The sequence below is a fragment of the Panicum virgatum genome, chromosome 9K (assembly GCF_016808335.1).
Source record: "Panicum virgatum strain AP13 chromosome 9K, P.virgatum_v5, whole genome shotgun sequence".
In the NCBI taxonomy this organism is placed as follows: Eukaryota; Viridiplantae; Streptophyta; class Magnoliopsida; order Poales; family Poaceae; genus Panicum; species Panicum virgatum.
Window position 1 is genome coordinate 56,650,688 of NC_053144.1, and position 68,667 is coordinate 56,719,354.

At 48.4% G+C, this 68,667-nt stretch overlaps 7 protein-coding genes and 1 non-coding gene across 14 annotated transcripts; 3 read left to right on the forward strand and 5 right to left on the reverse strand.

The window, feature by feature from the left end:
* Positions 1-939: 939 nt before the first annotated feature.
* TRNAA-CGC lies at positions 940-1,012 on the reverse strand. Its single transcript has one exon. It is a non-coding gene; the product is annotated as a tRNA-Ala (tRNA).
* A 994-nt stretch (positions 1,013-2,006) lies between these two features.
* LOC120652566 (transcription factor TGA2.2-like) lies at positions 2,007-7,461 on the forward strand. The gene is made up of 10 exons (XM_039930424.1): positions 2,007-2,224; positions 3,106-3,152; positions 3,251-3,453; positions 4,392-4,463; positions 4,558-4,617; positions 5,328-5,405; positions 5,496-5,547; positions 5,677-5,948; positions 6,460-6,705; positions 6,986-7,461. Exons 3-10 carry the CDS (start codon positions 3,388-3,390, stop codon positions 7,130-7,132), a joined length of 993 nt encoding a protein of 330 aa, XP_039786358.1. The 5' UTR covers positions 2,007-2,224; positions 3,106-3,152; positions 3,251-3,387; the 3' UTR covers positions 7,133-7,461.
* Positions 7,462-7,820: 359 nt separating this feature from the next.
* Positions 7,821-13,531, forward strand: LOC120652564 (inactive glucose-6-phosphate 1-dehydrogenase 4, chloroplastic-like). The gene is made up of 12 exons (XM_039930423.1): positions 7,821-8,173; positions 9,812-10,022; positions 10,303-10,559; positions 10,675-10,769; positions 11,025-11,139; positions 11,249-11,454; positions 11,612-11,720; positions 11,805-11,845; positions 12,103-12,223; positions 12,301-12,500; positions 12,855-13,055; positions 13,130-13,531. The coding sequence occupies exons 1-12, from the start codon at positions 8,087-8,089 to the stop codon at positions 13,368-13,370; spliced, it is 1,884 nt and encodes a 627-aa protein (XP_039786357.1). The 5' UTR covers positions 7,821-8,086; the 3' UTR covers positions 13,371-13,531.
* A 653-nt stretch (positions 13,532-14,184) lies between these two features.
* LOC120648819 (aspartic proteinase nepenthesin-1-like) lies at positions 14,185-15,597 on the reverse strand. Its single transcript, XM_039925465.1, has one exon. The coding sequence runs from the start codon at positions 15,595-15,597 to the stop codon at positions 14,275-14,277; it is 1,323 nt and encodes a 440-aa protein (XP_039781399.1). The 3' UTR covers positions 14,185-14,274.
* A 1,871-nt stretch (positions 15,598-17,468) lies between these two features.
* Positions 17,469-23,002, reverse strand: LOC120652567 (pentatricopeptide repeat-containing protein At1g56690, mitochondrial-like). Of its 7 annotated transcripts, none has more exons than XM_039930432.1 (5): positions 20,801-20,817; positions 20,520-20,649; positions 20,374-20,440; positions 20,008-20,279; positions 17,469-18,879 (listed from the first exon to the last, which is right to left on the reverse strand). In XM_039930432.1, exon 5 carries the CDS (start codon positions 18,809-18,811, stop codon positions 17,618-17,620), a length of 1,194 nt encoding a protein of 397 aa, XP_039786366.1. In that variant the 5' UTR covers positions 18,812-18,879; positions 20,008-20,279; positions 20,374-20,440; positions 20,520-20,649; positions 20,801-20,817; the 3' UTR covers positions 17,469-17,617. The 7 variants fall into 7 exon arrangements, with proteins under 7 accessions (XP_039786366.1, XP_039786360.1, XP_039786363.1 ...); XM_039930426.1 differs by lacking the exon at positions 17,469-18,879 and adding an exon at positions 18,990-19,259 and having other exon boundaries at positions 20,801-23,002; XM_039930429.1 differs by lacking the exon at positions 17,469-18,879 and having other exon boundaries at positions 19,840-20,271; positions 20,801-23,002.
* A 7,261-nt stretch (positions 23,003-30,263) lies between these two features.
* Positions 30,264-32,952, reverse strand: LOC120652568 (ABC transporter I family member 20-like). The gene is made up of 7 exons (XM_039930433.1): positions 32,712-32,952; positions 32,470-32,603; positions 32,232-32,351; positions 31,183-31,278; positions 30,943-31,095; positions 30,775-30,852; positions 30,264-30,696 (listed from the first exon to the last, which is right to left on the reverse strand). Exons 1-7 carry the CDS (start codon positions 32,860-32,862, stop codon positions 30,457-30,459), a joined length of 972 nt encoding a protein of 323 aa, XP_039786367.1. The 5' UTR covers positions 32,863-32,952; the 3' UTR covers positions 30,264-30,456.
* A 13,663-nt stretch (positions 32,953-46,615) lies between these two features.
* On the reverse strand, positions 46,616-48,306 carry LOC120652569 (galactinol synthase 2-like). Its single transcript, XM_039930434.1, has 3 exons — positions 47,865-48,306; positions 47,431-47,754; positions 46,616-47,335 (listed from the first exon to the last, which is right to left on the reverse strand). The coding sequence occupies exons 1-3, from the start codon at positions 48,192-48,194 to the stop codon at positions 46,967-46,969; spliced, it is 1,023 nt and encodes a 340-aa protein (XP_039786368.1). The 5' UTR covers positions 48,195-48,306; the 3' UTR covers positions 46,616-46,966.
* A 5,611-nt stretch (positions 48,307-53,917) lies between these two features.
* Positions 53,918-57,852, forward strand: LOC120652570 (30S ribosomal protein S1, chloroplastic-like). Its single transcript, XM_039930435.1, has 7 exons — positions 53,918-54,277; positions 55,537-55,812; positions 56,533-56,613; positions 56,769-57,050; positions 57,131-57,241; positions 57,330-57,416; positions 57,530-57,852. Exons 1-7 carry the CDS (start codon positions 53,999-54,001, stop codon positions 57,620-57,622), a joined length of 1,209 nt encoding a protein of 402 aa, XP_039786369.1. The 5' UTR covers positions 53,918-53,998; the 3' UTR covers positions 57,623-57,852.
* The last annotated feature ends 10,815 nt before the right edge of the window (positions 57,853-68,667 follow it).

Sequence of the window (68,667 nt, forward strand, 5' to 3'; positions counted from 1 at the left end):
ATGTCTCCCTCCTTTCACGCCCAGCTAGCTGTTAACAAATACTGCTAATTTAACAATGAACCGGCGAAGAAAGCTCTGGAGGAGGGCACTGGACTTTTGATGACCAGCCCGTACGTCCCTGTCATGCATGAGCGATGATGCGGCCTTGGAGGATACGCTGCGCAGATATAGTTGCAGTATATTTGTATCGTACGGCATGAAGTCTGACCTTCTAGATGCGGATGAGTTTTACTACTCCAGTACGTATTTTAGTAAGCTACCTGGTTGTCCATGTCGCGGAGGAAGGAACCCTGCCCTTTTTCTTTGCTCGCCGGTTTCTGGAAAAAGGGGGACCGCCTCCTTTTGAACAGATCTAGTGGGGGCAGTTGAGCGGGGCGGGCGGATGAGCCTGATGTTGCTGGGCCAGAGATGGAGAAGGAGCAATGTGTGTGTCGCTGCTGGCTGGTGGATGCGTGATGGACATGTTGGACTGGGTAGAGACGGAGAGGCAGGCAGCGTGAGCTTCAGATTATCCGAACGGGGAAAATGGCCAGGTGTGGTCTGGACTCTGGTGTCGTGGTGGTGACGTTCGGCTGTGGGAGGAACTGACGATCGGATGCCATGTTAACGTCTACTAGTAAGTATAGCAGTGGATTAACGACGGAAAGTGTTTTGCAGCACGCGCGACGGGAGGGATGGGGAGTTTGTTGGGCGATTCGTGAGACGGTGAGAGGACGAACGGACCGATGGCCATGACGAACGGGCAGGCAGAACAATAACGGCAGCGGAGGACGAGCAGGAGGGGAGATACAGACGGAGCATTTTCAGCCCATTATTTCACTGCCGGAATATGGAACAGGCCCACCGTTTGTAGGCGACAAAAAAGGATTTTCTTCTCTTGAAAGCTTTACCAGGCCTCGGCGGATCATCTCGAGCCCAAAACAAAAGGGGGGAAAAACGTGGAGGTGCGGGGAATCGAACCCCGTGCCTCTCGCATGCGAAGCGAGCGCTCTACCATATGAGCTACACCCCCGTTTGCGAAGATTGAAATTAAGTAATATCATTTATTTATATTAGGAAACAGTTAACATCTGCTGGAAACTGAAATCATATATGAAAAATAATTTCAGAGCCCCCTGCAGAATAATCAGCTGTAGTTAAAAAGGTACGCTATACATCCATGTAGCATTTCGAGATAAAAAGCTCACTCTGGTCGACAATAATGCACATGTATACGTTCATAAGGCTCCTCTCATGTTTACATCCGTTTTGAACTCAGCGGAAAATTTTCGTTTGCTAATCAAATGACCTGTCGGACTTTTCCTTTTCCACAGATAGAAGGAGCTTGTTTATTTTGAGCGGGAAGAGGAACATGTTATTCCTGGAGTCGCCCAATGACCATTTGGTCCGGCACCAAAACTCTTACTTAGTTCAGGCGCATCTTTCATTTAAGTATTTTCCGTTTTTCTTTGCCACAAGGTAGTAGTACTTCCTAACTACTCCAAGACAAAAAGAAATGCTCGTCAAAGCAGCAAGCGAAGGACAAGAGCGATGCTGGCGGCGGGCTGCAAAATGCCTTTTATTCCCCCACCGTGCGAGTCCACGGCGTGATGTCACGAAGCGGTGGCGGCTTTCCCGATTCACTGTGCGGGAGAAATCCCCGTGCACCCTTCTTCTGCCTCCTCCCCGCGACTCCTCTTCGCTGAGGGGCCGTTTAGTTCCTAACAAAATTTTTGGATGTCACATCAATAATTTGATCAGATGTCGGGGGGTTTCGGACACTAATTAAAAAAATAATTTCAGAACTCACTTGGAAACCACGAGACGAATCTTTTGAGGTATTTGACCGCATCAGCACATGTGGGGTTACTGTAGCACTTATGGCTAATCATGCACTAATTAGGCTTAAAAGATTCGTCTCGTCGTGTACATCCAAACTATGTAATTAGTTTTGTTATTTAATAATATTTAGTGCTTCATACATATGTTTAAAGGGGAGGTGAAAATTTTTGGTAACTAAACGGCCCAAAACTCCATGTTCTCCTCCTCGTCGCAACCTTTTGGCATCGTCTTCGGACTTCGGCTACCTAACCGCCGGCGACAGGTGACACTAAGCTAGGCCCCTTGTCCACCAAAGTCTTCTCTCGTCGAGAGCAGCTGCCCTCCTGCTCCTCGCCCGCCCTGCTGGTACTGGACTTGCACCGAGTGGAGATCCACCCGGGCCTGGTTGGATTCCTTCGTTTCGGTTAGTAACCCTAGCTTGCTTGGATGGACTGCTCTAACTCTTAAGAGCTCCTTTTGTTTGCTGAAGGAATTGTGCGCGGTCAAATCAATTTTTTCGCCCCCCCTGTTCAGTTACTTCCGGATTTGTTGCCTGAAAGTAGTAGTACGCTCGTGATGTTATCTAACCATCCATGTTCGATCAGCTTTGGTCTACTTCTGCGCCAAATACCATTTCAGTCGAGACCACAGGATGACTAGGTGGTAGCCGGGGTGCGTGTGCACTTATTTTTCTGAAATAATTTGGAATTGGAATATTGGATCCCCGTGCCCCACGTCTATGTTGTGGTGCTGTCGTGCTGTCCTAGCTGCATACTCGTGTTGGAGCTCGGCTGCTATTAAGGCAAGACAGCATTTGGGAAGGTGTTTCATCACCTCAAATTCCCATTACGAGGTAGCCAAAGCCACCTTGCCGGCTTCTGGCTGATCTCCTTTAAACCAGCATGAGCTGCTCGAGCTCCTCCATCAGCCACCCCTTCACCTAAGACAGACCCTTGTTCTCTTGGTGCCAATTATTCTATGCTATTGTCACTTTCAGATTTTGTATAATCTTAGCGCAAGTGGTTGGTACATCCAAGTTTACAGTAGCTATGTTCATAGATGCTTGGACTCTTATGTGCAGATGGGGTATGAGATAGGAAATTCAGGATTAAGCTTAGTAATTAACGTTTGGCACTACAAGAAAACTATCCTCGCTGTCTTCTGATACCTAATATCCTAGTGGTGTGGTGCCTTTTTTTTTTGAATTATGAGCTGCTATCGACAGGAGCTGGCATTTGGGAAGGTGTCACCACCTTGATGTTCCTTTATGAACCACAGCTAATGTCCTTTGTTTGATGTCTCCAGGTTCGGAACATGCAGTTAACTCTGACCTGTTGCTGTTTTTGGTAAAGGTATGAATATGCCAAGGTTTATCGTTTTGTCATTTCTAGCTGTATATCTTTTATTATGCTGCTCATGTACCTGGAAATTCGTTTCTTGTGATGGATAGGTTGCTGGTCTGCCAGGTGGGTGGACTGTGCCAACTGCAGGCTGGCTTATCATCCTGTCTGCCTGTCATAAGAAAAAGGAAAAAGAGACAACAAAGCAATTTGTTGTCTCATTCTTAGGAGCTGGCGAGAACCCGGCATGGCAGATGCTAGTTCGAGGACTGACACCTCGACTGTTGTAGACACTGATGATATGAATCAAAGGGTAACCCCGCTTTTCTCCATCTGTTGTATCTTGTGTTCCTTATGATTGATCATTCATGAATTATTGGTGAAGAAGTGAACATAATGTTCGTACTATGCCTAAATTCTGTCGTTTCTAATAGTCTAATAGGATGTGAAGAATTGGATTGTACCCAATAGATATAAGCTGAGCTTATGTTCTTTTATGCACATAATTTTCTCCATGTCTATTTAACCATCTGCAGACCATTGTACTCACCATGCTTTTATGTCTAAAGAAATGAGATACAGATTATATATTAACTTTCTAATTTGGCAATCTGATGTTATACTATTTGTTTAGTAAAGTGGGAATTTTAACCTGGAGTGCCTTAAAGTGCGAACACTTGAATACTATTAATTTCATGCAATGAAAATTTCGACTAAAATAAGGTTGATGCATGAATTGGTTAATACCCTTGGTGGTTTGTGTACACTAATCCCTAGAAAACAAGATCTTTTCATGCATTTTCCTCCTATTCTCTTTCTCAATTTTATCTGTTTCATCTGTTACTGATTATGTTTTACTGTTTGCCATCAAGTCACTTGCATATAGATCCAAGGTTGCTAAATTTGTTTTTTTTTGCAAGCATTAGTTGACATTGCAGCATTTGTTCACAGTTCACACTGAGCACATCTTGTACATTTTAGATGTAAATTTTGTCAGGAAATTTGATTACTTGTTGAATGGAACCATTTGTGTTTGGAATTGCAGCCTTGTAGGTATAATGGATGATCTCCTGCTTTTAACTACTCATCTCAGATTATTTTACAAATTTTCAACTTCACTCCATTGGAGATCTATGATCATGAACTCTAATAAAAAAACCATCATCGATGTACTGCTGCCCTTTACCTTACAGTTTCATGCATACAAAATGTATATTTGCAATTTATCTTAACCTACTACAAAATGGACAGAGTGGAGCTATTGTCATGGCTTCTAATTCATCTGATCGATCTGACAAATCTGACAAACCTATGGACCAAAAGGTATTAATTCTATCTCCTATGCCTTCTTTACTCTTTTAGTGTGTATTACCATTCCCCATGATTGTCTGTAGACAACGAATTTGCTATTCTGTAGGTTTTACGGCGGCTTGCCCAAAATCGTGAGGCAGCAAGGAAAAGTCGACTGAGAAAAAAGGTACTATTACCATGACCGTGCACATCTGGGAGCTATTCTGTTCTTGAATTTTGGTGCAGTGTGGGCGCACCTGCTTCACTGATGCATGCATGTATGTGTGCATGTGTGTCAGGACTGTGAGGCAGATCTGCCTAGTTGTCATCAGTACTGTATTTATTTTACTACCGTGTCAATGTTTGCACATTGTTATGAAGCTTCCATGCAAAACAATTCCACATAGGAAAATGACTACATATAACATGAGAACTCCATATCGAATTCTTCAACTTGCACACAGCACAGGTGCTGGGTTGTAATGGGTTAGGTAGACAGATGTTAATCTAGACCTGTGTCAATTCCTGACATCTGCTACTATTTGTAATAGCGTAGTATGGATGAGTTTGATTTTGTGCATCAGGAAGCTACTGCATGGTGGTGCAACTACTTGAATAACCTCTAATGTGTGTGATTTAGCACTTCTGATTTGATCATTTTCTTTACTTGTTTCTTGTTATTCTGGGAAAATTCAGAAAAGACAGAAGTAACCCTTGCATTGAGAAAATAGTACACGAAGGCACTCCTTTTTTTTTAATCTACTAACTTAAAAAATTTACAGTTTATACTAAGCAACTGAATTATGTAAATTGAAGTGAATCCTCTAGCTTTTCTTTGTTCATTTTTGGATCTATTGTTTTGCTATAAGCCCTTTCTAACACTACTTGTTTTCAAAGGCATATGTCCAACAGCTTGAAAGCAGTAAACTAAAACTTGCAAGCCTAGAGCAAGAGTTCCAGAAAGCTCGACAACAGGTGTGTTTTCTTTGGTTGTTGGGAGTCCATTTTGTGCTGACATGTTTCAGAGGGTTCTTTTAATTTTGTTACTTGGATATTACATTGCAGGGAATCTTCATATCCAGCTCTGGAGACCAAACCCATGCTATGAGTGGAAATGGTAAGCTCCCCCCGTCCCCCGTCGCACACATACATGTTTTTTTTTCTAATTGCTTTTGCGATCTTACGTCATTGTAATTCCCAGATGCTCCATAGGAGTATAACTGAAAAAGTAATCTCATCTCTGTAGGAGCTATGACTTTTGATTTAGAGTATTCTCGATGGCAAGAGGAACAAAATAAGCAGATAAACGAGCTGAGGACTGCCGTAAATGCTCATGCAAGTGATAGTGACCTCCGTCTTATTGTGGATGGGATAATGGCACACTATGATGAGATATTCAGGCTGAAGGGTGTTGCTGCAAAGGCTGATGTGTTCCATATACTTTCAGGCATGTGGAAAACACCTGCTGAAAGGTGCTTCTTGTGGCTTGGTGGTTTTCGTTCGTCTGAGCTTCTAAAGGTGTATGCATATGATATAGATAAAATTATATTACACTGGCTTTTAATTGCAAATGTGAGACGATTAGAACCATACTCTCAGTATCCCCCTCCATCCGCCCCCAGCAATTTTTAAAGGGTCACATTTCCCCCATATCAGTACAAATACTTTCATAATGTGCCACTTCTTTGTTTTTTATTTTCTTTTTAGCAACATTACTCAATATTGTATAAAATATCAGATTCACAAAGTATGCTCTGATATATCAATGGCTTGTAGCTTAAGGTCATGAATGTCGCCACCACATTCACATTTACTAATTTATAACTCTCTGTGATAGAACTAGCTAATTTTTGTTTCCTAGCCAACACTTTCTGTGTAGATGCCAAAACAATTTCCAATTGCAACCGGAAAGGTTTAAAGCCAATTTCATGACTAGTTTCCTTGGTAGGGTGTGAGGTTTTCTATCAATGGGTGTTTCTGCTTCAAGATGAACTATTTGGCTATTCCTTACACTGTTGTAAAATTGCAGCTCCTTGTGAATCAACTTGAGCCACTAACTGAGCAGCAATTGATGGGGCTATCCAATCTCCAACAATCCTCCCAGCAGGCTGAGGATGCATTGTCACAAGGAATGGAAGCATTGCAGCAATCCTTAGCAGAAACGTTGGCTGGGTCCCTTGGTCCATCAGGATCTTCCGGAAATGTGGCAAACTATATGGGTCAAATGGCTATGGCCATGGGCAAACTTGGCACCCTCGAGAATTTCCTTCGTCAGGTAAACTTTGTGATATCCTAACCCTGTCAAACATGCAATTTTGTTGTTGCTGTTATTTGCTTGTGATAGGTAAAAGAATAATTGAAACTAATTTACTATTCGGCTAAGATGTTTGCTTAAGGATTTCACAAAGTTTAGGGAAAGAAGGCAAGGCACTTGATTTGACACATTTACACCACTTTTCAGCAATATTTACTGCTCTTGATGTTTCTAACCCCGAAGATGTTTTACCATGCTTTTGACCAACTCGTTTTATTTTAACATGTTTTATTTCTGCTAGGCTGATAATCTACGACAGCAGACCTTGCATCAAATGCAACGCATTCTGACGATCCGACAAGCTGCTCGCACGCTCCTTGCGATCCATGACTACTTCTCACGTTTGCGTGCCCTGAGTTCTCTTTGGCTTGCTAGGCCACGGGAGTAACATCGCTTGTGTTGGTGTGTGCTCCGTGAACTGATCTGTGAATGCTGGACTGCTGGCTGCAAACTCACAACACATTTGCAGATGACTGGAGTCTGGAGGTTCCCTCCTCTCTGTACAAGATGTATTAACATCTTGAGTTCTCTAACATCTTTTGGTCTCAGATTGTGGTTCAGTGCTGTACAAGTTAGGGTAACGCTTGGAGTAACTTGTAAGTTATCATGAATTTGTGATTGGCTTATTGTACAATTGTATTAGCAATAAAAATAGAAGTACATACATAATAGGCTGGAAGAATATCCAGCGTCTATTAAGGTTGGGAACGAGCAGCATGTCGCTTTGAATTTTTTGCTAAAGTCCTTTTTTGTTCTCAGAACGAGAGAGGTATTTTATTGCAGGGATCCACCCAACTAGCAGGGATTCTGCTTCGAAGAACTCCGCACGATGGTAAAATTTGCTACGCATTCTGGTGAATGAATTATATGTCAGTAAAATTTAGTGAACATTTTGCTCGAGGCTCCGTAAACCATTCCTTCCCAAGTTTCACTTTCCATTCTTCAAGTGTCTATGTAAAATTCACATTTTGCTCAAAACACGCGGAAGGCAGTGCCTATGCTTTTGACGCGGCAGGATGCCTGCACTTTTGTTCAAATTTAAATTATGGTAAAGCATCCAAGCGGCTAGCCAAGAAATTCAACTAGACGTCTCGACCTACACCGTGGCTACACGATGTGTCACGCCCACGCGTCGGGACTCGGTGCTCAGTACCTACGGCGGCGAAGCTCCAGGTCCAGCTTCCACTGTCGCTATCCATATCACCCCCTCACAAGCTGCCACGAGCAATAGTCCTCTTCCATCCCCGCATTCGAGTACTTGTCCACGCGACCAACGAAGGGGGCAGACAAGTGCTTCAGGAGCAAGCAGGCGACTGAGCGAGCAGCGCCGAGCCGCCGAAAGATGGCAGGGCTGGCCGTGGCGGCGTCCGCAGCAACGGTGGCGTCCTTCCAGTTCCAGCCCTCGCTGTCGGCATCGCGCTTCGCCCCGGTGAGTGCTCGCCTTCCGCGACCGTTGTTTGTATCTCCCTCCGACGCCGTGCGCTTAACCTGCTCGACGAAACGCCTCGGCCGATTAGCTGGGCGCTGGCGTGCTGGAGCGAGACTTGTCCGTGGCTCTGCTGCCCCTTGTATTGACGGGAGTGGTCGGTGACGCGATTCCATTCCCGCAGCCGCGCGCTACTTACCTTCCCAGCAATCGATCAGACTGCCGAGGAGCGCTCCTTCCCATTCCCCTTTTTTTATCCAGCGCGGGGCCTTCCTTCTTGACGCACGATGCGGTCTGCTGAGTTAATATTCCTTTTTTTCTTTCCTTTTCTAAGTTTGAGTTCTATTAATTCAAGTGTTATATTTTTTCTTTTTCAATATTTTTTGCCTTCTATTATGTTGTCTCCTAAGAAGTTTTGTTTGATAATTGTTTCATCGAAGTTATGCTGAAAAATATTTCTCAAAAAGTTGGATAGTGAACTTAATAGTAGATGTTGTGCAAGAAGTTTTCCAGATAATATTTCTCGGGAAATTGGATAGTGAACTTATACATAAAAGTTGTGTGAGAACTTATTATGAGAGTTACGCTAATAAAATTTTCTGATAAATTTTCTGAAAAAAGTTATGTACGTAAGTTGTATGTTGTGTAAAGTTATGCTAAAAAATATTGTGTAAAAATTTGATTGGAAGAAGTTATGTGTAAAATTTCCGTATCATAAAAATTGTGAGGAAAAAATATTGCTAGGAAGTTATTTGGAAAGAAAATTTATACATAAATTTTATGTGCATAAATTATGAATATCCAAAACTAGAAAATGAGGGATGAGAAAAGCTCTGTAACCCCGATACTTCAACATGACCCCGTATCACGTATCCGATACGTATCCGCGTATCCGTATCCGATACTCCGATACACCTTTGTGCCTTTAAGTTTTGCAGAAATTTGACGTATCCACGTATCCGTATCGGGCCGATACTGATACGCCTATCCGTATCGGTGCTACATAGGAGAAAAGTTTCCCAAAAAGGAAACACGTGCTCTGTCGGAGATCGAGCGCCAGGGGTCTTCCTGGCGCGCGCGCTAATTAGTGCGCCCCGGTCGGTGAGGCTTTGCTTCGCCCGTGCGGGCGTGTAATCCTCGTGAACCTTTCTGGCCATGTTGGCTGTGGATGGACGGAGATTAGAGCTGATCAGATGCTCTCGTTTTCATCACGGGTTCTGGTTGATGCCGTTTGCCAATTTTGCGCGCGGGGATGGGGGTGGCGCATCAGAATGAACATGCCAACATGCTCCACATATTTCATGTAAGCCAGGTGGACCTGGTTGACAGAATTCCATTTGCATCAATCCATCACTCGGGGTTGATTATTTGCTGGTGCAACTGCTATGTTTTGATTATGTTGTGCTGTACTGCTGTACATGAATAAAATTTTTGCCTCCTTTTCCCCAACATTGGTTGATTCAAATCTTGGAGAAATCGCTTCGAATTTAGCGGCTGGCACACAGATTTGTCCCAAGTGTTATGAAATCCGATTTAGTAGGCACTGGTGATGGAATATAGTTTCTCAGTTTACATGATTTGGTATTTTACATGCTGACACATTCACCTGCTGATTGTTCCGTTTGATGCTTCTGTACATAGGTTTTAGCACCTGCTGCCAGTTTCAGAACACAAGCTTGTGGATTGAGGTGCTGGATTGCTGCAAAGTTGAAGCTCCGGAAGGCATTGAAAAGGCATGGATGGCAACTTCAAAGAAACCTAGATGCTCGAAGGAATGATAGAATTCCTGATCACTTGGAGGCTGCATTGTTGACTGAAAACAGAACTCATCGAAACATACATCATGCTTATGGTTGGTATTAGGAAATCAGTTGTCTTGCGTTCCATTACTTTGCATCCGCAGATGCGCTTATCATAATTGTCACTATAGTCTTAATGCCTTATGATTCCCTTGGTGCTGTGACACTGGTTTGCTTCATACCTTTTATAGTTACATTCAATTTGCATTAATTGTCTATAAGAAAAGTGCTCAAGAGAAAAGTTCTCATTCGCATCATGTAACTTCTTGTTGGTCATTTTATGTTTTTCCTTTATACTTTCATATGCACCTAATCTTTGCCCCCCTTATGCAGATTCTGGAGGTGAAATGGCCAGTGCAAGCTCTGATCTTTTGGGTAGTTCAACCGTTTCAAAAAATTCATTGCAACAGGGACCCAATCCATCTGAAATCCGTTCTCCTGTTCAAGATGAAGAGTCTTCCATGTCCAATGGCCATTACGATGGTGAACCATCTCTTTGCATTGCTGTAATTGGAGCTACTGGTGAACTGGCAAGAAATAAAGTTTTCCCAGCACTATTTGCTCTGTATTACAGTGGTTTTCTTCCTCGGGTATGAACACAGCATAGATTCTGCCACTGTAAAATTGAATTTTCAGTCTTGCTGTAACTTGTCTGTGCAGCTGCCATTGTCACCTTTCATTTTCATTTTTTCTTTTGTACTGCAGAATGTGGGTATATTTGGGTATTCTAGGAAGAAAATAACAGATGAAGATTTAAGAGCTATAATTGAAGCCAATTTGACCTGCCGGGTTGATCACCAGTATGTTCTTTTTACATGATAATTTCTTTTTTCATGATGGTTGCATTGACAAAACACTAGCACCAGTATGGTTGCGTTGACAAAACATTAGCACTAGTATAGTTGCATTGACAAAATATTAGCACTGAAATTTTTTATGTGTCCCCTTTCGACGCTCATATGATTTCAAAACCTGGATGCATTTCTGTTATGACGACATAGTTTCACTGCTGCAAATAAGCTTTACCAAGCTAAGAAGAATGCATGTGAATGCAGTGAAAACTGCGACGACAAGTTAAATGAGTTCCTCAAAAGGACGTATTACATAGATGCCGGACATGACAACAAAGTTGGGATGTCAAGATTAAATTCTAAGATGGCACAGATAGAGGTAAAACTTTTCATAACAGTTTTTGAAACTTTTGGAGAACATTCATGTTTTATATTTGAACTAGAAATTCTATTTATGAAGTTCATCAATATCCATTTTTGTTTCACAGGGTACTCGTGCAGCAAACAGAATATTCTACCTTGCTGTTCCCCAAGAGTCACTTCTTGATGTAGCATTGCCACTGGCTGACGGTGCCCAAACTAAGAAAGGGTGGAATAGGATAATTATTGAGAAACCATTTGGCTTTACTGGTTTGTCCTCACAACGGGTAACACAATCTCTACTGTCAAGATTTGAGGAGAAGCAAATCTACAGGTATTGTTATCTATTTTTTTATCCTTCCACCTTGGTTGTCTTCTTCTTCTTTTATGAATGGATTGTCAAATTACAGAGCTTTGTGATTGTTTTTCTCAACTGCTATGTTTGAAGAACTTGACAATTTGTTATTGGTACATGTCTTTGTATCCCATAGAATTGATCACCTTTTGGGGAAGGATCTGATCGAAAATCTTACTGTCTTGAGATTTTCTAATTTGGTGTTTGAACCATTGTGGAGCAGAACTTACATACGGAATGTGCAGGTACACTTCAAGGCTCATTTCGACATATGCTTTACCATTTTGTACATACATTGATCGTGTAGTAATGTGCGGCAATTTTTACAGGTTATTTTTTCTGAAGAAACAGCAACTGAAATACAAGGGAGGTGAGTTAATGCTATGGCATTGCTCTTACCATTATTCAATGATGCAAAACATTCATGGTATAATAGATATAATGTTTAATACTTGTCTCTGCATGATTGACTCATCACTGGGCCTGTTTAACCTTTACAATGGTCTCTCAACAGGGTTTGTTTACCTGCACAATTGTCTCTTTAGCTTATTTTCGTTTTCTTTATTGAAAATATATTCATATTTTGACATTGTAAATTTTGTAATTCACAGCCATATGCCCTTGCAGGTACTTCGGAAATTATGGGATAATTCGTGACATAGTTCACAGTCACATTCTTCAAACAATAGCGCTATTTGCTATGGAACCACCTGTAAGTCTTGATGGAGAGGACATCCGAGATGAAAAGGTAAGGCAGTATAATCCTCTTAACACTTCTATCCTACAAATTAGAAAATGCTGACCTTTATTTATTTATTTATGTAGGTGAAGGTGCTCAGATCAATTCGGAAAGTGGACCTTGAGGATGTTGTTCTTGGTCAACTCAAGGACACTTCTGGTAAAGTTGACAGATATACAAAATCCATGACACCAACCTATTTTGCTGCTGCTATGTACATTGACAATGCACGGTGGGATGGGGTACCATTTTTGATCAAGACAGGCATTGGGCTTATGAAGAATAGGTACACTCAATGAGTTCCTTAAATTCGATTATCATATGTCTCAATAGTTAATTTCTGATTTCAATCTCTTCAATGTAGCAATGTATTGTTATGAACTTATTTCTTTCCTATATCCACAAATCTCAAAAGGTAGAATCAGAATTGATTCATATGCACATAGCACTGTTCTATCAGTTGTCTTCAGTAGCCCACCCTATACTGAGCACCCCATTGCTAACTTTTGCAAGATTACCAATTTTTATAAAAGAACATTACCATTTTCTTGTAAAATGTCAGCATTTTCTTGTAAAAGATATCACCTGACAGATTGATCAATCATGACTGAAGCTTTCTAGTCATTTCTTTCCCTTTCAGAGCTGAGATTCGAATTCAGTTTCGCCATGTCCCTGGTAATATCTACCGTGAACGTTTTGGCCACGACATAGATCTTGACACAAATGAGCTGGTTCTACGCGATCAACCTGAAGAAGCGATCCTGCTGAAAGTTAACAACAAGGTCCCAGGGCTTGGGCTCCAACTGGATGCTTCAGAACTCAACCTGCTTTACCGGGATAAGTATGGAGATCTCTTGGATCACCTTATGATCAATTCTAGAGAACTTGCAGTAAACTATGATTTTTGCTGTGTAGGTACGACACCGAGGTTCCAGATTCATATGAGCATCTTCTCCTGGATGTGCTAGATGGAGACAGTCATCTATTCATGCGCAGCGACGAACTAGCGGCTGCATGGAACGTGCTGACTCCGGTAATCCATGAGATCGATCAGAACAGAGTGGCTCCTGAGCTCTACGAGGCTGGAGATAAAGGGCCTATCAATGCTTACTATCTCGCTGCTAAACATGGCGTGCGATGGGATGACGACTGGTGAGCCAACCCGGCACAGATGCTCGATGTATGAGATCTACCTCCAATTTTTGTTGTTGTATCGTATCGCAGTCAATGATGTAGATGCCTTATGTTGTAAACGGCCTGGTCACCGACTTTCGATGAGAAATGCAAAACTAGCATCTTTCCTGGCCGCAGCCAACACGCGCGCGTGCACACACACAAACAGAGATAAAAGGGGACAAATGAAAATAAACATTTCGCTACATTTTAACCAAAACTGCGGCAAGCCGAGCCCCCTTTTTTTGCGTTGACCGTCTGATGTGCCAAGAGCATGGGAATATTTGGCAAAATGGCAGCGTAGATGGTGGCAAACATTATAACTTGGATAAGGTTCCGGTTAACTTTCAAACTCCAACACTAGAAACGTTTAATAAGATTCGGCGAAGCATTTGAAACTTTTGAAATTAAACTACCACATCGTTTCTACTATTTCCCAATCTCCTGGTCGGGCAAATTTAAAAAAAACCGTCAATCTTAATTTTCAGGTAATTCACTTGTGATTCCAACCAAACAGGTTGTGTAATCTATAAACTGAAATAAACATGCTCCAGATTGTAATACTGAACAAGCTAGATTGTAATATGAAATGAAAATGCAGGAGTCATCACAAAACGTAGAACTAAAAAAACATGGCTGAAGTCGAAACAGGTCCGTGCTACGAATTTGAGACAAATAAACCAAATTCTAGCTGGCCGCCTAATAATAAATTTGGGTGACTGTGGCAACGATTCAAATACAATACCGCTGCTTTATTCTTATTACATGACTGCTAGTGTCTGTATAACATCCAGTTACATTACTATATTCACGAAAAAAATGAAGGAAAAAAATAGGGAAATAATGTATCAATCACGCGAACAGCAGCGCGGCGCGAGTTGCCGAATCTAAACCCTGTCGCAGTGAGCAGGGACGAAAGACAGGTTGTTGCCAGCGAGGTCGTAGAGTACGTGCAGGTTCTGCTGCTGATAGTTGCCTACGATGGTCATGCCCCCGCCGGAGGACATGATCGCGATGCACATGTTGCTCCGGCCACCGTCGTCCTCCATCTCGAACACGTAGTTCTCCCGCGGCAGGTCCAGCGTCGCGCCGTCGAACTGCAGCTCCAGCTTCGGCACCTCCTGCTTCTTCCCCGCCGCCGCCGACGACACGGCGAAGCAGAGGGGCTCGTCGTTGGTCACGGGCAGGTCCACCTGGGAGACGAACGCGTCGTGGAGGACCCCGTAGACAAGCGGCGGCAGCAGCGTGACGGAGGTGCCGGAGTCGATGATCGTCCCGCCGCTCCCGTTGCCCCTCAGCGCGAACGCCGACTCCGGCACCGGCAACCTCTCCGACCCGACCGTGATGCTCTTCAGCGAGAGGTAGTAGAAAGTCGGGTTGGCGGAGCTCTGGATGAGCTGGGTGGTCTGCGCGGCGCCGCTGGCGCTGTCGTAGAGGTTCGCCGGCAGGCCGAGCAGGACGGCGCTGGGCGCCGACCCCGTGACGTTGGTGAAGCAGTAGGAGAAGTTGTCGACCCTGAGCTGCGACGGCAGGGACAGCGCGCCGCGGCCGAAGCCGGCGATGCCGCTTCCGGTCGCGTTGGAGCTGAAGAGCCCGTTGTTGAAGTAGCCGCAGCCGAAGGCGAGGCTGGGCACCGCCTCGTGCCCGGCGTCGCCGTCGAACCTGAACGTGTCGGCGTCGAGGCGGCCGGTCGTGACCGACCTGTCGCCGTAGGAGTAGGTGTAGACGCAGGTGCGGTTGCCCCACTTGCGCGCGCCGCAGGAGGACAGGTCCAGCTGCTGGCACGCCGCAGCGTCGCAGGGGAGCGGTGCCGACGTGTCGGAGAGGTTGGGGTCGTAGTACGGCAGCGCCTGGGCGTAGCAGGACGGGCACGGCTGGCACTGCGTCCAGATGAGGTCGCTGCCGGTGTCGAGCGTCGCCTGCACGGGCTGCGGCGGCGTGCCGATGGCGAAGCTGACCAGGTACTCCGTGTCGATCGCCTGGCCCTTGCCGGGCACCGCGGAGGCGCTGGCCGGCGACGAGCCAGAGAGCAGCCGCGCGGCGCGGGCCTTGCTGCGCCGCGCCATGCGCCGCAGCAGCTGGCGCCGGGTCAGGCCGCGGCCGGCGTCGGCGCGGGTGAGCTGCGCCCGGATCGCCCCGCCCGCGGCGTCGCTGCACGAAACGGCCAGCGCCGCCGCGAGCAGCGCGAGCAGGAGGGCTAGCCTGTGCATTTCCATCGTCGATCGATCGATCGATTGGTGCGAGCTACTTAGAAACTGGTGCGTGTGCTTAGCTGTGCTAGCCCCTATATTTATAGGAATCGAGAGGGATTTCTACTGTTGGATTGCACCAGCAATCAACTGTATCTCTACTGGTCAAGAATGTTTGAACTTACTCGTGCCATGTCGAGTTGCCCAATTAATCATATCTTAATCCTAATTCAAACATCTCGAGCGCGTACGAGGCGTGCAGGTTCACAATCACGAGAAGGTCCGTGCGAGACATTCTCTGGATCTGGATGCATGCGTGCTCACTTCATTTTGCATCGTTTTTGACACTAGACCCGGAAAGCTTCCTCTGCGAATCCTGGAGTTCTCCCTCCATGGGCGGGGCAGTTCGGCCGATGTGTGGAAGCGAAGGATAACACTAGTATCGTGTGAAAATTTTGCGACAGGGTAAGCTGCAGAGCAGAGAAGGGCTCATGCCGGCCGGCAGATTTGGAGTGAGAAAAAGGTAAACAGCGGCGAGAGGCCGGCTTTCTAGATGTCAAGACGCCGTCGCGCTGGGTTGTTTCCGGTTCCGGCTTAGTCACCCCACTACCATTTCCACAACCCGCGTCGACTCGGCTCTTGTTCAGCGATGATGCGGTCCCTAAGCTGCGCGCACACGACTTTATTTTTATTTTTTTTTCTTTTTGCTGGGCAAACCCTTTGTCACGGCCTATTTATACATTGGACAAATTAGGCCCATGGATACACTAGCCCGTGGCCATCTGGGCTGTGTCTGCTTCTGCTCGGGCTAATGGGGGCGGAACATCCATGAACGGCTAGGCCTCCTAAAAAAATCCATGAACAGTTGATCAACAGGTATCTTCTTCACCTTTGCTGATCCCCTTCCCCTGCTACAGTAGAGAGAAAGGCGAAGAGAGAGCGACTCCGTCTCCGGCGGCGGATCCGGCGGTCTCCCTCATCTCCGGCGGCATCCTCGCTGGCGGAGGGTGGGGGAACGGCGGATCCGTCGTCCGGTGGGTATATAGGCTTAGTATTAGCTACCTATTGCTTAGTCTAGGGTTGTGGACCCGTGGCGGCGGTAGGCCATGGGTGCTTTTGCGTTCTCCGCTTCTTCTCCGGGGACGGAGGGGTGGCCTACGGCGCGGGTGGCTTCGACGTCGGCGCGGGTGGCTTCGGCGACGGCGCGGTTGACTTCGAAGGCGGCGCGGTGTGCTTCCTCGGCTTTCCCGGCGATGGAGGCGTGATTTTTGTCTTCCTTCTCCTTTGCGAAGGGAGGGAAATAATCGGCATCCCCCATGCCATGTTCTTCCAGATCGTTGGCCTTGCGGCTGGCGGTTTCACCGGATTTCTGTACCTCCAAGGAGTCTTCTTTTGGAGGTTTGTATCTACCGACTCGTTGAAACCGGGTTGGTTTCTGCCTACCACCTGCGTTGGTGGTTCAGCTCCCCTGTTGGGTGCTTCGTCGGCCGGCGTGCTGCGAGTTCTGGCGGCCACTGGGGCGTCAGATTTCTCAAAGGCTGGCGATGCGATGGCCATCGGCCATCTTTGGAAGCCGGGGCGTTCAGTGCCAAGAAAGCATGTCGTTGATGTGCTACTCAAGACGGCGATTAAAAGTTTTGTCTCTTCGCCGGTAGGGGGATCGGCTCCAGGCCATGGATTCCGGTCGTCGGTGGCGAGGAACACCGGGAGAGGGTTACAAGGACCTGAATGTATTTTTTATTTTTATCAAGGGTGTCTTTGTATGAGCTGTAATCACCAAAACCTTGAATGAAAAACTATCCCGGTTTCTCAAAAAAAAAATTAAAAAAAAATCCATGAACGGCTAGGATGTTGTTTGAAAAATTAACGAGTTGCTGCATAGTAAATCAATGTTTTAAACATCGAGAAACAAAGTCGAAGACCAACATTATGTTTCATATCCCATTCATTTACAATGTCGAAGACCAGCATAAGATAACATCTGCAGCATGGTGGAGACCTTTTCATTTCTGTGTTTTTGCATTCCTGTTCCAATGGAGGCCTAAAGCCTGTTGCACTGAGCAGGAACAAAGGACAGCATGTTGCCGACCAGGTCGTAGAGGACGTGCATGTTCTGCTGCTGGTAGTTGCCTATGATGGTCATGTCGCCCCCTGCGCTGACAGCTAGGCAGGTGAAGCTGCCGCCGCCCGCGTCCTGGAACTCGAACATGTAGTTCTCCCGCGGCAGCTCCAGCGTCGCGCCCTCCAAGTGCAGCGCCAGCCTCGGCACGTCGTCGTCGGGCCTCGCCCGCCGCGGCGCCGAGAAGCAGAGCTGCGAGAGCAGCGACGACGTCGCGTTGTCCACGGGCAGCCTCGCCTGCGCGACGAACGCGTCGCGCACGAGCTCGTACGCGCCCCGTGGCAGCGACGTCATGCCGGTGCCGGAGTCGATGATCGTGCCGCCCGTGCCGTCCTGCCTCAGCGCGAACGTTGACTCGGGGATCGGCAGCCTCGTTTCGCCGACGGTTATGCCCTTTAGAGACAGGTAGTACGCGGTCAGAGACGAAAAGTTTTGGACGAGAGGGGTGGACTGGACGGCGCCGCCGTGGCCGTAGAGGTCGGCCGGGAGGCCGAGCAGGACGGTGCTGGGTTCCGACCCTGTTATGGTGGTGAAGCAGTGGGAGAAGTTGTCCACTTTGAGCTGCGACGGCAGGGACAGCGCGCCGCGCCCGAAGCCGGCGATGCCGGTCTCGTTGGACGTGAAGATCCCGTTGTCGAAGAGACCGCACCCGAAGGCCAGGCCGGGTACGGAGGCCTCGCCGGAGCTGTCGCCGGCGGCGGCGAACGTGAAAGTGTCCTCGTCGAGGCTGCCGATGGTTATGGAGTTGTCGGCGTATGCGTAGACGTAGACGCAGGTTCGGTTGCCCCAGCTCTGCTTGCCGCAGGACGACCATGCGAGGCCGTCGCACATGGGCGAGTCGCAGGGGAGCGCGCCGAACGTGGAGGAGTTGGACGGGTCGAAGTAGGGGAGCGTCTGGGCGAAGCAGACCGGGCACGGCCGGCACTGCGTCCAGACAAGGTCGCTCCCGGTGTCGAGGGTGAGCTGCACGGGCTGCGGCGGCGTGCCGATGGCCAGGTGCACCAGGTACTCCGTGTCGGGGACGACGCCGGTGTAAGCTCCCGGGTCTACGCGGGCGCCTGCCGCGGCGCCCCCCGAGAGCAGCCGCGCGGCGCGGGCCTTGCTGCGCACGGCCATGCGGTGCAGCAGCTCGCGTCGGGTGAGGCCGCGGCCGGCGTCGGCGTGGTTGGCGTGCAGCTTCAGGGCTGCGGAATCGCAGCAAGAAAAGGTCAGAGCAACCAGTGGCATCAAGAGAACCATCTTTTCAAACGAGAACCGTAGGAGAGCCGTCTTCCGAAGCTGCTTCATTGGCACTTGCTTTGCTCCAGTTCCTGCAAGTATGTGTGTGTATTTGCAGGCTTTTGAAATGGAGATGGGGCTCTATATAAAAGATTTAGCCTTGCGTTATTTGAGCTCTATGCTTTGCAACCCTTGTTAAAAAGACTTCAAAGAATTCAATATCGTCACAGATGTATCATTTTCCTTATTCCAGCCCGTATATGTGTTTGGTCTTTCACGCAATCACGCGTTCAACTCCATACCGTGTTGCTGACGTGCTCTTTTTGCCGTCGATCGCTCCACTATCCTTTGTCAAGCAGATGTACGTCGTGAAAAGGATAATAAGAGAGTAGATTTACAAAATGAGACCATTCTTCCTCCCACTTGACACGGACAGAATGGGAAGGAACAGGGTCTAGATTCGGGAGTGGGTGGAACCTTAATGCAGTGGAACATGAAAATTGCAGATTGACTGGCTCAACTTATAGCTTTTGCAAAGAGATGAACAGGTCATCTCGAGTAAATTCTAAAAAAGCCCACAACGATTTTGACACATGTTAAAAAAAAACCTAGACTTTCGATGTCAATTACACAAACCTGCAACTATTTTAATCCTTGGTGCAAGAAACAATGGTGAGCAAATACTTTTATGCTAGTTACAGATATAACAAAAGTAGTTTTCTTCAATAAAAGTCAATTTTCAAATGAGAATGGTTACTTCAACTATGTTATCGCAATTGTGGTGCCGTTTAGATTCATAAATGACTAACGAATGTTGCAGATATCACTCATTCTACAAACTGGTATGTCCAGTTCATGAATCAGCACTATGACTTCAGTTTTCACAATAAAATCTGGTTCAAATTGTTCCGCAGCAAAGACCAGACTAACAGTTTTGACCCCAAAACCTTAGCTTATCTTTTTAAACTTGACATATTTACAAACAGTATAGCACAAGAATAATTCTAGAGCTGGACCATATTGTTGGAAAATATTATGTGATCAGATACAAATTAATACAGTTGCATTTGAAAGTAGAAAGTTTTTTGCTTTACCTTGATCTGCTGCTGATCAGCAGGATTCTATCTCAAGAAATGTAACTGAATCTCAATGCACAATCTCCACAAGTAATTGTCTGATCAAACAACCTGCATAGTGTGCAGTTGTTGAGATACCGCCGCTCGGGTACTCTCATCTTGTGACTAGTCAGTTGCGACTATTCCCCAAACTTGGTGAGAGGTGCTCTGAGCTGAAATGCTGAATGCGACATATTAATATTCCACATCCGTGATTCCGAGCATCACATTGGGTATTGTAATCTGCAGATCTGAAGATTTAATATGAAATGAAAAATATGAACCTAAATGAGTGCGTAAATTAGATTCAAAGTGAAATATAGAACTAAATAGATAATTTTTCACCTCATAGCTTTCTTTGTCATACTATATCGATTCAAATGATAAATTGCCCATGTTGACAACAGAGGATCTGCAGAATATGATTTGCAGTTACACATATAGTAAGGATAACAAGTATCTATCAAGTTGCTTGTTCACATTAATCTGACCTCTAAGATACGGGTTGTTTTGTGCAGCAGCCTGCACTACATTGTTACAGCAGCATAGGTAACTCAAAGGGAACAAGTTAACCGTGTGCTGATATCATGTTCAGTGGAAACTGAATCCTGAATGTGTTTCCTATAAATGATCAAGATGTCACTAAACAAGGCACAGTGAGACTTTTTGCTGCCGTAGCTTATCATCATTATCAAAAAAAGGAAACATCTCTCACCAATTTAATTTATGGTTTGGAAGACCAAGGGAGACTGTCTTAAGATCTAAGACTTACCTAATCAAAGAATCATCAAAGAGTTGATGTTGAGCAAGAATATACTGCTTCATTCACCTCACCAATAGTCCCTGCATGAGCAAAATCCATCATTGAAGTGATGGAATCTATTTGCATCTCTCAGTACAATTTCCCGAGAAGTTATCTTTGCAATCAACTTTATTGCAGAGTGGCAATCACCACAAACTCTGAGGTTCTTCATGACACGAATGGGCATTCCCTCTGGAACTTTCAATAATCCATATGCTACAGCTTGCCTCTCACTGTGATACCGCAAGCTATGAGTTTTTTGCTCCTCGTCTACATCATGAAGCACAAAGCTCCCATCAGCTGAGTATCCAGATTCCATCAGCAATCCATCTAACTTTTCCAGCATTTTAAGGATAATAGCATGCTCAGGATGTGCTAACACTTCACCAGATGTGAACAGATGCACCCTTTTGCCGTATTCTATCCAACTACAGCCAGGAGACTTGTTCAAATGCCTTGAGCTAATGAATTTTCGCATCTCAGAAGCATCTTCCCACCTCCCAGTGGATGTATAAATGTGAGACAGCAAGACATATGGCCCGGCATTTCCAGGCTCTAGCTCCAAGAGCTTCTTAGCAGCAACCTCAGCAATCTCAGCATTCTTGTGCATTCTGGAAGCCCCCATCAGAGCTCCCCAGATGACAGCATCTGGTTCAACTGGCATGGTCTTAATCAAATCCAGTGCTTCCTCCAGATGTCCCGCTCGACCAAGCAAATCAACCATGCAAGAATAATGCTCTGCTCCAGGTCTGATGGCAGAATTTGTATCCATAGAATTAAAAATATCCCTTCCCTCTTTAACTTTTCCTGTGTAGCTACATGCTGTAAGGGCCCCAATATATGTAATTCTATCAGGCACCATTCCGGCCAACCTCATATCATCAAATATGCGGAGTGCTTCCTCCCCCAACCCATGTTGGGCATAACCAGTGATCATCGAATTCCACATCACAACATCTTTGGGCTCAAACATGCTGAAAACCTTCTTGGCCTTATCCAAATTCCCACATTTGATGTACATTGTGATTAATGCTGACACGGCAAAGACATCCTTGTCAAAGGAACACCTCAGCATTGCAGCATGCACCTCCCTCCCGTAATCAAGAACAGCCAGGGCTGCACATACCGTGAGGATGCTGACGACCGATGGGTAGTTTGGGCGAATGCCATCATGCAACATCTCGCGGAAGGTAGACAATGCCTCCATTAAGAATTCATTCTGCTCATATGCTTTGATGATTGCGCTCCATGTTCCATCATCCCTCTCGTGCATCCTGTCAAAGACTGATTTGGCAGCATCCACCATCCCCCGCTGCCCAAACCCAACTATCATTGCATTGCAGGCTGGCAATGGGTGCTCCGGCATTGCATTAAACAGCTCCTCAGCATCCCCAACACGGCCAGCCTGTATATACCCAAATAGCATTGCAGTCCACGACACCTCGTTGCGCTCAGGCATCACCTCGAACAGCTTCCGAGCAAGGTTTACCTGCCCATTCTGAGCATAGCCGGAGACCATCGCAGTCCATGACACAACGTTCTTCTTTGGCATTTCATCAAACAGAACGCGCGCCTCAGCTATCCGGCCAGCCTGGCAGTACCCAGATAGCATGGCGGTCCACGCAACAACATCCTTGTCAGGCATTTCATCAAACAACGCGCGGGCTTTATCAACACGGCCGGCGTCGAGGAAGCCGCCGAGCAACACCGTGTAAGATATGTGGTTGCGCTCCGGCATCTGTCGGAACAGCTGGATGGCGTCAGCCAGGAGGCCGTGGCGCACGTAACCGCGCAGGAGGGATGTGAAGGAGACAACCGAGGGCGGGTAGGGAATGGTGGCGAGCGCCGCGGCGGCGTCGGGGAGTGTGTGACGGCGCAGGGAGAGCCCGGAGATGAGCGCGTTGTAGGAGGCGAGGTCCCGCGAGGGCATGCGGTGGAAGACTCGGAGTGCGGCGTCGGGGAGGTTGTTGCGGAAGTAGCCGGCGAGGAGGGCGTTGCAGGAGGCGGTGGTGCGGAGCGGCATGGCCTCGAACGCGGCGCGGGCGCCCTCCATGTTGCCCGTGCGCGCCAGCCGGGCAATGCGCGCGTTCGCATCCACCACCGCCGGCGCCGCGCTCGACGGCAGGAAGCGGACGGGCGGGAGGCGCATGTCGGGTGGGCAACAGTAACAACCACAGGAACAGGAGTCGGAAGTCGGCCCTTACCGACGGATGCCGCCGCCTCGCAGAATTTGTATTGTAGGTGTCGATGGTGGTGGTGGGCTTTAGAGTTGAGAAACGTCAACGGGCCTCTGACTTTCAGACCTGAGAGCTCCTTCTGTACTTTTGAAGCTACTATAATAAATTGCAAAAATTTTGAAGTTGAAGAACCACACCTTGCGAGGAGGAAGAAGCCCTGGAGGTTGAGAGCTCACTGTTGCGCGCCTGTGTGTGATTCTTGATCGAATCGAGCCGAGGCCGGTCCGAGTTCAGCCCGAGGTGAGCATCCGTCTCCATGCCCCACTATCTCCTCTCCCCTAACACCTCGCGTGCAAGATTCCGCGGTTCCTGGAGGCCCGATCAGGGCGGGGGGCTGTGGATTTCTGTTTCTTGATTCCGTCGGTTTCTTGCTCTGTGAGAGTTGGATCATCATCTTCCCGTCATTCCCACCTCCCCCAGGCGCCATGCTAGCCGTTTCCTCTTCCCCACCCCTTCACCTCCCCACCAGCCTCCCGCCGTCGCTCATCCCGAGCCCGGCGGCCACCACCAGCCTCCCGCCGACGTTCACCCCGAGCCCGGCGGCCACCTCCGCCTTGTCGCCTTCCCCCGTGCCGGTGGCGGTGTCGGCGACTCCCACCAGTGAGCCAACCGGGCGCAACAAGGCTCAACGCTGGAGCCGGGATACCCCGCCCACGGGCAAGTCCGGTGGCCACCCTTCCCCTACCTTCAAGGAAGTGCTGCTGGAGGGCGCTGCTCCGGCGGCCGCGGCCGCGGCCGCGGCCTCGGCCCCATCCGCAGTTTCCTCCCGCCCTTCCGTGGTCAAGTTCGTGGTGTATCCTGAAGCACGGAGGTCTCCGGCTGTGGTTGTAGAGCCTGACGCCGAAGGTTGGCTGCCTACTGTCAGCCGGAAAGCGCGCCTGGCGGCGGGGCGTCTCGCACGCCGCCCTCCTCGTCCGGTGCCTGTCGACCTCCGGGGGCGGTGCTTCAACTGCCTCTCCCCGGGACATCGAGCGGCTTCCTGCAGGTCTAGCACCCGGTGCTTCCACTGCCGGAAGACAGGGCATCGCTCGTACGTTTGTTAAGGACGCCGCTCAGCTCTTCCTGTTACCGCCCCGCGCATGCTGGTCTGGCGGCCTGTTCCTGCGCCACGCCCGGTGGTCGCGTCGCCCGTCCAAGCTCCCATGGCGCCCATCCAGGCTGCTTCTGGGGGGGGGGGGCCGCGCCAGCCTCTTCCGGAGATAGGGGCGCCCCGGCGCAGCGACGCCGGCGCGTCCGCAAACGGCACAGAAACCGTGGCGCGCCGTCCCCTGTCCCTGGTGGCGTCGATGACTCTCACCACATTGCTTCGAGCGATGAGGATCGCCTGATCCCTGCGGCTGGCCCTTCGCGGCGGCCACGCCGCATGATCAGACGTTCGGTCCTCATTGATCAGCAGGAGGCGAGTCTCGCCGAGCGGGCGCTGGTCATCTCTGTGATTGCGGACAACCCCGGCGACCTTGAAGGCTCCATCATCCCGGCGTTTGCTCAATGGTTCGAGATCGAGGTTGGCTTGCTGGCCCTCCACTCCTTAGGGCCGGCGAGTTACCTTTTGATTTCACCGGACGAGCCTACTGCGACCAGAATCTACAACGACGGGAGGCCGTTCCTTATTCCTCCCGGTCGCCTGCACGTCAAGCGCTGGACACGCTTCCTCAACTCTTCGGCCAGAATTCTTCCCTCCGCGGTGGAGATTGATCTCAAGGGAATTCCGGCGCATGCCTGGGATTTGGAAGTTGCGGTACAAATCCTGAGTGATTGCTGCATCCCCTGCGGTCTCCACCCTGTGACGGCTACCCAAAGGAAGGTGTTCCGCCTGGCTGCCTGGTGCTCGAGTCCGAGTGACATTCCGCCGATGATCGACCTTGAGATACCGGAGCCAGACGTCGTGGGCGGGAGGGATGCTCGAGATCGACGGACCCTCACCTACCCCATCTTGATTTTTGTGACGACACCCGACGGCCCGGCCCCAGCTGATGTTCTGCCTCCACCCCCTCCACCGGCGGACGAGGACCACCAGAACCGCGGGCGGCGTTCTTCTCTGGCGCAGGTGGCGCAAGATGGCGCCGCCCCATCCCGAGCTCAACGTGCTTCGGTTCACACGCGGCTAGGCCCGACATCGGTTGATTGCGGGGAATTCGTTCGAGGGAACGCTCCGGCTCCCGCACTTTCTGTCGCGCCTATCCCCAGGGGGGCCGAGGTCTCTGTTTCCGAGGCTGTCTCGGCGAACGGGCTGCCCATTACTGATGCGGTTGCGGCGATCGAGCCACCCCTGTTGGATGTGGTCGCGGCATTTGATGCGGTGGTTGCGGGGATCGCCGAGATCGCGCAACCTATTGATGCGTTGGTCGCGTCGGTTGCTTCGCCTCCACCCCCGACCTCGGCCCGTGTGGACTCTCCGGAACATATACTCGCAGCCTACGTGGACATCAACGACGACATTTGCTGGCCCCCGGAGGTCAGCGCAGGTTCATCTCCGGCGGCTGTTGCGGACGTGATACTGGAGCCAGACAATTCTACTCATGCTATGGTGGAGGATCCTCTTGTGGACGAGTGCAGGGGCCCTGTAATCTCCTTGATCGGGCCTCTCCCTACCATTCCAGAAGTAGAAAATGATGACGACGCATGCCGATCCCCTGCGTTTCCAGAAAATGAAGAGGTCGACGCCACTGGCCGCCCCCCTGCGACCTTCACGAGCGCGCCTCCTGCAGCTCTGTATCAGGCCCCAGATGATAACATTGCTGTGGCAGCCGGTGGCGGCGTTGCCCCTAATACTGATGATGAAGTTCCTCTTCTACTGGCCGTATCCGCGGCTAGTGTCGGTGTACCTCCAGCCCCCGCGACCAGCGCTGGCGTGACTGTTGAGGTTGCGCCCTTGGTGCCCAAGCCTTGTTCGTCCGCTGACACAACCGAGGATCTGGTGATTGCCCCGAGGGTTCTCCCTGATAATCTTATCGTGTATAGCCGGACGACTAGGAAAACAGAGAAACCCACAACTCCTGCGACTGAGTTCATCAAAAAAATCACAAAGAATGTGGACGCCCTAGTGCCTGTACCAAGCATCCCGAAGAGAAGAACTAAGACTGCAGGCCCTGTGAGTTTGCCACGCCGCAGCCGTTGGATCGCCAACCTGCCTCCAGAAACAGACTATGCTTCAGCCTCTACTGTATGCCGGAAACTTGGTCTTGCAGATGAGGAAGGCAAGATCACTGAAGAAACTCTGATCAATTATGCAAAATTTTATAACCACCTTCTTGGCCGAGATCATGCCACTGCTTTGTCAGCTCTCTTTGGATGGGATGTTCCAGAAGATGGGCAAGCACGTGTGGCTGCTGGATCAGTCACAATGTTTTGAGTCTTTTTTTGCCTCTGTTACTTGTACTCTTGGTCAGGTCTGTTGGTTCTTTATCAATGGATATATCGAGTTTTCTGATTTGGAATGTTCGGGGCCTGAATGACAAGGCACGGAGGGATAATCTTCGGAAAGTAGTCGATGATGCACGACCTGCAGTGGTCTGCATCCAAGAAACTAAGTTAGCTCATATATCTGAACGTGACGTCATATCCTTCCTTGGTCGTGATTTTACCAACTTTGTTTATCTGCCAGCACAACAAACACGAGGAGGTATTCTGATCGCGCCGATCTTTCATGGTAAATCATCACCGAGTTCATCGTCACTCTGTTTCTGTTTTGTTTAGTAACAATGAGGATCCAGCTTGGTGGTTCACTGGGGTATATGGCCCCCAGCGGGATGTGGATAAACTGGCCTTTCTTGAGGAACTCCGAGAAGTTAGAGCTAATTGCCCTGGACCTTGGATGCTGGCAGGAGATTTTAACATGATCTACTGCTCGGAAGATAAGAGCAATGAGAACATCAACAGAGCTATGATGGGGAGATTTCGTCGCTTTGTGAACGATCTTGAACTAAAGGAAATACCACTGTTGGGGAGAAAGTATACATGGTCTAATGAGCGGGAATCTCCAACGCTTGTCAAGCTGGACAGAGTGCTCTGTACAAATGATTGGGAAGAAATTCATAACGAGAATGTGCTGCAGAGTCATGCTACTGAAATGTCAGATCATTGTCTGTTGATCCTGGGTCTTAGAGAAGGCATTGTGGGAAAGAAGAGGTTTCACTTTGAGAGCTTTTGGCCGAAACTTGAGGGGTTCTATGATGCAGTACAGCAATCCTGGGAGGAGCAGGTTATTTGCAACTGTCCGCTCGAAACAATTTCAATTAAACTAAAACGCCTCACAAAGTCCCTCCAATCATGGAGTTAGAAACAGGTTGGGAACATCAAGTCTCAGCTTGCCCTTGCCCGACATATTCTGCATCGTCTAGAGATGGCCCAAGACCACCGAGCACTGTCAAGTGATGAAAATTGGCTGAGATGTAAACTGAAACAGCACTGCTTGTTCCTTGCCTCCCTGGAACGAACGATTGCTCGTCTCCGATCTCGGGTCCGCTATCTTAAAGAAGGTGATGCGAACACTTCTTTCTTCCACAAACAAGCTGGTTTTCGGAAGAGGAAGAACTTCATATCCAAATTGGTGGATGGAGATCAAGTAGCCATTAACCAGGAGGACAAACATAAAATTTTGTTTGAGCACTTTGATGGAGTGTTGGGGCAGGCAAGAACCAGGGCTGTTACCTTCGACTTGGCAGCATTTCATCGAGCAGGGATTGACTTATCTGATCTCGATCAGCCTTTTACAGAAGATGAAATCTGGGCCATCCAATCTTTACCCGCTGATCGTGCACCAGGTCCTGATGGGTACACTGGTCGTTTTTACAAAACCTGCTGGCCAATAATCAAATCTGATTTCACTGCAGCTTTAGTCTTTCTCCAGCAAGGAGATGCAAGGAGATTAGAGCTCCTAAACTCAGCCTATTTGACCCTAATCCCCAAGAAAGTGGAAGCCTTGGAAGCAAAAGACTTTCGCCCCATCAGTCTGGTTCACAGTTTCGCAAAACTCGTAACCAAAATGTTGGCGAATCGTTTGGCTCCTTTCTTGGACAGATTGGTTGCAACCAACCAAAGTGCATTCACCAGGGGCCGATGTATTCATGACAACTTCATGCTGGTACAGCAAACAATCAAGGTACTCCACCATCGCAAAATTGCAAGTTTATTCTTGAAGCTAGATATTTCTAAAGCATTTGATTCAGTTGCTTGGGCATTCCTACTTGAAATCCTGGAACACTTGGGTTTTGGTGCTGTTTGGAGAAATCTTATCTCCAACCTTCTCAAGTCAGGCTCCACACAAGTTATTCTTAATGGTGAGCCGGGGGAAATAATTTCGAATCAGCGCGGTCTTCGCCAGGGCGATCCTCTTTCTCCCATGCTATTCATCTTGGTCATGGATGTTCTAAATAGCTTGTTTTCCCAAGCAGAAGCGGAAGGCCTCCTCCTACCGTTACACTCCACCGGTCAGCTTCTGTCACTTTATGCAGATGATGTGGCACTCTTTATTCGCCCTGAAGAAGCAGACCTGCAGCTCACTAAAAACCTCTTGCAAGTTTTCGGGGACATCTCGGGCTTGCAAACAAACTTACAAAAGAGCTGTGTGATCCCCATCCGTTGTGAAGGCGAAATTGTGGAGGCAGTCAGCAGTACCCTACAGTGCACAACTTCCAGTTTTCCTACCACATATTTGGGTCTGCCCATATCTGATAAGAAGTTGAGAAAATGCGACCTGCTTTCTTGGATTGAGAAAATTGCCAACAAGTTACCAGGGTGGAAAGCTTCTCTAATGACACTAGCTGGTCGTGCGGTCTTGGTACGTTTCGTACTCACTGCCATACCTGTTTATCTGCTGGTGGCTATCAAAGTTCCTAAGTGGTTTATTCGAGCAATTGACAAGATCAGGAGAAATTTTTTATGGAAGGGAAGGAAGGATATTAATGGGGGCAGTTGTTTAGTGGCATGGGAGAAGGTCATAAGACCGATTGATCTTGGTGGGCTAGGAATCCACAACCTCGAAATCATGGGGTGGGCGCTCCAGATGCGCTGGCTCTGGATTGAGAAGACCAAACCAGATCGGCCGTGGGCTGGTCTTGAGGTGCCGGTGCACCCTAACACGTCAGCCATGTTTGCAATATCAATAGTCACCACTGTTGGCAATGGACAGAACACTTTGTTTTGGACTGACCGCTGGCTTCATGGTTGCTGTTTGGAGGATCTAGCTCCGAATATTTTCAATTGTGTGCCTCTGAAATTACGAAGAACAAGAACTGTGTTTGAAGCTATGCAAGATCATACTTGGGTAAGAGACATCAGAAGCGCACTCGGTTGGCGTGGTCTCGTGGAGTATCTTGAGCTGTGGGACAGCATGGCTGGCTTCGTGCTCAACACCACAGATGATATTCATCACTGGAAGTTCGAAGCTTCAGGTATATATTCTACCAGATCAGCCTACAGGAATTTCTCCGCTGGTTCCATCACCTTTGAACCTTGGAAGCGACTTTGGAAGTCATGGGCCCCTAGCAAATGCAAAACCTTTGTTTGGTTAGCAATTCGTAATCGATGTTGGACAGCAGACCGGCTGGAAAAAAGAGGTCTTCCCCATCCGGATCGTTGCCCGCTTTGCGACCAAGAAGAGTAAAATGTTCAGCACATTCTTACCTCTTGTGTTTTCGCGCGTCAATTTTGGTTTGAAGTCCTGCAACCTTTAAACTTATCCCACCTGACGCCCAGTCGTAGCATTGACTCCTTTGCTGATTGGTGGAGAAGGTCTTGGAAGAAATTACAGAAACAGCATAGGAAGGGCTTCAACTCCCAATGCATTCTTGGAGCTTGGATTTTATGGAAACATAGGAATGCATGTCTTTGATGGGATGACCCCAAATCTGCTGCGGGCACTCCAGGATTTCAAGGATGAATCCCTGCTTTGGAGGTTTGCTGGGGCTAAGGGGCTTGCTGCCCTGAACCCAGGAAGGGTGATTGAGCAAGTTTAGGACGTTAGGTGCTGTGTGGTCAGATCCTAGGCTCTTTTTTGTAACAGTCTACTGAGTTTGCAGCCCTCACTCTGGTCCAAGGTGATGTGCTGTCTATTGTAATTGGACCAACCCTTTTTCCTCTTAATACAAAGATACGCTGCTCTCCTGCGTGTTCGAGAAAAAAAAAAGAACCACACCTTAGAAATTGCAAATTAGATCACAGTGAAAGTAAAATGGGAAATATTAACAAGTAGCCCCTGTAGAAATATGAACAATTGAACACCGTGGGATCCAATTATATTGTTGCATACATATACAGAAGCGCAAATATGCAAATCCAAGTGCAAACAAAAGAACATTTCTCCTTTACTGCTCCAATAATGTATCTATTGGGTCTACAAGACTGTTATTCACCATTTTAAACTAACGAAGAGCAAATTACAAAACAATATCATTGTCTAAGAACGCTGTTAGAGCTGAAAACGAAGTTCTCCTCTCCTGCGATCGTTGAGGTGAGCCGTCCTGCTGCCCACCCATTGTTTACGACTCTGGCAGCACTCTTTGCTGGATCACCTACAACCCGGCTACCCTCAACAACCTTGTCGAATTCCGGGAGGCCTTTCTCCTTTCGCTCCTTTCTCCTCCTCCTGTCCTCGTCTCTTTCTTTCCTCAACCAACTCTCCACAGTTCTCTGAAATGCAAACGCAAATCTGACGAATGACCATGGTGTGCTAAAGCTAACTGGTTCATATGGATGGATGCTACTTACCATTAGAGACAACTGGCTCATTTCTTTCACTTTTTCCAAAGGCAGTGCTAATTGCAGCTTCCCATGAGCAATGTAAACCTGAAATACAACCAAGAATAATTATAATTATGTCCGTAACTCCACAGGAATTACTTGAGCTTATAAATACTGAGATACATGAGAACTTACAACGTGTGTTGGCCAATCATCAAGACCATCAAAAATATGTGTGGCATAGATGATTGTTGCACCTCTTTCATCACATTCCTTCTTAAGATATGTCAACAGATTTGATCTTGCCAACACATCCAGGTCAACTGTGATCTCATCAAGGAGGAGAACCTGCATTGCGGTTTCCTTTATTAACATCTCAACGAGTGGATGGAAACATGATCAATCCTTTTAATGACATGGAAAACGAAAGTAAACCTTGAATGGCTTAAGAAGTCCCATGCAAATCTGGACTCGTCTCCTCTGACCATCTGATGCCTTGTGCATGCGCCAAGAAAGGTCGATGTCTAATATCTGAAACGTAACAGCAAGGAAGATGAAGAAAACAAGCCATTATGCAGACCAAGGACATAATTGACTTATCTAAAGTTTAGGTCTATTGAATTATGAATCAACACATACTCCAAAGAAGTCAAGACTTGCAAGCTAAGCATATAAAAAATCAATAGGAGCTCGAGACTAAGGATATTAATCTCACCTAATTATCAACAAAATTGAAGTGCAATGTCATTTAACCTTGACGCTTAAGTTCGTTCAGCTTATAAAGTTAAGTGTTTTTTTCCCATATGTTTGCATAGGTAAAGGTGACATTGATACTAAGGTTTTTTTTTTCTGTTGTTTTCCCAGGGCACAATGACAGTTTGCATTTGAAACTGGGTGTTTCTAATCCCCAAAGCCCAGTTATGAATACAACAGAAATATGAACAATGCATCATGCAATCAGATACATTGATGCTTATTTGTGATATTGATTAGCTTTCATAAATGGTACTGCATTTATAAGCATGACGCATGTTACATGCTTTCTTCATAAATTAAGTGTTGAATCCAAAACAGCAAGCATTTGAGGCACAACCATTACACAAATAGCCAAAACTATTGTTTCCCGGTTGCTGATGACCAGTGAGAAAATGTCACCAACTTAACATATTCTAGCCATGTGAAACGAGGGATACACAATTTCAGGGAAAAGTTTGTGGAAGCACTAGATTAAAAATAACTTAATTTGATCCCAACATGCCAAACAACCGTTCGACACATTAGAAATTTGGACTGAATAAACATATGTTCTATTGGGGAATGAGCTAGTAAATACCTAGAACTAATCGGTTATTAGCATAAAACTATGTGACAACTTGAAAGGGCAGTTTTCTAAAAATGTATCTGAAAAATGACATGAGCGCTGCTCCGTGATAACAATGGGGATATATCCACGAAAATTTTACTGGTTTTGAGAGTTAACCTGCCTTGATAAGCTCATCTCTCCTCTTTGGATCAACACCAGCAACACCAAAAATCATCTTCTCTGCCGATATATCCATCTGAATATTCACCTGGTAGCCAGCAAAGGCCACATCGCGTCTCCACTGCACCAGAATTGACAGAGATTATATTCACTGGAACATCCCATTACATGTCCAGGATCGAAATTGAAATAGGAGAACGGACAAAGGAGGAGATGGATTTCTCAAATCACTAGCTCACCTCGCCGCCGAGGTAGCAGAGGTCGCCGGAGGAGGTGAGCGCCGTGTCGTGGAAGGCGGACCTGCCCAGGACCCGCACCATGCTCGGATCCACCATGTGCTTCCCGCCCAGTATCTTCAGGATCGTCGTCTTGCCTACCACACGGACAACGAAGCAGCCGCGGCGCCCAATCAACACCAGAACGGCCGGGAGAAAGGAGAAGGAAGGTCGGAAACGCGATGATGGGGGGGGGCTTAAATTACCTGCGCCGTTGGAGCCGAGGAGGAGGCACCGTTGGCCGGCGTCGAGGGAGAAGCAGACGTCCTCGATAAGCGGCGGCGCGCCGGGCGGCGGGCGGCCGTCGATGCCCGGGTAGGTGAAGGAGAGGTGGCTGATCTCCACCGTTGACGCCATCGGGGGCTGGGGGCCGCTCGCAGCGTGGCCGGAGGAGCAGGGGTTGGTCGTGGTCTCGTGGAGAGAGAGAGAGAGAGAGACGAGCGTTGTGGCGGGCCGAGCAAGTGAAGGGGGGGAGGGAGCCCGCGCCCGTGGCGTGGTAGTTGGGCCGCGGTTGGTGGCTGGCCCAATGTTGCTAGACGTGGCTCAAAACAACTCGAGGACAGCAGACGGCCACGTCTCGCAGCGCGGAATGCATGCATTTCTCGAAACAGATCGCTATCATGCCGAACTTGATTGACGGCGCTGGCTTGGACGACAGTACTTCCCCGCCTTCCCTCGTACTCTGCCTGAGGGACGCGATGCACAACGTCATCTTTGCCAAGCCCGGCGATGAGCAGTGGACACTGGGGAGCCCTGGTGAGGCGTCGCACAGGCTGTTCGACTGGCACGGCAGGATTGCTTTCCAGTCATTGGCATCCTTTGGAGGGCGCTGCTACTTCTCCTCCCCAGAGGGATCTGTCTATGTGTTGCAGTTGCAGCCACTGCCTCGCCATTCGGTATTTCGGTACAGGAACATCTATTCCTTTTTGGTCGGCGCAGGCACGTGGGGAGGCTGTTGCTGATGCGGTACTACAGAAACATCGATTATTAGGTGGCAGGGCAGCTTACAGGTACAGCCATAGAGAGCTATTCACAGTGAGAGGCGCCACTGGCTTCATGGAGATGATTGAGGTGGACATTGCTAGGAAGAGGCTGGTGCCGTTGAGGAGCCTTGGCCGGCCGCCAGGCGGTTTTCGTGGGTGAAACACTGTGCGTGCCCGTCTCCACTGAGACCTTCCCCTCTATTATCCCCGACGCGGTATATATGGGCTATCGTCAGCAGATCGATGGGACTTTTGGCATGTGTCATCTTAACAGCATGAGGATTGAACCCGCACATGAGTTCGGTCGTGATGAATATTTCAAAAAAAAAAAGTTCGGTCGTGATGAAAGAATGCGGCTAGGTCCCCGTGCCAGGCCCTGCAATATTAATTGACCAGTATCTGGTCTGTTATAGTGCCCCATAGTGGCGACTGCATCATTCACTCCCAGCATGGAACTCTTTTACAGTAAAGTCGGGAGAGGAGGAGGGCGAATCGGAGGCGAACAGAGGTCCCGATGGTGACTCCGCCGGATCCCCTCCTCTCCGGCGGCCGGTCCGGCGCCGGAGAGGGTGGGGATCCGGGGATTCGTCGCGCGGGTGTTTATAGGGTAGTTAGTTTTCTTTCTACGCTTAGGGTTTGCTTGCCGTCATCGCTGACGGCGGAGCTTGGTTTGCCGGGAGCGACGGAGGCGGCGATCGTGGCTGTTGCGGCGGAGTTGCTCCGGAGGCCAATAAAGTTCCCCTCGTGGAGTGGGGACGTTGTTGTGCTGGCGTCTCTCCTGGGTGTGGAGGCCGTCGTCGGCGGGCTCTTCCTCCAGGATGCCGCGCGGCTCGTTTTGCTCTGCTTCTTCTCCGATGGTTCCGTTGGTGAGTTGCATGTGAGCCTTTTGCTTCTCCTTTGCGAAAAGGTTGGAGATCTGGCCTTCCCCGACGGGTGGCTTGTCTGCGTTGTTGGCGGTGGCGCTGGCAACGGGAGACTACTGTTCCGGCCGCCGGTCTCCTTCGCCGGCGGTGCTGGATTTCAGCTCCTCTTCCTTCTCTTCGTTGGATGGCCGTGTTCTTTCATCGTCTTCATGGTGTTTGGGTGCTTCCTGAGCGCCGGCTCTTTCGGCTTACCAAAGTTATGGAGTCCAGCGTGCTGGAGGAGGAGGGCTTGCTCCTGGTGCAGGTGTGCGTCGCCGGTGACCGGGAAGAAGGACGACGCGAGGCTGCCGCTGTCAGCTGAGAGTGCGTTTAGTATTTTCAGTTCCTTCAGGGGCTTGGCTGTAAAAGGTTGGGGTTGTACTGTGTTGTCACTGTTGGTAATATAATTCCTTCCTTTTCGCAAAAAAAAAAAACAATGTAGTATAGTTTAGATGAACCTTCCACCTCCTTGTGTTCCTTTCATGTTTGCCCTGCTTCAGTGTGCTGTTATCAGTTATTTAGCTGTTACCTTCTGAGTAATGGCACCTTTTAATTTTCAGTCTACCATTTGTATGTTTAAAACATTCAGTTGTTTCCTCTAGAGTTTACCACTAGCATAACAGCATACACCAGGCTGCTAAAGCGGGGCTAGATTGGATTGGCTCAGAATCAGTGCAAAGCTTGAAATGAAGTTCAGTATGCCACCATTCATCAACATTCCTAGTGTCTGAGAAAGTTAAGATCTTGACAATAAGACTTAACATGACACTGGTTTATCTGAGATTGAACACCGTATCTGTGTCGATTTAGATGTGGCTTGGTGCTTGACTGTAAACGTAATAGGTACCGAAGTTTGTGGGCATGTGGTATTTGTACATAATTCGACTAAGATCCCAGTCAATGGCAAAGATGTTCATACTACACACTCAAAGTGGCATGAAACCTTACCTGAAATGTAGCTTTCTTGTTCCTATACTAATTATTTCTAGGCCATCAAAACATAAAAGATTGAGCTATGACTCCGCTATTGGGAATGCAGTGTTGTTTCTAGGTAATATTGGGATGTCAGCTATTCCTACTCGCTGATAATGCTAGCTCATAATTTTTTGTGCTACAGTATGTCTTGTTAACTGTTTTCTTTCTTTTCTTTTTTTTTCTCCAAAAATCGTGTTCATCGTTGCACTTTTAGTACATTTTCGCATGCATTCGGTCTGTTTGGTCCATTCTGGATTATTGAAATCAGCACCTGAAAATGATGCCATGTTTTCAGATTAAGATGGGATGTGAGATGCAATTCTAGTGGATGGATTGTTCTATTTATAAAATATCTTGTTTGGGAATTTGGATGTGATCTCCGGTATCTTGTGCACAGACTTGTAGAACATGCTCAGATGATATGTATTCTAAAAAAATCTCTGGAATTAATTTCAGCCCACAAATGACTCCTTATCCACGGGAGAGCTTTTCTCAAAAAAAAAAGGAACCTCTTGAACTAATTTCAGCCCACAAAAGACTCCTTATTATCCACGGGAAGTCCATGGGCCATCCGGGGCCCTTCCGTCACGGCATGGGAAACGCAGCAGCAGAAACCGGAAACGCCGGGCTCGCTCATCCTCGGCACGCACCGACCAGGCGGCGCTCGCACGACCAGGGTTAACCGAACCGACCGGTCCGGTCAAACCGCCGCCCTCCGGTAGCGATTTACCGGACCGGTTTGATCGGTAACCGGTGGAAACCGGTTGAATTCAAATCCAAATTCAAATAAATTCAAAAAATCCCGTGCAACCGGTTCCGACCGGTTTACCGGTCGGTTTGACCGGTTTGAATTCAAATTCAAATTCAATAGCTCCCGTGCAACCGGTTTACCGGCCGGTTTTACCGGTTTACCGACCGGTTTACCGGCCGGTTTGACCGGTGGGCTTTAATGGGCCGGCCCATTTTTTTCTTTTTTGATTTAACTTTAAATCCCCGCAAACTATACTAAATGAACGAATTTTTGAGAAAATTTGACACTATTAGATTCATTGCACCTTGAAGTATTTTTAGGATTTTTTTTGAAAATTTTTCATTTTTTGAATTTAAATTTAAATTTTGAATTTTGGTCGGTTGGGTACCGGAACCGGGCCGGACCGGTTTGACCGGTAACTAGTCAAACCGGACCGGTTCCCACCGGTTTGGTGAACCTTGCGCACGACACCTCGTGCGGTCATGCCCATACTTGATACGGCCTTACTTGACGTTCGTGCTGCTGCTGAGCTCGGGTCTCAGCTCGCTCCTACATGCACGCGTGACGCGCACCCGCTATCCATGCGTGCATGCCGCTCGATCGATCGCTGCGCTGCACGCCTGCACGCTCGCACGTAAGACGCTAGTACGGATCGGAGTATTTCCCAACAAGTACGGTACGACCACAGGCGCCGACCACCGACGATCGATCGACGTGCGCCGAAGTGTCACGAATTCACGATACGAGTTATAGATCCGTTCACACGTATGCCCGGCCGGCGCCACCGACGCTGTCCGCCGTGTCGCCGTCCCGGAACCCGGCCGCGGCCGGCGATGGCGGCCGAAGACAAATCCACCACGCGCCCGGCGCTGTCAGCTCATAAAGAGTTGTCCAATTGCCCCGCAAAAGAAGAAAAATCGCGAGGAGACTTTTTATGGGTGTTAATTAATTATTACTCCCTCCGTTCCAAATTATACGACATCTTAAGAATCTTGGAGAGTTAAAACAACCTCAAATTTGGTCAAAATTATAGAGAAAAATATAAAGATTTATAATATCAAATTGATGTACTATGAAAATATAACTAGAATACTTAGTTTATATAATAATATCATTATTTTATTATATAAATTTGGTTAAATATAAAAAAATTGACTCTCCAAAATTATTAGAATATCTTATAATTTAAAACGGAGGGAGTATTAGTCGAGGTCATTGTTGTCTCGGTCGACTAATATCATCAGCTTGGCCGGCGCCGGTCGCCGGAGCATGTCGCTCGCTGCTGGGCCGGTAATCAGAACGTGAAGACGACTCGAGCAGGCACGAGAAGAACGCTGAGAGGGAGAGGTTGATCCATTCCAAGGTCTTGTTTGGATTCATAGATTAAACTTTAAGCTTATTAGGTGATCCAAATGGATGGACTAAAATATAGATTGTCGACTAAAGTTTAGCTCCACTACTTCAGCTAAAGTTTAATCCATTAATCCTCAAAACCAACTAATTTGGACTAAACCAGCTTGCAAACAACGATAAGACCAGACTACTCACTATGCGGTAAAAACAAAATCTCTATATTTCTATATATGTCCCACATAAAGTTTAGTCTATATAAACTAAAGTTCAGTTCTACGTGACCGATCGAGACGTGACCGCGTCACCCGGAATGCACGCACACGGTCGGATCTCTCTCTCTCTCTCCACGTAGGTTGCCTATTAGCCAGGCAGGTAAATGGAGCGGTCCATCACGTCAATTTGTCGATGTAAAAGATGTCCACGGTATTATATCTATATTATCTATATGTACTATGTCTACGTATGCGCACTGCGAAGTCTAGGTCATCCAGAACGATTTCGTCGACGCATCCACTAGTGTCGCAGAGTACACGTGGTGGTTAGATTAAATAAAAATATGCTAGCTATTGTGGCCGTATTCCCGTATATACACTTACCAATAGATAGAGGAACGGGGGTGCGCAGATAAGTCCAAGGACCTTTTTGGTTTTCTGTCAGGGTCATCGCTAAGAGATCGGAGAAGTATATGAAAAGTGCTGGTCCTATGATTTCTGATTAGTTACAGATATGATCCTTTCATAAGTCCTTGGAAATCATTTGTGACACGTTCTGGTCCATCCTTTACATTAAGCTAGCCTCGCGGCCAGCAGAATCTCCCCGGCCCTCAGAGTTAGGACTGCGATGCAGTACCGTCCACGTCCTTGGCAATTAAACTTTGCCAGTTAGTGGCTGTTGCTAAACCATGCAGCGATACAATTATATTTGTCATCAAGATGAATCAAACGACACGAGTAGTTTTCTTTAATAAGGACGTATATCTCACACCGAAAATATGTATGCAAACGGAGCTTAATTAACTGATGCAACCTTCAAAATATGTCATTTGATTAGGACTGGCGAAAAAAGATTAGGACGGATCGGCTTGTTTGTTTATTTGGTTTGTCTTGTCTGTCCGGCACGGATCAGGATTGGCTTGTCTCAACCAAGACAGAACTCTTTAGAGCAAGTTTTATGGTTCCAGCCCGCTGACTGCTGAGAGCCCACGCTCAGCACATCGCAGAGCTCGCTTTTAATGTGTTGCAGTGAGAGCGCGAGCCTCTTCGCCGGGCGATTCAGCTGCCGCCCGTTCGTGCTCTCTCTTCTCCCCACGTCGGATCCTAGCCGGCTTGCAGTCTCTTATAATACCTGCTCTTACCGGCAGTCGAACAGGTCGGGCCGGCCTTTTGGGCAAAACATTAACATACTATACTGTGGTTGGCATAGTTTTCAAAAAAAAAACTGTGGTTGGCAGGGTGAAAAGTTGTTGGTTTTAATATGCTAGCATATTTTATTGTTACTTGATAAATAATATTTAATCATAAACTAAATAGGTTTAAAAAATCATCTCATGCTAATTAGTTAAACTGTATAATTAGTTGTTTTTTAATTATATTTAATGTTCTATATACGTGTCCGAACATTTAATATGACGGGTACTATAAAAAATATTTTGGAACTAAACATAACCTCAGCTGCATTTATCGCAGTCCCCTGCAACGTGATGCAAGGTTCTTCTCGGAGCACTATCGACGATGTCATACAGGCTACCTAAACGAGACAGCTACTGGCGATAAAATATCTTAGGTAGCGGTAACCGATCGACATGGCACAACCGAACGAAATGAGCGATGGACGACCGATGGTTTTTTTAGAATCACACAGTACAACGAAGACGTCCACAATATGCACGCACACTCACATCCTATGAATATACGTACGCAAATCCTACCCCTATGATGAGCACCTCCGAAAGACTGAGCACCAGCAGATCTGAAGATTCCCGAAGTCACCACTGGTGACTCGTCGTCGAGGGGAACGTCGCTTACCACTTAACGTGTAACACCGGTAAATTCTAGGAAAATTCCAAGAAAAAATACGAGCACCAGGATTTGAACCATAGTGGATAGCGTCCCACTGGACCGTTCTATCATTGGACTACAAGTCAATTCGCTGTACGATTACATATAGATAGACTGTTGATTTTACACCGATAGCCTGAGCGAGTGGATGAGCCAGCATACAGCATCAAAGTCACAGGTGTCCGCCGCGCCACCGTGCATGGTGCGCGCGTGGCTGCCGCGCCCGCCGGGCCGCGTGCTCGCGCGGGTATGGGCGCCCAACGCGCGTCGCGCGTGGCGTCCCGGCTAGCGGGAAAAACGGAGCCAAGAGCAGAGGACACCGGACTAGCTACTAGCCTACTACTACTACCGGAGAGCGCCCACCCAACCCGCGCGACGTGCGCCCTGCAGGTGGCGCGCTAGTTCGGTGTGGACGGCCGCGCCGGCATGCCCGCCATGTCACACATCGGTCACGTGCCGCCGAGCGGGGAGCCAGGAACCCCCATGGCCGCCATACGCGAACGCGATCACGCACCTGAGGCCTCCTCCAACGGATAGTTTATAGCCAGTAGAAATACTATTTTATGCAGCGAACAGTTGGCGCTACTGCTTATTCGAGCATGGCTAGTAATTTAGCCGGCTGCCGGCTAATTACATGTGTTTGATCATATTTAATCAATAATACAGCTGACTCATATAGTAACTAGACTATAGACTGGCTGGGAGGAGAGTTATATTAAATACACAAGTAATCAATGTTTGCATATGCCGATGATCTTTTGTAGCCTGTGCGCTTGCCGCACGGCAGGCCGTGCCCTGCTGCATGAAGATGGCACACACAGTCCTGCGCACACAGGATCGGAAAGGAGGAAGATGCGCCTGCTGAGTCGCCCGCAACTGGTGGGGAGCAGACGCTTTATTCTCGGTTGCCGTGATTCAGCCGGGTGACTCATAAATTGCCAGCTCCTTTCTCTCTCTTCTCATCTCACTCCTCCACGTAAAATCTTTATGACGTGGACAATCTCTCAGTTTGCTGACTAGATCTTATAATACTTGCTCTTCTGCCACTAGCGCATAGTGAGCGTGCGAGAGAGTGGGCACAACTACCAATGAGTGCAGATTCAGCTTTTACTCTTTTTAATTATTTGTTAGGCCAGTCAGTGGGAATTTTATGGACACAAATACCTAGGCTGAGAACTGGGAAACATGCCAGATGAATTTTATGGTGATGAAACTCTCCTCACATTTTGTGAAACTCTACCCTTCATTCTTCTTGTCATGTCAGCAAAATTGATTATATTTAATTTTATAAATTTTTTTTATAAAACTTCCACTGACACAGATCTTGATGCACCTCAGCTGACGATGTCGTCAGGTGCCTTGGATGAGGCCTAATACACCCTCCGCACGGCCGGGCAGCGCCGCTTCCCATCTCCGTACGTACGTGTGAGTTGTGACGTGTCCGTTGTTCAATGGATCATCCAGTTCCGTCATCAAGTAGGGGGGCTCTCCATCACGCTGTCCATGTAGTTGGAGTTGGAGACCGCCAGACCGGAGTTGTGCCGGGGGTGGTAGCTCGACTGGAATGCGGGCCACATGCTGTCTCCGGGTTTTGGCTTTGTACCAGACAGGGAAGTCCCCAATGCACGCGACGAGGCCAAACGAGTCGACGCCACGAGCGCGACGCTAGCACACTGCACGTACACCGGGCGGTGCATGCGCCTAGTACACCGCCATGTATGTTGTATACTTGTATGTTGACCTTATCCTGATACACTGCGGGCCAAAGCCGCCGCGAACGCCCAGCCACTAGCTTCGCTCGGCCGGTGTGTACGTGCAGTGCCGACGACGCGTGCGCACGTCAGTGTGGCTCGGTCGCGGGGATAGACCCGCGGGAGGGAGGACGGGGGGAGACAGACATTTGCCCATGGCAGCCGGCAGCGGCAAGCCTGCAACCAGCGCTGATTTGGATAATGCGCTGGTGCTGGACTTTCTGGCCACGCTGACCCAGTCAGTCCTCCTGGTTCCATAATATCGGAATACTAGCGCCGTGTTTAGTTACCAAATTCAAACAACAACAACATAGACTTTTTTTTCCAATCAAATTGGAGTAGACTAGAGATGAAATTCGAAAGAAATAAGTTCAAGGTACAGCCACATTGATAGCTAGTCTCCAAGCGCTCCTATCCAAAACTATCTCTTTAGAGATATTCCAATTCTTAAGGTCTCTCTTAACCGACTCATCCCACGTCAGTTTAGGTCTATTTCTACCCCTCTTTACATTATCGACCTGTTCAAGAACCCCATTACGCACCGGCGCCTCAGGATGCCTTCGTTGTATATGTCCAAACCATCTTAGCCGATACTGGGTAATTTTCTCCTCAATTGGTGCCACCCCGACCCTATCCCGAATAACTTCGTTCCGGACTCTATCCTTCCTTGTGTGCCCGCAAAACCACCGCAACATCCACATCTCTGCTACACTCAGTTACTAGACATGTCGCCTAGGCATCTCCACACCTGAATGGGGATACCATTAAAAAGCTTAGTTAACCATACTATTGATCTATCTCCTAGGCATCTCCCCATCTCAATGGGGATACCATTAGAGCCCATCGCTTTACCTCCATTCATCCTCTTCAAAGTCTCTCCGATCTCTACCTCCTGAATTCTCCTCACAAAACATCTGTTAGTACCGTTAAAAGAGTCATCTAACTCAAGGGTAGGGCCCTCACTCTCCCCATTAAACAACTTGTTGAAGTACTCTCTCCATCTATCCATGATCTCCTCATCCTTCACTAGCAGTCGATCTGTCTCATCCTTAATGCATTTGATTTGGTTGATTTCCCTTGTCTTCCGCTCGCGGATCCTAGCCATCCTATAAATGTCATTCTCCCCTTCTTTTGTGCCTAACCGCTGATACAGGTCATCATACACCTAACCCTTTGCTACACTCACAGCTCGCTTTGCAACCCTCTTCGCTAATTTATAGCTCTCGACGTTGGCTGCACTCTTGTCAAGGTGGAGGCACTTGAAACACTCCTTCTTCTCCTTAATAGCCCTTTGCACCTCGTCATTCCACCACCAGGTGTCTTTTCCCTCCTGTTTCCCTCCCCTACTCACGCCAAACACATCTGAGGCCACCTTCCTAACACATGTTGTCATCTTTAGCCACATGTCATCTGCGTCTTCTTCTTCCCAAGGCCCCTCACCTAGCATCCTTTCTTTAAACGCTTGTATCGCTTCCCCTCTAAGTTTCCACCACTTTGTTCTCGCAATCTTGGCACGTTTGTCCCGGTGGACACGTACCCGAAGACGAAAGTCCGCCACCACAAGCTTATGTTGAGGGACAACACACTCCCCAGGTATCACCTTACAATCTAAGCAATCACGTCTATCCTTCCTCCTAGCAAGGATAAAGTCGATCTGGCTCGAGTGTTGTCCACTACGAAACGTCACAAGATGGGATTCCCTCTTCTTAAACACGGTATTCGCTATCAACAAGTCGTAGGCTAACACGAAGTTCAACACATCCTCCCCTTCTTGACTCCTGCTACCATACTCAAAACCCCCGTGCACTCGCTCGAACCCTACATTAGGCGCACCCACATGGCCGTTGAGATATCCTCCTATGAAGAGTTTCTTGCTGGTAGGCACGGTACTAACCATGCTATCTAGATCTTCCCAGAACTATATCTTGGTGCTCTCACTAAGGCCTACCTGAGGGGTATAGGCACTGATCACATTCAAAATCGAATATCAAACTACCAACCAGATTAGGATAATCCGGTCGCCTTGCCTTCTAACCTCTACGACTCCATCCTTAAGGTTCCTATCAATCAAGATGCCTACACCATTCCTACCCGGAGTTGCTCCCATGTACCAAAGCTTGAAGCCAGTATCCTCAACCTCCTTCGCCTTCTGGCCCTTCCATTTAGTCTCCTGAACGCATAGAATATTTACATGCCTCCTAATTGCTGCATCAACTAGCTCTCGCAACTTACCCGTTAGGGACCCTACGTTTCAGCTACCTATACAAATCCTAGTTGGCTCGGCTAGCTTCCTTACCCTTCGCACCCGTCGAGGGAAGTGCGAAGACCCTTGTTCATTTTTCACTACACCCGGGCGTAGATGTAGCGCACCACTCAGGTGACGACCCGACCCTTGCTCACTTATCATCGTACCCAGGTCACGATACGACGCGCCCAAATTCCAAATTTTTTTCCGGCTCCTACATGGAGACTTAAATCTAGACAAAATAAAAAACGCATTGCACAGTTTACCTGTAAATCGCGAGACGAATCTAATGAACCTAATTAGACTGTAATTAGACGCTAAATTGCTATATTAATGCTACAGTAAACAACCTCTAATGACGGATTAATTAGGCTCATTAAATCCGTCTCGGGATTTACAGACGAGCTCTGTAATTAATTTTGTGATTAGTCTATATTTAATATTTTAAATGTAGAAAGATGTCCTTTTAAAAAATTTATAGGAGGCAACTCAACACGGCCTAGGGCTTTGTTTGTTTAGTTCCCTTTAAAATTCCAAAATTTTACAAAATTTCTCATCACATCGAATTTTTCAACGCATGTATGAAGTATTAAATATAGCTAAATAAAATAACTAATTACACAATTTGTCTGTAATTTACGAGACGAATTTTTTAAACCTAGTTAACTCATGAAGGAACAATAATTATCAAATACAAACAAAAATACTATAGTGTTTTACACCCAAAATTTTACACATCTAAACAAGGTCTAGTATCATTTGACCGACGCCAGGGAAACGGGCGAGTGGAGACACATTTGCTGCCGATTTGATGATGTGTGGAGCGAGTTCGCTTCTGGTAGGGTACAGTACGGTATTTTAGTTACATTGCGAACACTGCCTGTGCAGTGCGGTAGATTTAGGTTAAAGCTTAGGTCATCAGCGCCCCTACTCCACTAGCACTACCGGAATTGAGTAGTTTGCCGTGTGCCTGGGGCACACGGCAAAGCCCATATTGCACACGGTAAAAGTTTTGCCGTGTGCAACACACGGCAATGCGCACACTGCATACATGTGTCGGTAAAGTGCTCATGGCACACGCCGAAGCTTCCGACACACGGCAAAATAAATGAACAGTAAATAAAAAATTGGGGTGGGGAGGCGACCAGGCAGGAGTGGAGACCAGGAGGGGGCGGCATTGGATCTGAGGGAGGAGAGGTAGGGAGGTGGTGCCGGTTCAGTGTGTGGGTGGGTGGGTTGGTGGGGTGGGGGTTTGTTTGTCATGTGCCCCAGATCTGGGCACACGGCAAAAGTTTACCGTGTGTTTTTTTGCTCGACACATGGCAAACGGTTCGTTTGCCGTGTGCTCGAAAATTTGCACACGGCAAAAGTTTGGACACACGGCAAACTGGCCGGTTTGCCGTAGTGTAGGACCACTATACCAGGGGCGGAAAACACTCGTACACAGCCAGAACTCGATCATCCCGTCCGCCATTTCGATTCGGCTTCCTGGGGACCCGACGGAGCAAACGGTATCGTCCGTCAACATCCCGTGCGCGGCCGCCCCAGAGACGGGAGGCGCGGACAAGGAAGATCCTGTCGATGAGGCTCCGTCCAGGCCACACGCGCGGAATCTCGACCATCAACACCAGGGGTCCAGGCCACCTGATGCTACTGCTGCTCCCACGGGTCATCCCTCAAAAGCAACAAGCCAAACGCGCATACTCTATATACTATCGGTCCTGGAGAGGGCGCGCTCGGAGCAGCCCGCCGCTCCCCGAGCGTTGCTCGGGCGCCACGTGCCCCGGAGAGAGAAGTCCGACGCGGCCCGTGAATTTGCCGCGCCCACGTGCCGCGGTCGCAGCGCCTCGGTCCGTCCGCGCCCCACCGGAGAGAGAGAAGGGGGGAGGGCCGCCGCGAGGAGGAAGGAGGAAGGAGGCCGGTCGCGCGCGCAGGTGAGGGGGGAGGACGCCCGGCGTGGCGAGGAAGTGAGGAGAGAGGTGTGCCGATAGGGAGGGAGGCCGCCCCTGCTCCTCCTCCTCCGAGGACCCACGCCGCCGCGCGCGGATTCGGACGGCGAGGAGGCCGAGGCCGGTACTCCCCCCACCGCCCGGATCTGCTCGTGAGCACCTCAGCCGCCGCCGCCGGAGAGGACTGGCCGCTGGGAGCAGGGGCAGGGTGGTGGCAGGGCCCCGCGCCCACAACGGCGGAGCACCGCTCCGATCGCCGGAGCCATGCCCGCCGCCGTGCTGGCCCCACCTCGTTCCTGCCGCGGACGGCCACCTGCGCCGCGAGGAGCCGCCGTCGGCACCTCCGCCGGCACGCCGCGGGCGGGGAAGACAACTCGAGGCCGGCCGAAATCCCGCACGCCGCGGCAGGTCCGCTGCTCTGGCTGCCCGGCGTCTCCGATCCGGCCTCCCACAAGCCCTCTCCGCTCCGCTACGGCCGCCGCGCGCACAGGGTAGAGGGCGGCGCCGCGCGGCGAGGCAGGAGGGAGGAGGGGGGCGGAGCTCGAGCAGGCCATGGATCCGCCGTGGCCCCGCGCGGCCTGGGAGGGGGGCGCGCTCGCTGCCGGCGGAGGGAGCAGGGAGAGGGCGGCGGAGGGAGTAGAGGGACGGCGCGTCGCGAGAGGGGGGCGGTGCTGTCCAGCACATTATGCTCGGCCTGGCAGCAAACAGAGATTGCGATACAGCCCAACAAGACCCCGCCTACGGCCCATGTACTCCACATCCCGGCCTGTGCGCAGCGTAGCGCGCAGATTGCCTAGTGCTCTCTATCTCCTGGAGCGAGGGAAGCATCCAGAGACGCCGGCCCTGGCGCGCTCGCTGCATCCCGCCAATAATACTTTTCTCTAATACCAAATCAGCATCAGTCGGCAGCCATCAACCACCAGCCCCTAGTCACAGCACAGCGAACGCGTCCAGCATCCGAGAACAACGCGCGAACCATCCAGAACTCCAAGCGCAGAAAAGAAATCGCCCGTGCGTCACGCACACGCATCTGTAGCAGGAGACCTCAGAGCAGCTGGCCCGCCAATTGAACAGAGGAAAACCACAAAGGACTCGAGGAGTATCCACCACCAGAAATGAGACTATGAGAGAGTGACATCAAAACTGACAAGAGTAGAAATAAAGATGGCCATAATTTCACGGCTTTACTATTACATATAATAATCATAATTAAGTTATTACCAACCGAAATACCCATAATCCCTCGGCACAGGGCAAATACTCTAGTTGTGACCAAAGGGGGCGTATTCACACAAAGCCCAATCCTGATCAAACCATTACACTTGGAATGGTAGTAAGCTCACACCCACAGTGAACGGAACTGATCGGAGATCAGACACCCTAATTCATCAGGAAACAAAACGCGAAGTGAAAAGAAAAAAAAAAGCTAAGACCTCATAGTAAGATCTTTCTTATGTTCTGACGAGCGATGACCACTCCAGCCGTAGCACGGGGATCACGCGGCCGACGGCGCGGTGACGTACTTGACAGTGCCGGCCTCCGCCAGCGCCGCGCGGATCGGCTTCTTGGCCACCGCCTCCACCTCGTCGGCGTCGGCGGCGGCGGCGGGCAGGCCCTTGAAGTCCAGGCTCTCGTCGTTGTAGATGTCCCACCACTTCTTCACCAGCGTCTTGATGTCCTCCCGGTCCATGTTCGCCTCCTTGCCCGTGTACCTCCAGGGCTTCGACCCCGCCGCGCAGTAGTGCACCACCTTCACCTTCTCCAGCTGCACGTTCTCCGGGTGCCTCCACAGCATGGCCAGCACCAGGTTGTACACGAGCGGGATCGGCTTGTACTGCTCCCGGAAGAACATGTTCAGGAAGTCCTGCGAGGAAGTTCACGAGACCACAGAACGGTGAGCCGCCCATACATGCATGCTACCAACAAACAAATAAATCGAGAGCTGCGCCGATCGCTCACCTGCTCCGCGAAGGGGGTGGGTGGGGTCACGCGGAGCGTGTCGAGCAGGGCCTTGGCGGTGGCCATGCTGGGCTCGTGCACGAACATGCCGGCGTTGAAGTAGAGCGGCGGCGGGGGGCCGAGCTCGGCGGTGGGCCAGGCCACCTTGTCGGGGCACTGCTGGCAGTAGCCGATCTTGTACTGCGGGGTGTGGCTCCACGTCTTCTCGCAGAAGCAGTCCATCACCGCGTAGAAGTGGCCCTTCTCGAGCTCGAACAGCTCGTCGATGTTCTCGAACACCTGGATGTCCGCGTCCAGGTACACCATCCGCTCGTACTCCACGAACTGCGGCACCAAGAAGAACCCGGCCGGCCGGCGGCATGTTAGTGATGAGCACAGCATTATCGAAGAATAATTAAGCAAGAGAAAGCATTATCAGTTCACTAGTTAATTACCTCCCAGATGCGGAGCTTGGAGTAGTTGATGACGTAGTAGGCCATGGCGAACTGCGTCTGGTTCTCCGGCGGGTACACGGGCTCTATCTCGCGGACGATGCAGCCCTGCGAGACGAGGATGCGGCGGTGGGACTCCGGCACGTCGGGCAGCACGGCGACCACCAGCGGGTACGCCGAGCCGACCTTGCGCAGGCCCTTGGCCAGACCCACCACGCCCTTCCAGTAGTCGCCGTCGCCCGCCAGGAACGTCACGTACGCCCTGGTCGCGGGCTTCACCGCGGCGGCGGCGGCGGCCTTGGCGGTCATCTTGCCGGCGAGCTCGGGAGCCATCTCGCTGCAGAGGCTACGGGTGGGAGAGCTCTGTCTGGGGATCTGGAGGCTGTTTGGTGCTCGATTGGAGTGTGGATTAGGCGCTTGTTGTTGGATTGCTTGAGCTTTCGCTTGGGGTTTTCGCGGTGGGCTGTCGAGGGTTTAAATAGATAATCGGGGGGCGAAACGGCCCCACGCTGCGTCGGCCACGGGGCACGGGCCGTGGGATTTGAGCCGTACGTGTGGCGTCGTGTGAAGATCGGACGGCTACGACGCCGTGGACGGAAGCTTCTCGGTGGGGCAGTTTCGGGAATTCCTCCAGGAATTCCATCCGCAGGTCAAAAAGTCGTCGAGGGGCGCGCTGTCGCGGTGACGGAGGTTCAGGAAGGCGCTAGGCCTGAGAGCTGAGGTGGGAATCCGTGGGGCCTACCGAACCTTTCTCCGGGCCTCTGTTGCGACACGTGGACCAGCACCGCAGCTTCTCGGATGGTTCCCGCTCCCGCCTTCCCGGGTCCGGCCGTCCGGGTGGGAAGCGTTGCCGACGCTGACCAAGTGAATGATGCATGGAGCACGGAGGTCACGGTCAGCACTTTGGTGGAGCTCGCGAGTCGCGACGTCTCTTGTCCGATGTCTCACAACTTCTCCCGTTGCTACAACCATCTAGTCTCGCTTAAAGAAAACTTATATACGACTCTGCCTTATTATTGCTCGGCAAAAAAGGGGCAAAAAGAATATCTAGCTCTCCCCTCACCGGCAACGACGACGTCACGATTGACAAGCACAAGGTGTAGACCAGACTAAGGCAAACCAAGTATTCTGCTCTGATTTGATCTATGAATAGACACTACACTTAGAAAGAAAATTAAAACACAAGCATCGCGTAGTTTATTTATTCGGATATTGCTTTGGATAAACAATACTCGAATCAACAGCCACGCGTGCATATTCCTGTAGCACACATGAACTGTACGAGTATAAGCTAGTGGGCACATTGATTCCAGATGTTCAGCGGTCAGCAGGACGTGCCTAGGTCTCGCGACTTCTCGATGGCGTCACCAGCCTTTCTGATACCTGGGCCGGGAATGGATAATGGCAGTTTACTAGCGCTACCTCGACCCGACCAGTTCGCGCCAGTCGCCTATCGATACGTCGCACGCGCTCATGCCGCCGTATGGACTTCTCAACGGCCCGGCGCCGCCGGTGCACCGCCCGGCGCGCGAGCGCGACGCGTGCGCGCCCACGCCCCCGCAGGGTGGTCGCTGGTCAGCTGGTATATCCGGATAACACCAGCCGTCGCTCTCCCAGCCTCCCGGTTTACCCGCGCGGGCGGTGGCCGGCGTGGCCGGTGCGCGACCTCGGCGGATCGCGACGCGCTCGTGCGGCCGGCTAGCTGGGATCTCAGCCGACGGGCGGCGGACGCGGACCGGGCACACCCCGCGACGTGGGCGTGGGGTACGTACGTGAGGGGAGGTCCGGCGACGCCGGTAACGTGCGCTGGCCGGCGTGGGGGCGGACACCTCGGCGAGCGGTCGGCGTCGCCGGTCGCGGTCGCGGGCGTTTCGACTGGGGGAACGCCAGTGGCCGCGAATGGTATGGCCGGTTCATGGGGGCCTGCCCCCGGTAACGACCCGACATAGAATAACGGCTAAAGATTTATTTTACACATTGAGTAAATTACACCTGCTAAATAATTTTTTTGTGTTTTCGTCCTCGCTTCGCGCAAAAGGTTGCAACTGAAATTATTAGCTTCCCACAACCGAGCTTTTAAACTGGTCTGTCTCTCGTTCCGTTTCCGGTATGGAACTAAACTGAGAAGTACTGTACCACTGCTATAGTACCCGCGACGCTATAATAGCTTTTTGCTACAGTGTCGCATATTCGGCCTACCCCGCCCGAGATAACGGCTAAAGATTTACTCTACGCGTTGAGTAAACCACACATGCTAAATAACTCTCTTGCGCTTTCGTCCTCGCTTCGCGCAAAAGATTGCAACCGAAGTTATTAGCTTCCCACGACCGAGCTTTTAAGCTGGTCTATTTCTCGTTCCATTTTCGGTATGGGACTAAATTGGGAAGTACTATACCGCTGCCACAGTACTCGCGATGCTACAGTAGCTTTTGCTACAGTGTCGCACATTCGGTCCGGCCCAACACGGCCCACGGGCTGTGACAATCACCCCCCTTGAGGACTCGACGTCCTCGTCGAGACATCGAACCAGCTTACCCATATGACACAAAAGAGCAGGATATCCTCTCTTGGGCCACGTTTCATACATCTATTGCTAACGATCCCATGTGCCACGTCCGTGGTTTCACTGCCAGCAGCCCATGTGTGTCCGTCCATATGTCGGTGGCATCTGTGTCCCCACGCCACAAAGTGCTCATGTACGCGCACTTCTGCCCGTACGTGGCGTGAAACCGCGAGAGTGTGGCTCTGATACCCCTATAACAATCCGGCTTGGGATAACGGTTAAGATTTACTCTACACGTTGAGTAAACCGCACCTGCTAAATAACTCTCTTGCGTTTTTATCCTCGCTTCGCGCAAAAAGTTGCAACCGAAGTTATTAGCTTCCCACGACCGAGCTTTTAAGCTGGTCTGTGTCTCTTGTTATGTTGTTATGGGACTAAAGTAATGTACCGCAGTTACAGTACTTACGATGCTACAGTAGCTTTTGCTACAGTGTCGCACCTTCAGTCCGGCCCAACACGGGCCACGGGCTGTGACACCCCGCGTCGCTCTCCGTGGCGAATTCAGAGCAGTTACGGCGGTTGGTTGGTTGGTTGCATTGGCCGGTTGGTACTCGGTGCCGCCGCCCGCGGGGGCGCGCGGTCGGTCGGGACTCGGGACACAGCAGCGCCACCCGCTCGCCGCACGGCAGCGAGCCATTCGTTCGCACGACCACGAGTCCCTCTGGCCGGCGGGGGGTTTTGACTTTTCGGTTACCGTCTCGTCGGAGCTTTCGTGCCGACGAGGCGACGAGCCACACGAACCGCCGTGACCACGCATGGGTGGATGGTGACTTGCGTCCAATACAGTAAGAGCGCATAGATCGAGTGGCTATTTTTGTTTGTGCCTTGATTCAATATTTTCAACCAATAACGAGATGATATACTCCATGTCACCTTGTAGTAGCCGGAAAGGTAAAAAAAATATTAAAATAGGTATCACAATCTTCACTCTAATGTGTTGAATTAACCCTTCCGAATTAGTGAACCAGATTTGCGGATTGTTTCTTTATACTTGATTTGCGGACTGTTAGCTCAAGCCTTTTGAAGCTGTTGAAAGCATAGGGAGAGAACATGCAACAGAAAAAAGAATACATGAGATGAGGGAGGGAGAAAAAAGGAAGTTTAAGTGGGCCAAATCTGCCACACAAACATAGACTCGGTTTTTTGACTGGGCTAAAGACGGCATACAAACCAGGAGACCAGTAACATTTGGCCCATGAGCGCTAACAGGTAGGGTTGAAAACGGTCGGAAACGGTAATTATTCGGTAATCAGTTTTTTGGTTGTTTTTCTTTGATTGCGAATAAATAGGATATAGAATCTTGTATACAAATTTGTATTCTTGTTTTGAGCATTGAGCTTGTAAAGATTCATAAAAGGTAAACCTCAAATTCATCCTATATTTTCTCAAATGATAGATATAAAATTCGGTATGGATTCGGAAACAAATTCGGTATTTTTTTCACTTTTTTTTGTTGTAGGGAGCAAATAATGCATAAAATAATTTATGCAGAATTTTATTCTTATTTGTAATAATGTGCTTGATAATATAAGAAATGATCACCATCCAATTTTATACATATCTATTTTAAAATATTAAATTTGTTCTAACAGTTCAGATTACCGTTTTCAACCCTACTAACAGGGAAATAAAAGGAACAGAACAGAAGGAACACAAATAAATAATGAGTTCCCCCTCAAAAAAATAATGAGTTAATCGCTGTTTTTTTAGTACAGTACAACACAGACGCTCACAACACACACTCACCCCTATGAACACACGTATGCAAACCCTACCCCTATGAGCACCTCCGAAGGACTGGACCGGCAGATCTGGAGATTCCCGAAGTCACCATTGGCGCCTCGTTGTCGACGGGAACATCGCTTACCACTTAACGCATAATGCCGGAAAATTCTAGAATAAATTCAGAAAAGTGCGAGCACCCGTGCCAAGTCGAGGACTTTGAACCCGGGTGGGTAGGTTCCACCACAAGGGACCAAACCAACTGATCTATGAGTTAATCACTGATGACAAACAAATAATTAGCCGCTTGACATTAAAGGCCCGAGCCCACCAGCTAATAAGGCTACTGGGCAGAGAAATGTAATTTTTTTGGGTTTGATGCTCTCGTCAGTATACAGTGGGCCTTTTGGACCGGGAAATGGAACTCGTTAGCCCAAGTTTGTTGTCCGATCCGTTCTTCGTGATTCGCCTAAACTAGCACTTGTCATCTTGGCCAATCTGACATTGGGGGTATAATGAGGTGAAACCGTGAAAGCATAATGACTCTTGGAAGCAATGGTGTAACCAAGCATCAGCACCACCGTAATTTACATGAAGGGTATTGATCCTTCCATGTGTTGATAAACAGATGTTCGGTATGTCAATAAAATCGTATAGTGGCAAGACAAACGGCCAAGATTGAGTTTCAGAACAACACAATCTCTTAAACCAAGAAGCTTGCTGGTACTTCTTCCAGGCATGTGCTACAGGAAGAGAGATCAATGCTGCATAAGATTGGCAGCTTAGCTGAGCCAGGCTAACCGCTCCGATCCAAACCGATGGGGATGGGAGCAGTGCAGAGTCATTGAGCTCAAGAGACTGCCCCCTTCGGCCCTCTGTGAATGGAGACCGTAGGATTTTCACATTTACTTGTGATGTTGGGGTCTTCGCTATTAACATGAAGTGGGGCTTGGGTCACCATGGTGTGCAAGGTCGGTCCCTCAAGAGTATGATCCAAACAGAAGATGGGCGCAGTCTAGAGTCAAGCTCAAGAGGTTCTGAAAACGTATCTCAATGCATTTGTTTTGCTTCATTCTTAAAATTTGATTGATATCCAAATTTTTTTTGTTGTTTGTAAATATTCTAACATTGCAAGCAGTACCCGAAAAAAAAACATTTCAAGCAGTATCCGCAATAAAACATTGCAAGCAGTACCAGTGCTTGAAGGCACCCTCAAACACTCTGTTCGCTGCAACCAGCCAACTGTATTTTTCTCTCACACCAAACCAGTACCAACCATCAGCCACCAGTCAGCTAGCAGTATTTTTTTCTCACAACAAACCAGCCACAGCCAGCCGAATAAAATGAATATCCACCGTTTGCTTGCAAAGCATAATTAATCACTTTATTTTTTTTGAGAGGAACATAATTAATCACTTTAGAGCAACTCCAGCCGGACCCTTAAATGGGACTCAATCTCTTGTTTTAATCTCCCAGTAGAAAAAACATCTCCAACCGGGCCCCTATACGAGCCTCCATTTTGGGGAGGCCACTAAATTTTGGTCCAGAGTCCCTAGAACTGGAGGCCCTCTAAATTTAGTCACCCTGCTGGAGTTTGAAGCCTCTAAATTTTTATAGGCCGGCTCCTAAAAGTAATATGGGGGCTCAAATTTAGTCTCTCCGCTGGAGTTGCTCTTAGGGCCGGAACCTGAGTAACTGACACGCCGAAGCCTGCAAGAACTATGCGTTCCTGACATGGCCTGGCCCAAAACCAACCATCGCCGCCTCCTATCCAGCTACACAGCGCCAACCCGTTTCCTCTTTCGCCCGAGCACACCGGACACGCGGGCACCCAGGCACCGAGCGAGAGAGGATGGCCTCCCTGGCGCAGCACGTCGCGGGCCTCCCGTGCCCGCCTCTCTCCGGCGCGTCGCGCCGCCGCCCCGCGGCGCCGAGGCGGCCGCCGTCGGCGCTGGTGTGCGGGACGTACGCGCTGACCAAGGAGGAGCGGGAGCGGGAGCGGATGCGCCAGCAGTTCGACGAGGCCTCCGAGCGGTGCCGCACAGCGCCCATGGAGGGCGTCGCCTTCTCCCCCGAGGACCTCGACACCGCCGTCGAGTCCACGGACATCGACACCGAGATCGGCTCCCTTGTAATCCATCGCCCCATCCCCTACTCTATTGTCACTGCTTGCTCATTTGGCGTGAAGTACAGTAGTTAGCAGCAAATGATGTTCGTCCTTTGAAATTAGACGTTGTAAATAGTGATATGAAAAGGGGAAATTAAAGTCACAAGAGCCTTACCTCATGCTCAATTGGATAGCTCTAGTGTGACTGTGTGAGGGTATGGCGGTATGCTGCTTGAGTCTCCCGGAATTTGACCTGAAACGAAAATGGAGCCAATGTTAGACTGTCGCTAGTATTCAGAGTTCAGTTTTAAACTTACTTGGACAGTGCTATGTTTCTCAGCATTCCTGTAATGAATTATGGTTTTTGGGCTGTGGTATTGCTTTTTACCCCTTAGCAGTAACTGATTGGAGAATACTGGAATAACAATCACTAGTTCAGTTGTTCATCAACTTTTTAGAGAAGAAATTAGTTAAGTATCATTTTTATACCCAAGAACAAACAGAATCAGTTGGACTTGATTCTTGAGGGCAACTTGGATTAACTTACCAATCTTCCATTCCCTAAGCTGGCTCAGATTATAGCTGTTAGTGGGTGATGTGAGGTCCTGGACCCAGGCCTTGCAATCTATTTGTGTTGTTTGAATTTGAGAGTGGAGAAAATGGAGGTATTGCTAAATACTAGCTTCTTGCTTCATTTTATTGACAAACTGATTTATCTCTTATATAAGATAGACCCGAACACAATCTCTAACAGAACCTGAACTCTTCAAACTAAATGCAATTTAACCATAACACAATCCTTAAATAGAGGAAGCTTGATGGCTGCTGCATATGTAGCATGCCTTGCATGGATGGCTGGTATAATGCTGGACCTGATGAACAATGAATTTTTAGTATAAGACCGCTGTTGATATCCCTAAACTTCGTTTCAAGTTAGATGTATATGTACTGAATTGTTTATGCCCATGTTATGGCTTAATAAAGTCAATATTTCAAAAGTGGGTTATCAACCTGTTATGTGTTACAAAGGTAAATGCTGCACCTAATCTTAACTTGGTTATCACCGGATTTGCATTGGTCCCTGAACTGTTCTTATGGCATTGTGGGCTTGTGGTTCTGCTGTATTCTCCTTTCTCAATGTATTACTTCACTGGCATTTGCTCTTGCACCTTGACTCTTTGTAGTGTACTGGTTCTGGTCACATTAAACATAAGATCTTATTTAGCTTCACTATTTTCATAATCTTAGCATCTAAAATCTTTATATGCCTGTGTTATATACAGATTAAAGGAACAGTATTCATGACTACCTCAAATGGTGCATATATTGACATCCAATCGAAGTCTACTGCTTTCTTGCCTCTGGATGAGGCATGCCTTCTTGACATTGATAATGTTGAAGACGCGGGCATTCGCCCTGGTTTAGTAGAAGAATTCATGATAATTGATGAGAACCCTAGTGACGAAACTTTGATTCTGAGTTTGCAAGCAATTCAGCAAGAACTTGCATGGGAAAGGTGCCGGCAACTTCAGGCTGAAGATGTTGTCGCCACGGGCAAAGTGAGTAAAACTTATACAGAAACAGTCTCTCTCTTCATCTTCTTCTCTCTCTTTTATACTATTATTCTTTGTTGCCCCTTAAATAACTTGCTGTTGTTGAGAACTGGATTATCTTTTAAGAATGACCTCATGTTTCCCCTTTTTTGTGTTGAACTTGAACCGGTTAGATTTTGCCCCTTTTAATGCCCACTTGAATGCAGCACCAATTGTTCTTCATAAAAAATAAATCAGAGACCAGTTATATATCTTGTGGTGCATATTCATTCTTTTTTTAAAGGAAGTGCATATTCACTCTGAATATTACAGCCACCGACTATTCCAATGTTTTTGCTGTTAACTTCCCATTTCTTTCTTACAATTGCAGATAAATTAGTTGCTAGTTCATGTGACAACTTACTATTACCCCGTGCTATGTGCTAAAACTACTGATGAAGTTAGGATACATCAGTTTTTTGATAGCATGCCATCTGTCCTCAAGATTTTATTGTAGTTTATGCATGCTTATTTACCCCTGTGCATGCCATCTGTCCTCAAGATGTTGTTGTAGTTTATACATGCTTATTTACCCCTGTGCTGTCTATTTGTCTATAGTGGTGGTATAGCTTTATGTATGGATGACCTCCCTTGGAACAACCTTTGATGGCATTTTTTTTAGCTTTCTGGGCTATCTTAGTTTCTTCAGAGTTAGTGATTTTCTTTTCTTATCAATTTTGCTTGCAGGTGATTGGTGGAAACAAAGGAGGTGTAGTAGCTCTTGTGGAAGGGCTTAAGGGATTTGTTCCGTTTTCCCAAGTATCATCGGTTAGCTCTCGACCTTGCACAACTTATATTATATGTTTTTTATTGTCTAGCATGAGCTGCTTTTCTTGAAGTTATTGTAGTTTTAAGTTTGATACTTTGCTACGGCTGAACTTTACAGTTCCTTATTTGATAAAGTTTTGTTTTATCTTGATCAGAAATCAACTGCAGAAGAGCTGCTTGGCAAAGAACTGCCTCTCAAGTTTGTAGAGGTTGATGAGGAACAGGGCAGGCTTGTCCTCAGCAACCGCAAGGCAATGGCTGACAGTCAAGCCCAGCTTGGTATTGGTTCAGTTGTCTTGGGAACTGTTGAGAGCCTAAAACCTTATGGTGCCTTCATTGACATCGGCGGAATCAATGGTCTTCTCCATGTCAGCCAGATTAGTCATGACCGTGTTGCGGATATCTCAACAGTTCTGCAACCAGGAGATACCCTCAAGGTATTGCTGTCGTAGTACATGAGAATTATGTTATACCTATACTTCATAGAGCTAAGATCAGCGAGCTATGCGGATTTTAGGTGATGATACTGAGCCATGACCGTGAAAGAGGCCGTGTCAGCCTTTCTACAAAGAAGCTTGAGCCAACACCTGGTGACATGATCCGTAATCCCAAGCTTGTTTTCGAGAAGGTACGTGTAAAATAAATAACATTTGCACATTTGCTGGGTATGCTTTATATCTGACAAACTGACATATGGTTTCTTTGGCTCACATCAGGCTGACGAGATGGCTCAGATATTCAGGCAGAGAATAGCTCAAGCAGAGGCAATGGCTCGTGCTGACATGTTGAGATTCCAGCCAGAGGTATTGCTAGCACCTCCTTGTTAATATTTTACCATGTCAGAGTGCATGTCATCTAACTTCAACTCTATGAGTAAATCATCTAATTAAATCGTCTTCCTGCATTACCTCTTCAGAGTGGATTGACACTCAGTTCAGAGGGAATCCTAGGACCATTGTCATCGGACTCACCTTCAGAGGATTCAGGAGAAGAACCCACGGATGAATAGAAGCGGTAGACAGAACGCATCAGATTTGGAAGATGTGATGGCTGTTTATGATATTCATTTTTCTTGGAGCGAAGGCATGACAAATGGCCTGTTCTGTTCAGATCGTTTCCCCTCTTTCAGTTGTGCTTGTCCCCATGTGTAGGAAATTTGGAAATGTAAGAAGGTTCTGAAGACGCTGAAAAGAAATGGGATTTACTTATCTTATGAAGCTATCCAATCCTTGCAGGACCCCCAAAAGTATAGTTGACCGTGAGCTTATATTTGTGTATTTCATCCGTATTCAGCAGGGAACACGCAAAGTGCTCTGAATTAGGCACCACGTTTTACTCAAAACCAAGGCAAAAGACGTGTCAACAGCAAATCAGCGTACGGAAGCCAAAGTTCCAAGCCAAATTTTGCTGTTGCGCTGTGGCGGAGCGGATGGTTATGGAACACTTGGCGAAGTAGTTGAACTTGCTTGAATTGCCTACAACCCCTTCAACACAGTGCCGCAACAGATGTCCATAGAAATGTTCGTGCTACTTCACCGGACCAGTACCAAAAAAAGAAAAGTGGGGCAAAGCTACTTTTGCAACTCCGCAGGTTGACAACGGATAAACTTCTTTTCATTTCTTTTATCGAGTCAGTTGCGCCTGGAGCAGCTGTGCTGTTCTGTTCCTCACGGCCACTCGACAGACAGAAGAGAAAACGGTTTTAAAATAGTTTGCTTGTACAATACAACTGTGCTCCCCTTGCCCTTTTGTTCAAACATATCAAGCTGCCAAACCTTACTAGTTTCACTGATAGCGCCCTCCACTATTTTTCACACACCAAACATTATATCAAATGGCCCTTTATTTCTCTGCCCCTCTCGGCGCATGTCAACTCTGAATAATCTCCTTCAGAAAAGGCTTTCACATTGTGAGAAATCCGGATTATATCCATTGAATTTACCGGGGTTCAATTAGCTTTGCTGATCCTCGATCACGCGTAGGCATCTGCTGAAAGACCTGAACGGCTACCAAACTAATACGGCAGCAGAGTCAGCAGCCAGTGTCCGTCCCTTTCCCGGGACTCCTTATTTTTCTGAACCCTTGTACCCACTGCAAAACCCCCTATGTATCCAGTTCTTCCGGCCAGCACGACCTCAGAGTGCTTTTTCCCCCGTATGGTATCTTCAGGTGGACCTACTGTTCATGCACGTCGACCGGTGGCTCGCCGGTGCGCCCGCCGATCAGTCCCCCCGCCCCGCCGTGAGTGCGGATTGGAATCCGATCGCTGGCCGGGCCGGCCGGCCGGCCGGATAAGCCTCCCGTCGCCGGCAACTTGCGGCTGGCACCAGGAAGCAAAGCGTGTCTCTTCGTTGAGCTCCGCACCGCAATGTAGCTGTCGATCGATCGATCGGCCGAGCTGAAGTTGAAGCTGCAGCCATCCACCAAGCTGATGAGTGAGATCTTCGTGTACGTAACGGCTCGGCAGTCAGCAGTCAGCACGTACGCGTTGCTTGGCGCCCTTGGCTTCTTCTCACGGGTCACTGTGCTGTCTGTCAGCTACTAGCTATACGTGGGGTTTTTTTTTTACTAGAGCTATACGTGGTGTTTGACTGTGAACAGGGAGGTATCTAGCCTTTCCCTGCCTACTGCGGCTGGCTAACACCGCTAGCTCACTGCTCTCGCCTGCTCGCTCGCTTAATAATTGGCATTTGACAAGTGGAGCGTGTACGCTGACCGGCAGCTCAGGAGGCGGATTAGGTAGCACGGCATAACATGACAGTACATGCACCACCACGCGCAGGGCGGATTATTGTACAAGTTCTGTTTACAATGAGCTACGGTCTTTGCAAGTACTAATTATAACACAGTCTCTGGACGCTTTTGAACTGATCTCTTTCCCCCTTTCTCGCTCCATTTTCAGCATGCATGCCAATAGAATAGCTACTGGCAGCTGCTCCAGACTCGAAAAGGCGGCGACGCCGGAGTCAGTGGTCTCTAGCTCGCTGCCGAATTCCGGCGAGGTAATAAACCCGGTGCGCTCTGCAGGCACGTGGTAATATACGACGTGTTGAGGTTGAGAACTCGGTCCCCGACTCGAGAGCAACACAACACGTACACGGTGAAGTCCTCGCGCTGTGCGAGGGAGAGAGAGAGAGAGAGAGAGAGAGAGAGAGAGAGAGAGAGAGAGAGAGAGAGAGAGAGAGAGAGAGAGAGAGAGAGAGAGAGAGAGAGAGAGAAACGGTTTCTTTTTGGATCCTTTCGTGATCGACCACCGCCTTTTGAACTCAAATGTCAAACAGCATACGGGCAGGGGCGCGCCGGCGACGTCGCCGACGGTGGCTTTCTGCCCCCACTGACCGGTACAGACACAGCCCGATCGGTATAGATGGATACTGGAATTGGAACTGGATAGACGAGCCGAACCTGCGTCCAGCGAGCCGCCACATCTCGGCCGGAGGCGAGCACCACGACCGTACCGTACCCACATCTTCTGGCCGCGCGCGCGCGCGCGTTACCGTACCTGTGGCGGCAGACGTGACACGCGAACCAACATTGAGGTCGAGCACGTTCGCGGGGCAGAGGTCGATCTCGATCGTGCCGTGCCGCCTTGCTTTCTACTTAGCCATCTAGCTGGGAAACTCCCGTTGACCAGACGACGACGGCGGCGACGACGCGCGTCGCGCACTACCGGCCCGGCCGGGGGCGCTGCGCGTGCACGAACGACAGGGGCTCTATCGGCAGGGTGCGTGATCGATATCGATCGATCCGTCAGATCATATCGTACGCGTCCGTGCACGGGCCGGCGTACGACGGCCGACGTACGCGTGCAAGTTGCGGCAGAAAGTTCGTCCAGTTCGGTCCCGGGCAATCCCAGCCGAGATCCGCCGAGTGATCGAGCCGCCGGCCGGCAGACGACGGAGCTGATAGCTAGCTAGTGCACTATAGACTATAGTGCCCGCGCACACGCGCGCGCTAGTGCCCGGCGCACGAGAGTGACACGAGCAAGCAGCAGGAAGCTAAGGGCGGAGGACCCGGATCGATCGACACGGCTTCGCTCCGCTGCTGTGCGTGCCGCGCCTGCTGCACTTTGCACAACTGGCCGCTCCACTACGCGCCGGCCGTGTTTTCCAGAGAGATTAAACGGCCTGTAGTAGTAGGCCTAGCTAGCAGTAGGCATCAACAGTAGCAGCAGTTAAGCATAACGCTAGGGACGCTAAGCAACAAGAGCTAGCTTGTGGCGCGTACCAGTCGGTAATCGTGATAGCTCCAGCCGGGGCGTAGTGACACACTGACACCGGGTAGTGGTGGTGCATCAGGATGTGCGGGGTCTTTTTGGTGTTGTGCATCAGTGCATGCCCCGGCGGAAACTAAAGGCGCCGGCCGGGCTGGGGATTGTTTGACGCCTACGGGCACTGCGCCCGGCAGCCGGGCCGGTCGCGGTCGCCCTGCGCTTTCTTGCAGGTAGATCGAGCCTGAGGCCGCGACGACGGCGGCAGCCCAGCGCAGCGGATGGGCATGCAACGCAGGCAGGCAAAGCCCCGGCCGGGAGGGCTGCTACCTAGCGGCTGCGTGCTGCCTACATGCCGGGGCCGGCCGGGCATCGCCGGCAATGTGGCCGATGTGCTCTGTACCCATCACCCGCTCGCGCGCCTTTTCCGCGACGTTAATATATTCCATTCCACCCCACTGCTTTTCGTACGTGGGCTCGATCGATCAATCGGCGCCCCGGCTTTATAGTAGGTGGATAGATAGGTCCCCTGTTCCATCTCTGCTGCTAGCCTTCTCGATCGATCGGGCCGGCCGGCGGCTTCGCATCCATGGCATCCTGCTAGCTAGTTAACTACTAGCTTGTCCGATACTGAACCCTAATCGATCAGCTGCCAGTGACCGGAGCTCGATCGGTTGTGTCATGAGTGACGGCAACCGGACTTCGCGTGAGCGGATAAGGCAGCGGCAAGCTCGAGTGAGGTACCGGCAGATAGTGTCCGGCTGCCCATTTTTATCCTGTTTACTGTACCACTTATTAGATAATGGATGAAAAGCATCCGGCCTCTACGCCCAAGGGCGTACACAACCAATTATTACAGGGTTCGCATAAATGGGAAAAATAGATGAGAGCGAAGCCGTTCTCAAAGATAAAATTACAGCAAACGATAAAAAGTGTTCCATCCTCCCTTGATGAACTCCAAAGCGATAGTTTCTATGTTTCTGCTCATCAAGGAAAGTGTTGTCTTGGCTTGCTCCTCACGCTGCAGCTGCGCCCAGAAACGTAACCAATACGTCCCCCTGAAAATAACCTGCAAAATCGAATGATATTTGACTTTGTGAAAAATTATATCATTCCGGCATCTCCAGATTGCCCAGCAAACAATAGCCACTCCCACCCAAATCAAATTCCTAATCTTTTTAGATTGATTAGAAAGCCATGAGCTAAACATATGCCTAATCGAATTAGGTGGAGTCAAACTTGTAGCGTAAGAAATTATCCTCCAAACCATTCTCGCGTACGGGCAATCTAAGAAAAGTTGATCTATAGACTCATTAATATTACAGCCACAACATTTTTGGCTACCCGTCCAGTTCTTTTTAGCGAGATTATCTTTTGTTAAAACCACTCCCTTTTGCAGATACCAAAGGAAGATTTTAATTTTGAGAGGAATCTTTAGTTTCCAAATACTCTTATGTCGAAATGGTGGGTTTCTATCTATCAGATGTAGATAGAGAGAGCGAACTGTATATGACCTGGATGTGGTCATATTCCAGTTGAAATTATCAGGCTCGTCACCAAGTTGACATGGGCGATTTGCGCTACAAGGTTTTGCCATTCAAGCAGTTTATTATCCACCAACGCTCTCCTGAAGGATACCTGGAGAGGCGACGTGGCCATAACTTTAGCCACTGTTGCGTGTGGATCCCTCACTATATTGTATATTGATGGATATTTAATTTTGAAAGGTCTGTCTCCTATCCATGTATCTTCCCAGAATCTGGTCTTGGACCCATCCTTTACCACAAAACAGCCAAGGCCGAACACCTCATCTTTAATCTTCATGAGGCCTCTCCAAAAATAAGAGTCGTAGGATCTTGCCTTTACCTGGGTTAGTGACTTGGAATGTAGATATTTATTAGTTAGCAGCTTTTGCCACATGCCATCGGTATTCAGCAGGTTTACAAGCCACTTAGCCAATAAACACTTATTCTGCAATTGCAGATTTACGATTCCAAGTCTTCCTTGGTCCTTAGGACGACACAAGATGTCCCACTTGATAAGTCGGTATTTATGTTTATCCGATGATCCTTGCCAGAAAAACCTTGATCTAAATTTGTCAAGGTTTTTGAGAACCCCTTTGGGAATTTCAAAGAAGGACATCATGAACATGGGTAGGCTACTAAGTACTGAGTTTAAGAGGACTAGCTGCCCTCCATAGGAAAGATATTTCGCTTTCCAACAAGAGAATTTTTTCTCGAAGCGTTCCTCTATTTTTCTCCATTCAGAATTTAGGAGTTGCTTGTGGTGCATAGGGATCCCTAGATATCTGAAGGGATATTCACCAGCATTACAACCAAAGAGATTAGTGTAGGTATCTTTCATCTCTTTGGCGGCACCAAAACAGAATATTTCGCTCTTGTGGAAGTTGATCTTGAGACCTGATAATTGCTCGAAAGCACATAGCAAAAGTTTGAGATTTTTTGCTTGTTCCAGGTCATGGTCAATAAAGATGATAGTGTCATTCGCATATTGCAGTATTGATAAACCATCCTCTACAAGATGAGGAATGACACCTCTTATTTGATCATCGGCTTTTGCTCTCTTGATCAGGAGAGTCAGCATATCAGCCACGATGTTAAATAAGATAGGTGACATAGGGTCCCCTTGACGGAGTCCTCTCTTAGTTTGGAAGTATGGGCCGACATAATCGTTAACCTTGATTCCCACCCTTCCTCCTGTCACCATACATTCAATCAGCCTACACCACTTGGAGGAGAACCCTTTCATGCGTAGGGTTTGCTGCAGGAATGGCCATTTGACCTTATCATACGCCTTTTCGAAATCGATCTTAAGAATGATCCCATCTCGATTTTTTGTATGTAGTTCATGGATAGTTTCGTATAGGATGACTACTCCTTCCATGATATTCCTGCCAGGCATAAAAGCTGTTTATCACATCACCCAAGATATTTGTAACATGCAGTCATGTATAGTACTACTAGTATGGCACGACGTACTTTTAGTTTGGAGATGTCTGTACGCGTACAGTGTGGCACTTTTACAGATATTTGTACGTGCATGTTGCGCGACAAAAAGCGAGCGTAATGAACTGTTTGGCGAAGAAGAGCTCGCTCGATCCAGAGATATCTAATTAGTGATCTAAACTGTTTGATAGCTATGCTCAATTAAATCGCATATGCATGCTTGAAGAAGTTTGATCAAGGAACACTAGCAAGCAGCTAGCTAGCTCTCTTTCTGCTGGAAGAAGCACTTGTAGTGCTGTATGATTGGAGGATGATGATTGATGATCGTGTTCCTCGATCGATCGTCGTGCATGCGGTTGGGCACCTCAGAAGGTTGAGCTTGATGCACTTTAGGGGGGTGACGATATTTTCGGGTATGAAGCATCGGCCGAGTCGAGCCTCAGTGCTACGCATAATTGACGCAACATGGATCAAGGTAGATGCTAATATTAGTTATTATTCTAGTTTTCTTTTCTCTTCATGCATGTTTGTTCAGCCTACACTTTGCAACTGTTCAAATAATGTACTCAACCGTTCCTTACTTTTCTAAATAAACGACCTATAATCTGAAACGGATTGAGTACGGAGTACATCTCCAATCCACTAGCATATAGGCTTCTGATAGGGATTTTTACATTCTTTATAAAAAATAAGAAGGAAAATTTGCTTAAGCGCCTTTGGAAAAATTAGAACCTTACGTCAGGTGAGACATTTGACCCTGCATATATATGCTACGTTTGCAAACTTCTCTGAATACTTCCAAGGACTGAAAGGGGAATATAATGGCGTCAGTGTGCTTAGATATAGAATTATAGATTGGGTCGTAGGTCGAAGCAATCTAATCCTCCCATCCCTTCTCATCATCCTGAGATAATATATCAAAATAACTGCTGCTATTGCCATTGAACATTGGCCGGGAGAATCTTTATTGCCAGTCAGTTATCGTAGCTTGTTGTATGCACTGTCGAGTTTGACCGGAGTGAGACAGCACAATTGGGACTGGCATATACGCACGCTATACGGCCTATCTCCAGTCAAAAGCATGATCACCTCGCCCAAGCGAAGCGAGCTGAATTAATAGCATCCCCTCTAACCCACTAAGCAAGAAGCTGTGACTAATAATGTCGCTTGCTAGTGTTTTACTGGTTAGCTAGTCTTAATTTGTAACTTGACACTTCTAGAAATTTTTACCTTCTTCGGTATACTTTGATCGGCCTGAAGAGGAACAGTCAGCTTGATGATGTATCAACTAGGTTTTGTCTCAAGGTAGAAAACGAAGGAAACATATATATTCATGCGAGTCAAATCAATTTCAACGAAATCTCTAAGGCATATTCAACCAGATGTAAACCTTCTGCTTCGATAAGTCCAAAAAATGGACATCAATCAATTTCAACGAAATCGGTTACCATTCAACATGTAAATATTCTGTACTAAGGATGTCCATTTCATAACGACATGCATCTGGTGGGTCTCCAATTTGACCATAGTAGTAATTTTCTAGTGGCAAGGAATTATTTTGAAAGTACGATAACTCTGAAATGGTTGCTATTAGTAACACGTTCATTAAATCTATAGGTTTTTTCTTTCACTATGTTCAGTTGGTTGTGACTTGTGGGCCGTGTTGATTTGTTATGAGAGAAAAGTACAGCTGGCAGGCTAGTGGCTGGTGTTAATTTGGTATGAGACAAAAATACTATTGCTGGTTGCTAGCATAACTATCCACAGAAGGCACAGAAGACCAACATTAAGCTATATGCATTAATGAATAGCAAAAAGATCCAGCATATTTGCAAGCTTAGTTTCGTCTCCGTGAATCATTTCTCCAAGTAAAAGAGAGCTGGACCTGAAGTACCGAGGAACGCCATGATTATACTACAGAAGTTTATATTGAGTATCTGAGTAAACAGAAGCCAAGATTGAGCTGGGAAATAGGCACTTGGTTGATTATTATGATGAATTCTTAGTTCTTACCTGCTCTTCTAGAAACCCATGCATGCTTCCAACATGTCTCCATTTTTCTCGACCCACCTGCATTGACACAAACACTCTCGAAAGAGCTTGAAATAAACCGGCGCATGATTGAGCATCAAATCAAACAAAACAAAGCCAAAGCGTCAGCCGTGTTTTGTACTTTGCAGCACCATCAGCTGCTGGCACCTAACTCCTCCCCGCCGTCCCAAAGTCGGCACGTCGCCCTGTGCCAGTGCTCACTGCGGGCCCCGCGTGCAGCCCTAACATTTGTCCCTGTCTCCACGAACTTAAAAAAAATACTTCCAACATGGCATCGATTTTTTTTCTTTTCTTTGAAAAAAAGGCATGCATCGATTAATTTTGACCCTCGCAGCTTTGGATAACCGCTCACGTTTGACGAGTGGTCTCTCGGGACTTGGAAATTTCCATGGCCATCGATCGAGCAGGCCGTGTTTGGTTGTCTTCCGTAAATTTTTTGAAAAAAAGTATTTTTTTATATTTGAAATACTAAACATAGACTAATCACAAAAATAATTACAGAACTCGTCTGTAAATCGCGAGACGAATCTAATGAGACTAATTAATCCGTCATTAGAGATTATTTACTGTAGTATTACTGTAACAATTTAGCATCTAATTACAACCTAATTAGGTTCATTAGATTCGTCTCGCCATTTACAGACAGTAGTCGCAATGCGTTTTTTATTTCGTTTAGATTTAAGTCTCCATGCAGGTGCCGAATTTTTTTTTTTGAAATTTTGGTTTTTGCAACCAAACACGGTCCAGGGTCTGCAGGTCCAAGCTGCGGGCCCCGCATCCGGTCCGAAAGCTGCTGCGTCAGCCGTCAGGTTGTTAGGCTGACCTCACCAGCATCCCTCCAGCCGCCCCCCACGCGACGCCACGGCACACGTGGCCCGGCCCCAGCTCCGCAGCCCCCGCCACGTCGCCCGCCACGTCGCCCGCTGGACGCCTCTCGCGGAACGCCACCGCAGGCTGGTGAGGTCAGCCTTACCAGTACGTGCGACGACGCCGACGAGACGAGAATTTTTAAAAACAAGGGTCGAGTCGGTCATGACTACGCATTTGAAGAAGGGTGGTCTAAAGATTAGTGGCGCTAGTGGCAGTGTACTTGTCAGAAAGATGAGCAGGTTTAGTCAAAGACGCCTCGGCTCTGAGCTAGCGAGCAATTAGCAAGATGACCACGATGCATTAGCCGTCGTTGATTCTGCATTACGCGCATAATCAGTGGAGAGTTCTTGCATGCATGCGTAGTACGCTCTGATTAAATTTGAATCTCCAAGACCAGGAAAAAAGTTGCGAATGAGTGGTCGTTATCACTTCAGTCGTTGACACGTTTAAATTAATTAAACAGTTTGGACTTCTCGTGGCATATACTTGTCTCTTACTACTAGCATACTAGTAGCATGGTAGTTACGGTGCTTCACATTTCCTGAAGATATGAGCAGCCATGTAATGAGCTTGTCCTACATTCAGTTGCTTAATTTGTGGTGAGGCATTTTTTTCGCCTTAAAATGCTTGATGCGAAAGCTGAGTGTCTGAGTGCCCCCAAATAAAGCGTTCATCACCATCAATACTCGCAAAAAAAAAAAGGTTTACAAGAGTCTCGATAGCACCTCAGGTTCTAGTTTTGACTCCTCATAAGAGCGAATATTTTAGGATTTAATGACATTGTGCATTCAGTGATAGACGACGTTCCCGTTGACAGCGAGGCGCGAGGATTTGTCGACTCGGTCTTCAAAGATACTCATAGGGGTAGCATTTGCGTACGTGTGTTCATTGGGGTGTGCGTGTGTTGAGTGTCTGAGTTATATTGTGTAATCTAAAAAAATAATATATAAGCAATAGGTGCAAAAAAAATCCTGATCTTATGAATGTGGCTGCCAAGTGGGCCTTCTTTAGTTTTTTGTGTGGGCACCACTTGTCAGCCACTCATCGGAAGATCATACACACTTTGACAGGTTCAAAAGTTGAGTACTAAAGACCGAAAACGTTCACACGCATAGCCGCCGGCGTCTCGCCCGGCCCGCGAGCCGCGCGCGAGTGCTCACGCGCTCGACGAGGCCTTTGATCGTCGTTGTCCGTCTGCTGCACGCGCGCGCACCATGAGAACAGTGCGCTTCTAGAACTCATAGACTTAGTCGCTCCTGCCCTTAATTAAATCTTAATAATTACTGGTATTGCTTGATCATGATCATCGATCACTTAATAACCTGGGGGCAGAGAGTAGGGACCATAGTAGCCATTTGCAGAGAGATATACTTGGGCACTTGGCAGAAATATTTTAGAGGCAGATTGTACTAAGGTGCAGGTGAAGTACTCGGCAATGGCGTGGCAAGCATTAGCCTAGCAGCTATGTGCATTGTGAACCCTAAATTATTGAGGAGCATTAGCATCTATTAAAGCCCTAACTAAAAAAAATATTTTTAATAAGCTAGCTAGATGTGGAGCTCATGATAGGGAATCAACTAGGTTGATGGTGAAATTACTGTACTACAGCGCTCATGGATCATCTATTTCTACGGTGAAGTTGACGCCTAAAACAATGATATCTGTTACCTTGAAGGAGGATGCAAAATATCCTTTTGGCAGTTGGTAACTTTGTTGAAAGGCTGTAATTTTCAGTTATGCGGATAGAATGACCATCAGGCTCGACAGCGAGGGCAGGGGAACTTTGTATTGGTGACATCCTTTTCCTACGGCACGGCTACATGACTCTGATTATTTAGTTAATTATTTCACCAGGTTAGGGGAAACCCACACTTGCCTATATAGCGTAATAATAAGAAATCAACTGTGCATTTGGTAACTCTAATCATGATGCTTACTACTAGAATTCAATTCCAG

Excerpts from the sequence above, each read along its gene's own strand:
- LOC120648819 (XM_039925465.1), bottom strand. The coding sequence starts at position 15,597 with ATGCACAGGCTAGCCCTCCTGCTCGCGCTGCTCGCGGCGGCGCTGGCC.
- LOC120652566 (XM_039930424.1), top strand. The coding sequence starts at position 3,388 with ATGGCAGATGCTAGTTCGAGGACTGACACCTCGACTGTTGTAGACACT. Across the intron at positions 4,618-5,327 it reads AAAGTCGACTGAGAAAAAAG|GCATATGTCCAACAGCTTGA; the intron begins GTACTATTACCA and ends TTGTTTTCAAAG. Across the intron at positions 5,406-5,495 it reads TCCAGAAAGCTCGACAACAG|GGAATCTTCATATCCAGCTC; the intron begins GTGTGTTTTCTT and ends ATTACATTGCAG.
- LOC120652568 (XM_039930433.1), bottom strand. The coding sequence starts at position 32,862 with ATGGCGTCAACGGTGGAGATCAGCCACCTCTCCTTCACCTACCCGGGC. Across the intron at positions 32,604-32,711 it reads CCTCGGCTCCAACGGCGCAG|GCAAGACGACGATCCTGAAG; the intron begins GTAATTTAAGCC and ends TCCGTGTGGTAG. Across the intron at positions 32,352-32,469 it reads TCTGCTACCTCGGCGGCGAG|TGGAGACGCGATGTGGCCTT; the intron begins GTGAGCTAGTGA and ends ATTCTGGTGCAG.
- LOC120652567 (XM_039930426.1), bottom strand. The coding sequence starts at position 22,979 with ATGCGCCTCCCGCCCGTCCGCTTCCTGCCGTCGAGCGCGGCGCCGGCG.
- LOC120652564 (XM_039930423.1), top strand. The coding sequence starts at position 8,087 with ATGGCAGGGCTGGCCGTGGCGGCGTCCGCAGCAACGGTGGCGTCCTTC. Across the intron at positions 8,174-9,811 it reads CGGCATCGCGCTTCGCCCCG|GTTTTAGCACCTGCTGCCAG; the intron begins GTGAGTGCTCGC and ends TTCTGTACATAG. Across the intron at positions 13,056-13,129 it reads AACCTGCTTTACCGGGATAA|GTACGACACCGAGGTTCCAG; the intron begins GTATGGAGATCT and ends TTTGCTGTGTAG.
- LOC120652570 (XM_039930435.1), top strand. The coding sequence starts at position 53,999 with ATGGCCTCCCTGGCGCAGCACGTCGCGGGCCTCCCGTGCCCGCCTCTC. Across the intron at positions 56,614-56,768 it reads CGTTTTCCCAAGTATCATCG|AAATCAACTGCAGAAGAGCT; the intron begins GTTAGCTCTCGA and ends TATCTTGATCAG. Across the intron at positions 57,242-57,329 it reads CCAAGCTTGTTTTCGAGAAG|GCTGACGAGATGGCTCAGAT; the intron begins GTACGTGTAAAA and ends GGCTCACATCAG.
- LOC120652569 (XM_039930434.1), bottom strand. The coding sequence starts at position 48,194 with ATGGCTCCCGAGCTCGCCGGCAAGATGACCGCCAAGGCCGCCGCCGCC. Across the intron at positions 47,755-47,864 it reads CCAAGCTCCGCATCTGGGAG|TTCGTGGAGTACGAGCGGAT; the intron begins GTAATTAACTAG and ends TTGGTGCCGCAG. Across the intron at positions 47,336-47,430 it reads CCACCCCCTTCGCGGAGCAG|GACTTCCTGAACATGTTCTT; the intron begins GTGAGCGATCGG and ends ACTTCCTCGCAG.